Below are 71,556 nucleotides of genomic sequence, written 5' to 3'. Positions count from 1 at the left end.
CAACGGTAAGCTGAAAATCTGCGTATCACCGGAAGAACCGATGCCTCTGGCAGGGGTAGCGTCGGTTCTTCCGGTCACTCATAAACCGAAGTAGCCGTTGAAGTCCTGACAGTTGATGCAGTGACCACCGGTTGAACCGATGCTTTGTTCCGATGCATCACCGGTTCATCCGGTGCTTAAGAATCTTCTCCTGACGGCTGACGTTATTACACCGATGGTATGCACCGATGCTTCACCGGTTCAACCGGTGCTGAAGAATCTTTTCCTAGGGTCTTGACATCGTCTCTGGAACATAGGACGCCCAATGCACCGATGCCCCCCTTTTGACCCGTCGGTTCAACCGGTGCCTATAGGCTGACTTGGCTTCGATTCCCTTCTGCACCAAACTTCATAGCGCCGGTTCTTCCGACAAGCGTCGGATGCACCGATACTTAGACATCGGTTCTTCCGGTGCTCCTGATCTGAAGAGCTTTCAGGGCGCTGCCCTGAGACCCGCGAGGGGCGGCTCCCCCTTGACCCCCGTCCGCTAACCAGGTAGCGAAACCCCCGTAGGGGCGGCCCTCCGGTCCTTGCTACGCCTATCTTCTCTTTCTCTTTGTCATTACTTGAACCTAAAAGCCTGAGAATGATCATCTTAACAATCATATTAGTCCTAGTGTTGTGTTGTCATTCGATCACCAAAATCACTTGAAATGACATAAAAGGTGCCATGTTCCTTACACCAGTGCCTACGGAACTGAGGAGGTCATTGACTTTTGTGTTGACTTTATTGATGACCTTAAACCGATTGGAGTCCCTGAATCGCGATATGAGGGGAGACTAACTGGAAAGGGTACATTAGGAAAGAAATTTTATGTCTGCACAGATGATTTCTCATTCAAGAAAGCGCATTATACGGTTCTTCAACAATCATCCTTGGTTGACCCATATATCGAGGAACACAAGAAAATTCTGCTCTCCAATTTTCTGAAAAAGTCTGAGGCATGGATTACACGTGAGCACATGAACACTTTCTGCAGCTGGTTGCGGAAGCATCTAATGCATAACATGGATATAAGTGAACAACTGTTCTTATTGGCTAGGGGACCATCTTGGAATATCTTAACATACCAAGGGTACGAGATAAATGGAAACACATTTTATACGATAGCCCAAGATAAAAAGAGTACCAACCAAAACAGCGGTGTTTGTATGGATGCCACAGACAATAATGGAAAAAAGGACACATATTACGGCTACATTGAAGAGATATGTGAGCTAGATTACGGTCCCAATGTCAAGGTGCCTCTATTTCGTTGCCAATGGGTTAAGCTATCTGGAGGAGGGGTAACAAAAGATGAGTATGGGATGACAATAGTTGATCTCAACAATCTTGGGTATAGAGACGAGCCATTTGTCCTAGTCCAGGATGTCGCTCAGGTTTTCTACATTAAGGACATGTCCAGCAAGCCAAAGAAGGGGATAAACAAGCAAAAGGATGAGCCTAAGCGACACATAGTTCTATAGGGACTGCGGGGAACTTTAGAGAGCCAAAGCAGATCATCTCGCCCTGGCTCGCCGTCGGAGTGGCGATGGGAGTGATGGAAACCATCCGATCGCCGAAGCAATGAACGCACAAAGCGCTCCCCACGGACGGCGCCAAACTGTCGGCTCGGAAAATGGCCAACTATTAAACTACTCGATTGCAAGTCTGTTGTGCGTTGGATCGGATATGGTCTAGCACACAATGACTCGAGAATTTAGATTGTTTAGGCCGGAAAATGCCCTACGTCCAGTATGGGGGTGGTTCTCTTGTTCTATTACTCGAGCCCAGGTGCTCAAAGTTCAGAGGAGAGCTTACAAGATTTCAAGCAGTGGTTCTCTCGAACTCGGAATGAATCGAGAGCCGGATCCTCTCCTACGTGGGGGGGGGGGGGGGGCTTCCCCTTTTATACTTCAAGGTGGGACCCCCTGTTTACATATTTCTATCGAGGTGTCTTGGTTCCGCTCGGGGGTCCTTCATCTTCGTCAGTCGGTAGGCCCTGCCCAATCGATCGGGAGTGGAGAGGCTGGTGTCAAGCTGCTGTCCTGTCTCTCATCAGTCGGAGTGGCCTTGCCACCCAGTCGGTCACTCGGCGGTCGTCTCCTTTCTTGTCTGTCCGTATGGGCTCCTCCGTCCGTATCACCACTGCACGTCCTTCCCTGTGTGGCTTCTGCCCGAAGGATGGCACGCCTGTTGAGGGGCGCCCTGCCCCGGTCAGGAGACGCTGCCTTATCACAGTCGCTGGCGTAATGGAGTGGCGTTCAGGGGAAGCCATCATTACGGCGTGCGGGAGGGAGCTCGTTGACGCCCTCTCCCGTCTCCCATCCGTTGCGTCGTGCTGGCTGCACGGTCTGCACTGTGACTCTGTCAAGGGGTCCTGTGGATTGCGCAGACGTGGCGTGCGGAAGGAGTGGGCAACGTGTGCGGTCGTACGGGGGCCGGCTTGGCCGGCACGCCTATTGTACTGGGCGGTGTTCTTGGAGCGCACGGCCCGGGTCGCTCGGTACGGCGCTGACCCGGAGGGTCCTCGGTCGGGAGGCCTCCGCGTGTCCCCTAGTGGGTCGGCCTCTGGCCGGGCCGGGCGCTGAAGTCCGGCGTTTGTTCGTACAGTTTGTGGGCTTTGCTGGAATGCGCCCAATAGAGTGTTGGACTAGTATTTGTTTAAGGCGGGCCCGTTAAGGACACTGAGTTTATAGCCCATCAGATATAGTAATACAAATAGATTGGAGGTGTCTTTGGATAGCGGGCAGCACAACACGCCTCGTTTGGCCTGCAATAAAGCACCCTAGCCTCCTGTGACAATTTCAAGTGTCCAACATGTTTCATAGTTTTTGGGAACAATGCACACCCCAGTTACATCTTGGTGGAACCCATTTTTTCTATACATTTCTTGCCGTGTCATTGGTTTTTATACTCCCTCCTTATCGGCCTTGTTTGGTTCCATCTAGGAACTCTAGAACACGATACCCGAGAAGAAAATCTCGCATGCATGGAGTACTAAATAAAGTTTATTTGCAAAACCTTTCTAAAGATGGGTTTAATTTTTCACGACGAATCTAATGATTGTAATTAATCGATGATTGGCTACAGTGATGCTACAATAATCATCCTCTAATTACGCGGTCAAATGCCTTATTAGGTTCCTAGCGTTGGGGTTCTGGAGTTGGTTTTGTAAACTAACTTAGTTTGACACTGTAATTAGCGGTCAATGTGTTAATTTCCTAGAATTCTAGGAAACCAAATGTGGCAATTGTAAAGGAAGTCGTTTTGAGTTTGTCTTAAGTCACATAGTAAACATTGACTATAAATAAATTCTTTTGGGTTGAGTTTGAAAATATGAAAGCGATATAAGTAGATTCATCTTAAAAAGTAGTTTCGTAAAAATATATTTTCACTATATTTTACTAATTTTTTATAGTAAAAAGATGGTGATCAAAGTTGTTTTTGGAGACCATATCGATGTCCGAAACGACTTCTTTTACAATATAAAGCGAGTACTTTTTTTTAATGCAATATGAAGGGAGTACTTATGAAATCTTAACAAATGGGATTTAAACCCTTATGAAAGCTCCTCTGTTTGTACGTCGGTTCATGTTGGGCTGCGGTGGGAAACCAGCCGGGAACGATTCCAAGCCCAGAAAAGAATCGCATTCTGCAGCCTATGGGCTTGTTTGGTTCGCGCACTAGGATCCTAGCACGCTTCTTCTAGTCTCCGCATGAAAGATCAAATGAATTCTATTTGTAAAACTTTTTCAGGGATAAGTGTAATTTTTTGTGACGAATCTAACAACGGTAATCAATCGATGATTTGCTACAGTGATGCTACAGTGACCATACTCTAACCGCGCGGTCAAAGGTCTCATTAGATTCTTCAGGGTCACTAGCGCGGAGGTTCTGAAGTTAGTTTTGTAAACTGGCTTTGTTTGACACCATAATTAATAATCAAATTGTCACTATTTACTAGCATGTTGTAAACCAAACGAGGCCACTATCCCAACCAATGAACCAATCACCATAACTAACACCTCCGTTTGGATCTCGGAGTTTGTTGTGCGTGGCAGCCTGGCAGGCATGTGGGCAGTGGTTTCCGAAGTGTCGCAGCAGATGCAGGCTACAAGGCTGATTTCTTAAAAGGCAAGGAAGAAGATAAAATATATTAACACAAAAACTTATTTTGTTGAATTTATTACAAACAACTTAGTGGATCAAATGGATTTAAAAATAAACTAAGTTCGAGAGAGAAATGTATTTCAAACATAATTGCTATTGTTTCAGAGCTGTGATTCATTCGAGCCTGGTCCAAGTTGAGAAACCAGGCCCGAGTATTAACTGGACCACCAGGCCAAGGGCAGCTACAAACAAATCAGGCCTGCTTGGTGTTGTGGTGGGCGTTTTTTTTCTTTTTTATATTTAAAAAAAATCAAAATTTCAAAAATATATGTCCGTTTTGAAAAATTTCAAAAATATACCCCGGTCGCCCTATGGGGGACGAGGTCCCTGACCGGAAAAAAATGCAAGGGGGGCCTGTCGCCCCCCCCCCCGGCGACCGGTGGGCCCCGCCCACAGGCGCGACAGGGGGCCTGTCGCCCCCCCCCGGGCGACCAGGGCTTCCTCCCCTATATAAGCATTCTACCCCCATTTCCTCCTCATTTGAACCCAAAAATTCCACCAAAAATCCAGAAAAAAAGAGATGGGTGAGGAGAAGGGAAGCGGCGAAGTCCTGCCGGATTCCGCACTTGTGATCTGCAGGTTAGTACATTTAGTTTATGTATTTTTCCATTGGTATTGTAGAGTAATTTTATTTAATTAGTGCTATAGTAGAACCATTTAAGTAGGAGTTTAATGATACTTTAGTTTTTAGTTACGTAGTAGTAAATTAGTTTAGAAAATTAGTATTCTGTGAAGTAAAGAGTATAACTCGATAAGTATTCTGTGATATACAGATATGTCGAGCAAGATGCAGTTTCAAGTATTTTATGGTGACTACAATGTTTTGTATGGGCCAAATGGAGTAGACCTTTCTGCCTTTAAGTGCACATCTAACGCCATAGATAAACCTCTAGAAAGGAGTTTTGTTTCCATATGTAAGTGGCTGCAGCGTGGGTTCCGTGTTGATCCGTTGACACATGTGATGTCCGTCCAGTCTCTTGTTAATTGGGATGTAGAATGTGATTTATGGGAATTGATGATGATATACAGCACTGATGACTGGCAGAAGTACATGCAAGCAGCTCTTGAGCGTGGGTGGCCTCTAGCCATTCTTGTTCAAATCCGGGAGAAGACACAAAATGAAATCCAACATGGTGCAGATCAAGCAACTCCGAGTATTCGAAGAGAGGCCAACTATGTTGAGCAAGATGAGTTAGAAGAGATAGAGAACCAAAACATGGGACCACAGGGCCTTGCTGATGAGGGAGAGAGGATACATAGCATTGTGGACGAGATGGAGGCAGAAGACCAAACCGCAATAGAGGTGGAAGAATATGAGGGCTCATCTGATGACGAGCAGTACTCATTGCCAAAAGAGTGGAAGGGGCATGGTTTTGGCAGTGATGTCGCAGAAGACGTACGAAATCAGGAGTGGGAGTACAGAGGGAATGAGGTAGTGCAAGGTGCAACATATCCAAACATTGAAGCCGTAAAAGATGTTGTGAGACTATGGCCAATATCATTGAAACGAGAATTTAGAGTCGTAAAGTCTGGCAGTAAAGAATATGAGGTGAAGTGTGTGAATGATATATATCCATGGCGAGTACATGCATTCAAGGGAAAATGGAAGTCGAACTGGAAATGTTCCATTGTGACAGAGCACACTTGTTTGCTGTCAGAAGTTCTTCCCTCGCATCGCAATATATCATGCGACTTTGTTGCAAAGCAAATATATGGGTTGATTATGGACAACCTAAATTATGAGCCAAAAATGATTGTTCGACACATTGAGCAGACTTACCAGTACACCATTAGTTATTTGAAGGCATGGCGGGCTAAACAAAGGGTGTTCGAGATTCGGTTCGGCACATATGAGGCATCATATGATAACCTACCTCGTATGTTATCCCAGGTTGCTGCTAGAAATCTTGGAAGCTTTTATGACACATACCTCGTACCAGCCATGACTAGGGGGCAAAGAATTCTGCAACGAGCCTTCTTTTGCATAGGTGCTTGTGTTAGAGCATTTCAGTGTTGTTTTCCGGTGATCTGCATTGATGGCATATTTCTTACTGGAAGGTATAAAGGTGAGATACTCATCGCAATCGGGGTAGATTGCAACAACCAAATAGTTCAGCTCGCATTTGCATTTGTTGAGAATGAGAACTTAGACAGTTGGTATTGGTTCCTTGAACGAGCGAAGGTTCATGTTGTTGCTCCACGTCCAGATGTGTGCCTTATTAGTGATAGGCATGCAGGTCTGCTGCAATCAATACTGAAATTGCAACATGGAACTGCGACAATGCCTCCATTGTGGTCCGATGTCCAAAACAGGTGGTGCATTAGGCATATGGGTGCAAACTTCTATGACCACTTCAAGAACAAGGACCTTAAGAATATGTTTAAGAGGTTGTGCACCCAAAATCAACAGAGAAAATTCAATGCTTTATGGCAGATGCTTGATCAGTTGACTGCAGAGCTAGTGAAGGTAAGGGCATCAGGAACAGACACGAGTCAGGCTGCAGAGGCTAGGGATTCAATTGAGAAGCCATTTTCACACTGGATTCGAGACCTAAGGAGAAATGATCATTCCTTTATGATACCAACGGAATACGGTATGGTATTCAGACAACGAACCATGCAGAGTGTTTCAATATGGTTATGCGTTCTTGTCATGCCTTTTCTCTTGTGGGAATTGCTGAGTTCATCATGTATGGGTGCATGAAGTATTTCAGAGAGCGTTACATGGCTGCAAGCAAAAACATCAGCAACTCCCAAATTCAGTTTTGCACAAGAGTGACACAATATATGCAAGAGAAGATTGAAAAGGCCAAACTGCACCGCGTCATATCGACAGGTACAATGGAGCATAGATTTGAGGTTCTATGCAAGGATAGAACTGGTCATGGTATCCGTAGAGATAGGGTGGTACAGGAGAGTTTGATTACAGTAGATGGCAAAGCCTTCTGCTCCTGCATGAAGCCTAAGTTATTGCATTTGCCATGCTCGCATCTCATTGCGGCATGTGCAGAGTCTGGGTTGCAGCCAGAAGTATTTGTTTCACCTTACTTCAGCAAGGAAGGAGCTGTATCCACCTGGGGACATGAGGTATACGGGATTGGAATAGTGGGGCCTTTCATTCAGGATAATAAGAATAAGATGTTTATTCCTGATCCAGCCACTAAGAAAGACAAAGGCCACCGTTAGACACGTCATATTCGGAATGGTATGGACGAGTCCGAAGCAAGTAAGGCACAAAAGCGTTGCAGGCAATGTGGAGCATTGGGTCACAACTACAAGAAGTGTACTCAGAATGCACTTCACGATGCTGCTGACGTCGGTCCTTCCGGAAATCCCAAAGATGGAGCACCTCCTACGTTCAGACGACCATCAGCGAGAATTGCTCGTGGAAGACATTCGGTGTCATAATCCACAATTGTATCGAACATATCTGTAATATGTAGTAATCGTGCATCCAGTTTGTATGGAACATATCTGTAATGTATAAATATCGTGCGTGGAGTTTGTATCGAACCTATCTGTAATATGTAGTAATCGTGCGTGGAGTTTGTATCGAACCTATCTGTAATGTATAAATATTATGCGTCCAGTTTGTATGAAACATATATATACCTATGTGTTCTCATATATTTTTGAATGCAGGTATTGAGATGGACTCCTTGCTAGACCCAGTTATCGACTCGAGCCACAGGTCTTACTTTGCAGCAGTTGAGCACCGAGCCCTAGAGGTGCTACGTCCTCGTCCACCCGGGGAGGCGATCTCTATACACCACGATTGGTGTGACAGGTATGTAATGAAATATTATTGTTTATCACTTATGTATTCGTCGGTATTCCTTTGTTTCAACAATTTTGTTTATTGCTGGTTACGTGAGGCCGGTCTACTGAGTCTGGGCCGTCTTGTCGAGGGTGGGCCTATTCAGCTCGACCGATCCCTCCTGACGGCGCTCGTTGACAGATGGAGGCCGGAGACGCACACGTTCCACCTCCCGTGTGGGGAGATGACTCCTACGCTGCAGGACGTGGCCTACCTCCTTGGCCTCCCTATCGTCGGGGAGGCTGTAGGTCCGCGTGTGGTGGCGGCCTCGTGGAAGGATGACCTGGAGGCCCGTTTTGCCCTGGTTGACCGCGTGGAAGAAGCAGGTCCGATCAACCCGCACCCGCGAGCAGCAGGTCCTTCGAAGACCTGGTTCCTACAGTTTACAGTACGTATTCAATGCATATTTAAATTTAATTGTTACAATTCACATGTTGCATTGTCAGTTGAAACAATTAATCTTAATTGTTCTTTCAGCCTGCCCTGTTGGCTATGGATGCCGACGAGTACAGTGTGACCAGATCGCTGGAGGCGTACCTACTTTGGTTGTTTGGTTACATCATGTTCAACAACACTCATAGCAACTCGGTCGATAGGATTCTCCTTCCGTATGCACGGGAGATTGCGGATGGAGACGAGGACGTACCGGCCTACAGCTGGGGTGAGACGGTACTTGCAGCCACTTACCGTGGACTCTGCGACGGCTGCATGAAGACACATGGGAACGCTATCCTGGCAGGGTGCCCACTATTGCTACAGCTTTGGTTGTACGAGAGGCTAGCCGTTGGTCAGCCCATGGTCAGCCACGAGCCTTACAACGGGGCCATGTACGATGATGAGGAAGACGACAGTCCCACTATGGGAACTATCTGGATCTGGCGTCAGGTACGTTCGCAACAAATCTAATTTTGTTATTCATTGTTACATGATGCATTAGCGCACTTTTAATTTTACTTATTCGGAATGCAGAGGTCCTGGGCGCATGCGTAGTTTAAACGCGCATATCCTGAGTTTGTTTCGGAGCTCGACATGCTGACGCCCGAGGACGTTGCCTGGGAGCCTTACAGCCCAGAGGCTGTGGCTACCCGTGCACCAGCAGGCCTGTCTTCGCACTGCTCCGCGAATGCGAGCCTGTGGCTTACTACAGCTGTCCTGGTTTATGACATCGCGGTTGAGGCATATTGCCCCTGGAGAGCCAGGAGACAGTTTGGGCAGCGCCAGGAGTTTCTGGTGCCCACCGCGTTGGAGCGTGTCAGTCGCCAGGACCACAGGTAATTATGAATGAACTTGGCTCATACAATCGTGTCGAATCTAACGATTCTTTGTGGTCCACTTTTGTAGGTTGTTAAGGAGTGGCTTACCGTGCTATGATGATTGGCTCACCAAGATGCAGCCGTGGGTGGACCAATGGGAACAGGTAGACGAGCACTTGGTCCATCCAACAAGACCACACACAGACAGCTCCTTTAGGGCTTACCTCACCTGGTACTTACCCCGGACTCGGGCTCGTCTGGTTTATGTTGACACTAACCCGCAGCCACACCAGGCGAGGCCTCAGGATGGCTATGCCCGCCACCACGTGGAGGCACTAGCTGGCGCGGTGAGTCTCCTGATCATATTTGCATATATATATATTAATATTCATAAGATAATTCATGTGTTTCTAACTGTTCCTTTACTGAATGGATGCAGTTTCGCCTTTGCAACATGATGGAGACGGACTGCTCAACTTACCTGACGAGGGTACGGGCCGGATCCCCAATGACCCAGTTTGAGCACACAGAGGCATTTGTTTCTATAGATATTATTGATGTGAACTTGTTATGTTTGTGGGTTCCATAATGCTCGTGAAATAAGGGAAGTTCTTGCGAATTTTTTCCGTGATTTAATGAAGGACAAGTTAGGTGTGGTAGGAGTTAGCGGCCGAGATCCCGCCGACGATGATGACGACTACCGCATACAGTGTAAACTTTGTGACACGCTCGAATAGCTCAAAATAGGAACCATAGTGTATCTAGCTGCGAGTACGAGATAACAGGTTGCCACTGCTCAGCACGGCGATCACGGGTTTCCCAAATGTGGCATTCTTTGCCCAGACATACGTGACAAAAGACGACAACCCAATAGCAGTGCCCTTCCACCATTTCAAAAAGATGTGACAACACGGCAACCACACCAGCTCACCTTCAAAGCAGTCTCTCTGGCGAGGACGACGGACCTGTCATTCTACAGCGAAGGTCTGTGGCATGTAGTGGGGAAGGCGGCATCTAGGCGCGATCGACCGAGCGGCAGCAATGCAGTGCTGCGAGTCTGCATGCACTTAGATGCTCTACATGCACAGAGATGCATCGAGTAGTCATTTCAAGAATCAAATCTAGCCTTTTCAGTGTTAGGTCAGCTAGCCTCTTCACTGTGTTGTTATGTAGGCTTTTTAGGTGCATTTACACTCCACACTCCGGGTATCAGACCTTTGTGCGCCTATAAATACTGTAACACCCCGGGTGTTTACACAGTAATTTAATTAGGTGCCTGCACAGTAATTGTGTAGGTTTGCTATACATTATGTGCTTGATTTAAGTAAAAAGGATCTTTTTGTAATTATGAAAGGTTATATGTGTAATTATGATTTTATGTAAGGTCCTTTCTGCAGTTGTGTTGAATATGTTGTGTATTTATAGCTTTAGTGGAGGGTGTTTTTGCAAAATTGCAGTGCATTTAATGCATGGCAGCCATTTTTGCTTTTGAGTCTAGAGTTGAAGTGATTTTGCGTTGAAAAAGACAAATTTCCTAGAATTTAAAATCTCTTCAATGATTTTAATTTTAGCTCTTGAATCTTTGGTCAAATAAATTTTTGCACAACATCAAAGTTGTAGATCTTGAAAAGTTGAACAACTTTCATGTTGGGCACTTTTTCATTTGAGCTTTAGTTTAAAAGTTATCGCTTGTTTACAGAGAGGTCCCTGGAATTTTTGGTAATTACAAATCGACCCTTATGACCATCTCCCACCTCCCTGCTCTGCTTCTCGCCGCCGGCGCCACCGACAGCGCCGCTGCCGACGCCTTCCCGGCCATTCCGGCCATTACTCCGCCGTGCGCTGGCGCCCACGCGTCGCGGACGACCACCTCCCCCTCCTGTTGCCTCGCGCTGGCCCTCTTCTTTCCTTGCCACGCGCCCCGCCGCTTCCAGAACCACCCCGTCGGCCGCCACCGCGACGCCGCCGTGGAACGGCCGCTGCAGAGCACGCTGCCCTCTTCTAGCGAGCGCCTAAGCACTACATAAACCCCAGCAGTCGATTTCGTTCGTCCCTTCGCTCTCTCCTCGCTCCCACGCCGCAGAACGCCTCCCGCCGCCCTGCTTGAACCCCGGCGAGCTCACCCCGCCGCGGAGCCGCCACTGCAGGCCAGCTCCACCCCTACAGCCCCCACCATTAGCGTCGCCTCGTCCTAGCGCAGCTCCCAGGCCACTTCCCCTCGCCCAAACCTCACCGGAGCTACCCCGCCGCCGTGCTCCGAGCCTGCAAGCCGCCGCTCGCCGTCGACACCCCACCTCCGACCGCCCTAGCGATTCCAAGCACCCAGAGGTGCGCCTTGCACCCGTGAGGCTCACGCACCCCTCCACCCTCGCCGCCGGTGAGCCCCTCGCCGGGAAACGGCCGGTCAAACCCCGCCTCCCCTCTCTGACCCGGCCGGGGACGTCGGTGTTAGAATTTGGAAAAGCCCAGGGGGCTGTCTGCGAAGCTCTAGACTCAGAGGAATAGTGCTCTAAGGACTTGTTTGAAATAGTTTGCTGTGATCTTTGAAATTCAATATCAATTTGTAGAAAATTCGTAAAATAGCAAATCTTGATGTTTTGGAATCCTCTTGAAGGGCTCTATGCAGTAGAATCATAATATGTTAGGCTTTAGTTACAAGTTTTTGCTGTAGATTTTGATTTGTGTTATTAGGTATATAAATACTTGTTCTTTAATCTTTTTCTTATCTGATGCTTGAAAGCTTGTATTGCTCTAAAATTTTTGTGGGGGTTGAATCATGTTACACTAGTTTTGCTATAAAAATTTCATGATCATTTCTTTGTTGTAGCTATTTATTTGATTTAATCCTTGTTTAGTATACTTTATTTATGATAAATAGTTTCTGTTCTTGTTAAATCCTGAAAATATTCGTGAGTGTTCATCTGGAGAATATTAGCTTGTCCAGGAAGTTTGAGCCTTAGTTCATGACTAGAACAGGAGCTAAAATTGAATCTTGCTAAACTGATGTCTGTTTTGTTTATTTTCTCAGAATTAATTTCTTGTAGATAAAATCATGAAAAATTCACAGTAGATAAACCATCCCTGTGTAGATCTCCTGTTAAATTTTGAGCCTCTTGTTGGCTCTAGTTTGGTCTGTATAATTCAAGCTTGTGCTAGGTGTTGCCTGCATAAATGATTTGTTGTGATTAAATGGCTACATGTCTTGGCATGATTTTTCCAGGGTAGCTTAGTATGTTCATGTTCTGTTTGGTGTAATTGTGGTAGAATTTATTAATATTTGTACTCTGAGTTGTTGATTTATTTGCAAACTATGACTTAATCGTATAGGAAATCACCCCACTTGTTTATGAAGTTAGTCAACTTCATTTGTGCTGTTAATCATGATGCCTTGTGTAGTTAAATTTGGTATTTAACTACTCTATAAACGATTGCCCATGTATGTTTATAATGTTGTTCTTGCATTACATATAGACACGACTGCCTTATCGGACGGGACGTACGAGCTGATCCCGGAATCTGACGGAGGTGATCTCGAAGCTCAAGTGAACACTGCGGAACTAACTGAAGCCCCGGACCAAAGTTCGGAAGAGCCTAGAGCTGAAATAGTTAGCAATTATCGAGAAGGCAAGCCCCGGACATAACCTATACTTCAAATTAATATCATTTACTGTATTATTTTACTTGTGCATTTACAGTTCATAGGAGTTGAATTGAAACCCTAGATGCATGATCCTAGGAACCTATGTACTGAACACTAGACTTGAGTTCGAATAATTGCTAAGCTTATAGGACCGGTAAAAGTCGAGTGATTGCCTGTCGCTCGCGAGCTTTATAGGAATTGATTGTTTACTTTCTGTTATCAATATAAGGACGACGGACGGGGTTGTGATCGATATCATGACCTTATGTGATACCCCGTCTGTGTTGATGAACTTACTAAGGTCGCGGTGTGTGGTAGTGCCGGTTAAGTTTTTGAAAGTACTAGCCACATGCCGTAAATATGGTACGCGGCAAGCCTAGTAGCCGATTGGACCGGGGAGTGGATATACCTTTCACTCTCTCAGTAGGGATAGGTTTTATTATTATGTTGCGCAACACTACGACTTCAAGGGACAAGGTTCGGCCTTGGAGCCCTGTAGTCGGGGAGAGTGACACTATCCACAAGCCGGAAAGAAAGGTCAACGGTTGTTTGGGAATGACCCGACGGTGTTCCAGACGTGTGTGTTAGGTTGTCCTTGCAAGGTTGAATTTCGATTCAGAATCGTCCGCCTCTCACGATGAAATGAGACTGCTTAATTGATCTGCCACACAGAGTAATAAGAGCAACAATATTCTTATTAATCTTGATGTTTGCTTAGAAGTTCCACCATGATTGGATAGTAGCTGCTTACATAGAATGGTTAATCAACTAGAATCTTGAAGCTAAAACTTGAAAGTAAGGACATACTCTTATTGCTTTTCAGCAAAAGGAATACCAGAGCCTCACAAAACCTTGCATAGTCTAGTTAAAGTGGGCTACTTATACCCGTTGACGGTTAAGTCTTGCTGAGTATTAGAATACTCAGCCTTGCTGTTGAAACCCTTTTTCAGGTATGAGTTTTGAGGATCAGATCGCTAGCTTGACCTATCCTTGCTCGTTGCCTCCTGGCTGGTCCGTAGAATGGGATACGTCTTCGGCCGGCAATGACTATGACGAGTGAAACCATGCTTGGGCTAGCTTGGTATACTTTTGCGACGTGTTGTAGTCATCGTGTTTCATCTTCCGCTGTTTAGACTCTGAACTTATAATCATAGCTTGTATAACTGTTATTTAAGTTGGCTTTGTAATAATGTGTGTAACTGGTTTGTAATCATTATTATGGCTGAGTTGTAAAATTGTGGTTGTAATATCTCTGAACTCGCCTTCGTGCGGGGTATGCTTGTTCGATCCGAGAATCGGTGGTTGTATCGGGACGTTACCCGACAGACCAAAAATTGTTCCGTTTGAAGTGCGTTTAAGCTAATGTTGCCTTTATGGTGATGGTTTACGCAATTGAGCCGGGATAATTTAGGCGGTTCTGCCACAGCTGGTATCAGAGCTGCAAGCGTACATCAGAGGTGTTGGAACCTTAAAAACCATTTTCCATATAAAATTGGAACCATAAAGAATTTCGGAAAACTACGTTGGATTCGTTAAGAGTTGTGTTTAGAACGTAAAGTCCTAGGGAATTTACGGGAATTACTAGGTGGTTATTTATGTATGGTTTATGTTATCTGACTTCCAGCACTTTACTTTTTGTCAAACCATACTCACAAGCAACTCTTAATTCCTGTAACGACGCACCTACGTTGAGGTAAGATGGTAAGGATCCTCAGTCAGCTGAGGGAGTCTGACCTTCCCGTCGGCGATGCGAACCGAACGCTGCGCTCAAGCAGTGACTTACTTGAGCTGCTGCCAATATACCGATCTCGATCGACTATATTGGGAGTAAAGGAACTTGTGAATACGCCTCTGAGTAGCGTATGTTAACGTTGGCCATACGGCGGAAATTGTATGGCTGCCGCTTCTATAGTGAGCGGTAATGTTTGGGAACGCTTTCATGAGTGCTGGCATGAAAGGTTCATTGGGTATATATATTTATGTTCTGTCAATCTTAATGCAGGTACGCTAACCACGATTCGATAAGATAAGAACGGTTAGAATGTATCGACTAGCTATATAGGGAGAGCCGTATTTATGTATACCACCGTGCTAACCACGTAAGCCCAACCATAGTTGGCAATTGTTTATCTTGTGAGGTCGGTCAGGACGTGCATGCATATTTGGTTGATGTTTGATTGGTTCATAATAGTTGAAGTTGCTACATGAGCTTGTTAAGGAATTTCTAGTATGAATCCTTATAAGATAAGTGTTAGTGTGCTTAAAACATGAGTGAGTGAAATTCTGATTTTAGTAGCATGCTTGTAAAATGCTTAGGTTTCCTTAGATGAAAAATATGGTTTCGAGTCATGCCTTCCTCCTAAGCCCCATCTTGTTGTTATAAGGATCTTTTCATTCCTTAGAATCTCAAATGATGAACCAGTACAATTGTGGTTTATTATTCTTTGAGTTTGGAATCATATCATCTTGTGAATTAGAATCACATTTGTTTTACCGCAGTCTTCTTAAAGCTTTATTTGAGAAGTCTTGAGATAATTGTATTACTCACATTTGAATCCTTTTTGATTCAGATGGCGACTTGTTCCCAGATCTTTTGGGATGAGGAGGGAAATGCTCATACCGATTGTCTGTACTGGGAGGGTTTTCCGAGGATTCTTTGGGATTCACTTCGTATCTTCCACTACCCAGATCCACCCCAGTACACGGGACGCTAGTTTTCGGAGGATGGAATTAAGAAGAACAGAGTTAAAATGACCATTCCTCAGCACCCCACCTTGGAGTGGCCACCGATTGAGATCGAGGTGATTGGGTACCGTCTTGTGGATGCGTTTGAGAAAGCAGCTCTCAACGCTATCACCACTTTTTGTGAGCACCATCCTGAGGAGGTTGCAGCATATCCTATTGGTTTGTTTCCAGCAGTCAGTGCTGGCAATGCAGAGTGGCTGTTCAGGGTCACACACTTTGGGCACTTGATTGGAGATGTAGCGGATGAGACTATCGAGGCAGTAGTCAGATATATGAATGCTCAGTCTCACTACCAGATACTCCAGCAGCGACACATGGACCAGGTGATAGACTTGGCCCAAAGTTTTCAGCGAGGCCTTCGTTTGAGGGATACTCAGATTCAGGGACTTCAGGATGCCGTAGCTGGGAGGGATCTGGCCATTTCACAGTTTGAGCATCAGGCTATGGAGCATGGAGCTGAGATAGAGCAGCGCAACATAGTTATTGGTTTTCTTCAGGGGCAGGTGAATGAGCTTCAAGCAGATTGGGCTGATGCTTTGGCACATGTTGGTATGCTCCAGGAGCAACTAGATGCCCCAGCCGAGCCTGCAGCAGCAGAAGAGGACCCCGAGGAGATTGAGGGAGTTTCTGATCTAGATTCAGAGCACGCACTTGCTGAGCCTAACTCTCAGCCGGATGACTCTTCTTCCGGCAGTGCCTCTTCTGTGGGCAACCTCGACGACTTCTAGGCGCCTTAGACTAGTCCCAGAAAGTTCGTGTTTTATCTTGTTGTAGCTTGTACATAGGAAAGAGGTGTTGTAAGATAACCCTAGGGAGGAGTACCACTTGTTGTGTTATATGTGGTAAGGGTGAGTGATGTTAGGTTGTAAGAAAAATGCTGCTTTGGATGTAATATAAGTAGCGACTACCAGTTTGGAAATCATAATCTTTCTACTTAGCAAATCTCTGCATTTGTGCATTTTCACGCCGTTTGATGAATACAAGAGGTTGCAAATTTTTGTGGCATATGTGCTCATCAAATGTTAGCTTGTTGAAATTGAGAGACTAAATTTTAGTCCAACCCCTTCTATGATCTCTGTTGTTTAGCAACATAGCACATAGCGATGAAGAGCGAATTGATAGATTATTTTCTTTACCCTTTGCTCTCAGCATTGAGTCTCTATACGATGGAGCATGAAGCTATCTAGCAGCTGACCAGTTTTGATTTTTGTGGGTTGCACATTTATGTGTTGTGCATATTGTGCTACACCGCATCTAGTAAATTTTGCTGATTTTGTTTTATCCATTGTACGATCATTGCATGTGCCATTGATTTTGGAAGCGAGAAATATGTATCTAATGGATGTCTTCCATGATTACAGATGGTTGGTCATACACGCGGAACGCCTGATGGCTTCGGTTGTGAAAATGGCAGTGGATCTCAGCAACCACCGCCACCCCCGTCGAATCTAGCCGAGTTAATGGCCATGCAAATAGAGCTGCTTCGCCAGCTAGTCCAAGGGCAACAAAATCAACCACGCCAACAGTATGGAGGAAGGGAGGCACAACCAGCGGGTTACCAGGAATTCTTTGGTACCCAACCTCCGCTTTTCAGCAAAGCTGATGACCCATTGGATGCCGATGCTTGGCTTCGTACAATCAATTCCAAGTTTGCTTTGTTAGCGGTACCATGCATTGATGCAAACAAGGCCCCCTTTGCCGCCCAACAGCTGCGTGGTCCTGCACGTATATGGTGGGATAATTATTGTGCAATACAGCCTGCTGAACATATCATATCTTGGGAGGAATTCAGAACAGCCTTCAGATCACATCATATTCCTGGATGGACTAATTGAAAGAAAGTTGAATGAATTCTTGGCTCTAGATCAGGGAACCCGCACTGTTCTACAATATGCACAGACCTTCAATCATCTGTGCCAGTATGCGGGCCATCATGCTGATACTGATGCCAAGAAACGTGATCGTTTCCGTCGTGGCCTCAATACTAAGCTCAAGGAACGTTTAAACCTGGTTCAGCCCAATACCTACAATGAGCTGGTTAATATGGCCATTACATAGGAAGATTGTATTGCTGCGCATCGTGCTGAGAAAAAGCGAAAGGCACCAACGGGACCCTCGAGTGCCCAGTCACCGAGGTATCGCCTGGTGCAAAATACTCCACCTAGGCCTCCACAAAGAAATGCCCCAGTGGGTAGGTTTGTCTTTAGGGCGCCTCAGCAAAAAGGAGGATTCAGACCTCCAGTGCCTCAGCAACAGCAACAGCAGCAATTTAGCCCAAGGCCGAATGCCCCACAGTTCAATAGTGGGAATAGTAATAATCATTGTTTCAACTGCGGCAGTGCTTCTCATTTTGCCAAGAATTGTCCACAACCCAGAAGGAATAATCCAGGGCAAAACTCTAATCAGAACAACAACAACAACAACAACAAGAGCAAGGGCAAGAGGCAAATGGTGCAAGTCCGACAAGGGCGAGTTAACTTCACTACTCTTGCAGACCTTCCAGCAGGAGCACCAGTAATGACGGGTACTTTCTCTATCCACAATAAACCCGCAGTCATATTATTTGATTCTGGTGCAACTCATAGTTTTATAAGTGCCAAATTTGGAGCAAGATTGGGATTGGATTTTTGTCATACTAAGGGGTCTTTTATGATAACAACCCCTGGTGAGAAGATCGCTTCCAATCAAATCACTAGATATGTGCCAATTAAGCTGGGTAGTAAATTGATCAAGACAGATTTGATCTTAATGAATTTAGAAGGCATGGATGTTATTCTGGGCATGGATTGGATGACTAAACATAAAGTACTGTTAGATATCTCTTCCCAAGCTATCGAGATAGATTCACCACATCAAGGAGCCACCATACTCTATCTACCACAACGAGAGTGCATTAACTCTTGTGCTTATGCCGCAAATGAAAATTAAACTTGAAGATATCCCTATTGTGTGGGAGTATGCGGATGTATTTCCAGAGGATTTACCTGGAATGCCTCCTGATAGAGACATCGAGTTTATTATTGAGCTTCAACCCGGTACCGCCCCTATTTCTAAGAGGTCGTACCGAATGCCTCCAAATGAGTTAGCAGAATTGAAAGTCCAACTCCAAGACCTTCTTGACAAAGGCTTTATACGTCCCAGTTCTTCACCCTGGGGATGTCCAGCCCTGTTTGTGAAGAAGAAAGACAATAGTTTGAGGCTATGTGTTGATTATCGACCACTCAATGCGGTCACTATTAAAAACAAGTATCCTCTTCCCCGCATTGATATTCTGTTTGATCAGTTAGCTGGAGCTAAGGTTTTCTCTAAGATTGATCTTCGTTCTGGCTACCATCAAATAAAGATCAAACCTTGTGATATTCCAAAGACTGCTTTCTCTACCCGATATGGACTATATGAATATCTGGTTATGTCTTTTGGTCTTACCAACGCCCCAGCATATTTTATGTACTTGATGAATTCAGTCTTCATGCCGGAGCTGGATAAATTCGTCGTGGTTTTCATTGACGATATTTTGATCTACTCCAAGAATGAAGAAGATCATGCTGAACATTTGCGTATCGTTCTTCAACGATTACGAGATCATCATCTTTATGCCAAATTCTCCAAGTGTGAATTTTGGTTGGACAGCGTGAAATTCTTAGGTCACACTATCTCCAGTGATGGTATATCTGTTGATCCAACTAAAGTACAAGAAGTGATGGATTGGGAATCTCCTATTTCAGTTCATCAAATTCGCAGTTTTCTTGGTTTAGCTGGATATTATCGTCGATTCATTACTGATTTCTCCAGAATAGCCAAGCCTATGACGGAGTTATTGAAGAAGGGAGTGAAGTTTGTTTGGAATGATAAGTGTGAAGAAGCTTTCCAAACTCTCAAAGCACGATTTACTACTGCTCCAGTATTGTCTACACCGGACAGTACCAAATCTTTTGATGTCTATTGTGATGCTTCGGGTACGGGACTTGGTTGTGTGCTTATGCAGGACAACCGGGTTATTTCTTATGCATCAAGAGCTCTCCGGAATCATGAGAAGAATTATCCAACCCATGATCTGGAGTTAGCAGCTGTCATTCACGCTCTTAAGATTTGGAGACATCATCTTATGGGAACTCACTGTAATATTTACACTGACCATAAGAGCCTCAAATATATCTTCACTCAAGCTGATCTCAACATGAGACAGAGACGCTGGCTAGAGTTGATAAAGGATTATGATCTAGAAGTGCACTATCATCCAGGAAAGGCTAATGTGGTTGCGGATGCACTCAGCCGCAAGTCACAATGCCATTGTCTATCTGTAGAACCATTCAATGAAACTCTATGCCAGGAAATGATGAAGTTAAACTTAGAAATGGTACCTCAAGGAAGTTTGAACCATATATCAATTGAGCCTACACTTCATGATAGCATCATCATGGGACAATTACATGATGAGGGTATCAAGATCATCAAGGAAAAGTTATCACAAGGTGAAGCAAAGTATAAATGTTTCCGAGTGGATCACAGAGGAGTTCTATGGTTTGAATCTCGACTGGTGGTACCTAAGGATCATCAGCTTAGAAAGCAAATCCTTGATGAAGCACATCTATCGAAGTTTTCGATTCATCCCGGTGGTACCAAGATGTACCATGATCTCAAACAAAATTTCTGGTGGACTCGAATGAAAAGAGAGATCGCCAGATATGTTTCTGAGTGTGATGTCTGTCAAAGAGATAAAGCTAGTCATTTGAAAGTAGCTGGTACTCTCCAACCTTTATCTATTCCATCCTGGAAATGGGAGGACATTAGTATGGATTTTATCGTTGGTTTACCCACTACTCCTCATAAGCATGATTCTGTTTGGGTAATCGTTGATAGACTCACCAAAACCGCTCATTTTATTCCTGTACACACCACTTATTCTGCCAAGAGGTACGCAGAGATTTATCTCGATCAGATTATTCGTTTACATGGAATTCTGATCGCGGGCCTCAGTTTATAGCACGTTTCTGGGAACAAATGCAAGAATCCCTTGGAACAAAACTGATTCGTAGTTCAGCGTATCATCCACAAACAGATGGGCAAACTGAACGAATCAATCAGATCCTTGAAGATATATTGAGGGCATGTACTATTCAATATGGCAAGAACTGGGTTAAATGCTTAGCACTGGCAGAGTTTTCATATAATAACAGTTATCAATCCAGTTTGCAAATGGCACCATTTGAAGCATTATACGGTCGAAGGTGTTGAACTCCTTTGAATTGGTCACAAGCAGGGGAACGCAAAATTTTTGGGCCAGATTTAGTCTCTGAGGCAGAGGAGCAAGTCAGAGTTATCCAGGTTAATCTTAAAGCAGCCCAATCAAGACAGAAAAGTTATGCAGACAAAAGAAGAGATCCTTTACAATTCGAGGTAGGGGACTTTGTATATTTGCGAGTATCTCCTACTAAAGGTGTTCAACGCTTTGGCTTAAAAGGGAAATTAGCACCCCGATACATCGGACCATTTGAAATTATCGAAACTTGTGGACCCGTTGCCTACCGACTCCGTCTTCCATCTCAATTGGCCGCCGTTCATGATGTCTTCCATGTCTCACAACTTCGGAAGTGCACCAGGGTACCTACTGAAATCCTTGAACCACAGGATATCGAGATTGAATCCGATCTATCTTATACGGAGTATCCAATCAAGATTCTTGACACAAAAGAAAGAAGTACTAGAAGGGAGAAAGTTAAAATGTACAAAATCCAGTGGAATCAGCATACTGTAGAAGAAGCTACTTGGGAAACTGAAAATTTTCTCCAAAGAAACTTTCCCGACTTTCTTAGAACCAGTCCAGGTACCAAGTCTTTGCACCCTTTTCTTACTGTAATCTCGGGACGAGATTCCTTTTAGGGGGGGAGGCTGTAACACCCCGGGTGTTTACACAGTAATTTAATTAGGTGCCTGCACAGTAATTGTGTAGGTTTGCTATACATTATGTGCTTGATTTAAGTAAAAAGGATCTTTTTGTAATTATGAAAGGTTATATGTGTAATTATGATTTTATGTAAGGTCCTTTCTGCAGTTGTGTTGAATAGGTTGTGTATTTATAGCTTCAGTGGAGGGTGTTTTTGCAAAATTGCAGTGCATTTAATGCATGGCAGCCATTTTTGCTTTTGAGTCTAGAGTTGAAGTGATTTTGCGTTGAAAAAGACAAATTTCCTAGAATTTAAAATCTCTTCAATGATTTTAATTTTAGCTCTTGAATCTTTGGTCAAATAAATTTTTGCACAACATCAAAGTTGTAGATCTTGAAAAGTTGAACAACTTTCATGTTGGGCACTTTTTCATTTGAGCTTTAGTTTAAAAGTTATTGCTTGTTTACAGAGAGGTCCCTGGAATTTTTGGTAATTACAAATCGACCCTTATGACCATCTCCCACCTCCCTGCTCTGCTTCTCGCCGCCGGCGCCACCGACAGCGCCGCTGCCGACGCCTTCCCGGCCATTCCGGCCATTACTCCGCCGTGCGCTGGCGCCCACGCGTCGCGGACGACCACCTCCCCCTCCTGTTGCCTCGCGCTTGCCCTCTTCTTTCCTTGCCACGCGCCCCGCCGCTTCTAGAACCACCCCGTCGGCCGCCACCGCGACGCCGCCGTGGAACGGCCGCTGCAGAGCACGCCGCCCTCTTCTAGCGAGCGCCTAAGCACTACATAAACCCCAGCAGTCGATTTCGTTCGTCCCTTCGCTCTCTCCTCGCTCCCACGCCGCAGAACGCCTCCGCCGCCCTGCTTGAACCCCGGCGAGCTCACCCCGCCGCGGAGCCGCCACTGCAGGCCAGCTCCACCCCTACAGCCCCCACCATTAGCGCCGCCTCGTCCTAGCGCAGCTCCCAGGCCACTTCCCCTCGCCCAAACCTCACCGGAGCTACCCCGCCGCCGTGCTCCGAGCCTGCAAGCCGCCGCTCGCCGTCGACACCCCACCTCCGACCGCCCTAGCGATTCCAAGCACCCAGAGGTGCGCCTTGCACCCGTGAGGCTCACGCACCCCTCCACCCTCGCCGCCGGTGAGCCCCTCGCCGGGAAACGGCCGGTCAAACCCCGCCTCCCCTCTCTGACCCGGCCGGGGACGTCGGTGTTAGAATTTGGAAAAGCCCAGGGGGCTGTCTGCGAAGCTCTAGACTCAGAGGAATAGTGCTCTAAGGACTTGTTTGAAATAGTTTGCTGTGATCTTTGAAATTCAATATCAATTTGTAGAAAATTCGTAAAATAGCAAATCTTGATGTTTTGGAATCCTCTTGAAGAGCTCTATGCAGTAGAATCATAATATGTTAGGCTTTAGTTACAAGTTTTTTTCTGTAGATTTTGATTTGTGTTATTAGGTATATAAATACTTGTTCTTTAATCTTTTTCTTATCTGATGCTTGAAAGCTTGTATTGCTCTGAAATTTTTGTGGGGGTTGAATCATGTTACACTAGTTTTGCTATAAAAATTTCATGATCATTTCTTTGTTGTAGCTATTTATTTGATTTAATCCTTGTTTAGTATACTTTATTTATGATAAATAGTTTATTTTCTTGTTAAATCCTGAAAATATTCCTGAGTGTTCATCTGGAGAATATTAGCTTGTACAGGAAGTTTGAGCCTTAGTTCATGACTAGAACAGGAGCTAAAATTGAATCTTGCTAAACTGATGTCTGTTTTGTTTATTTTCTCAGAATTAATTTCTTGTAGATAAACTCATGCAAAATTCACAGTAGATAAATCATCCCTGTGTAGATCTCCTGTTAAATTTTGAGCCTCTTCTTGGCTCTAGTTTGGTCTGTATAATTCAAGCTTGTGCTAGGTGTTGCCTGCATAAATGATTTGTTGTGATTAAATGGCTACATGTCTTGGCATGATTTTTCCAGGGTAGCTTAGTATGTTCATGTTCTGTTTGGTGTAATTTTGGTAGAATTTATTAATATTTGTACTCTGAGTTGTTGATTTATTTGCAAACCATGACTTAATCGTATAGGAAATCACCCCACTTGTTTATGAAGTTAGTCAACTTCATTTGTGCTGTTAATCATGATGCCTTGTGTAGTTAAATTTGGTATTTAACTACTCTATAAACGATTGCCCATGTATGTTTATAATGTTGTTCTTGCATTACATATAGACACGACTGCCTTATCGGACGGGACGTACGAGCTGATCCCGGAATCTGACGGAGGTGATCTCGAAGCTCAAGTGAACACTGCGGAACTAACTGAAGCCCCGGACCAAAGTTCGGAAGAGCCTAGAGCTGAAATAGTTAGCAATTATCGAGAAGGCAAGCCCCGGACATAACCTATACTTCAAATTAATATCATTTACTGTATTATTTTACTTGTGCATTTACAGTTCATAGGAGTTGAATTGAAACCCTAGATGCATGATCCTAGGAACCTATGTACTGAACACTAGACTTGAGTTCGAATAATTGCTAAGCTTATAGGACCGGTAAAAGTCGAGTGATTGCCTGTCGCTCGCGAGCTTTATAGGAATTGATTGTTTACTTTCTGTTATCAATATAAGGACGACGGACGGGGTTGTGATCGATATCATGACCTTATGTGATACCCCGTCTGTGTTGATGAACTTACTAAGGTCGCGGTGTGTGGTAGTGCCGGTTAAGTTTTTGAAAGTACTAGCCACATGCCGTAAATATGGTACGCGGCAAGCCTAGTAGCCGATTGGACCGGGGAGTGGATATACCTTTCACTCTCTCAGTAGGGATAGGTTTTATTATTATGTTGCGCAACACTACGACTTCAAGGGACAAGGTTCGGCCTTGGAGCCCTGTAGTCGGGGAGAGTGACACTATCCACAAGCCGGAAAGAAAGGTCAACGGTTGTTTGGGAATGACCCGACAGTGTTCCAGACGTGTGTGTTAGGTTGTCCTTGCAAGGTTGAATTTCGATTCAGAATCGTCCGCCTCTCACGATGAAATGAGACTGCTTAATTGATCTGCCACACAGAGTAATAAGAGCAACAATATTCTTATTAATCTTGATGTTTGCTTAGAAGTTCCACCATGATTGGATAGTAGCTGCTTACATAGAATGGTTAATCAACTAGAATCTTGAAGCTAAAACTTGAAAGTAAGGACATACTCTTATTGCTTTTCAGCAAAAGGAATACCAGAGCCTCACAAAACCTTGCATAGTCTAGTTAAAGTAGGCTACTTATACCCGTTGACGGTTAAGTCTTGCTGAGTATTAGAATACTCAGCCTTGCTGTTGAAACCCTTTTTTAGGTATGAGTTTTGAGGATCAGATCGCTAGCTTGACCTATCCTTGCTCGTTGCCTCCTGGCTGGTCCGTAGAATGGGATACGTCTTCGGCCGGCAATGACTATGACGAGTGATACCATGCTTGGGCTAGCTTGGTATACTTTTGCGACGTGTTGTAGTCATCGTGTTTCATCTTCCGCTGTTTAGACTCTGAACTTATAATCATAGCTTGTATAACTGTTATTTAAGTTGGCTTTGTAATAATGTGTGTAACTGGTTTGTAATCGTTATTAAGCCTGAGTTGTAAAATTGTGGTTGTAATATCCCTGAACTCGCCTTCGTGTGGGGTATGCTTGTTCGATCCGAGAATCGGTGGTTGTATCGGGACGTTACCCGACAGACCAAAAATTGTTCCGTTTGAAGTGCGTTTAAGCTAATGTTGCCTTTATGGTGATGGTTTACGCACTTGAGCCGGGATAATTTAGGCGGTTCTGCCACAAATACTCCGAAGTTTGTGAACTCCCAGCAGCACTCAAACACCAAAGCTCATTGTATACCCAATGTCTGGAGGTGGGTCTAGCGGGAAGAATTACTACGGTTTTGGGAAAGGAAAAGGGGGAAGAAAGGGAGACCCCATAATATGGGAGGGGCCTCTTGGACCTGATTCCTTTCCGGAACCAGTGTTTGAGTTTCCGCCACAGCATAAGAGTGAATTTACCAATGAAAATCCTCTTCGATAATACGATAACCATAAAGAACCGTGGCCAAAATGCAGACATGGTGAGGACTGCTTAGTGCAGATGTGCACCGATGGGATGGATGGCGGTCGGCGTTTTTTAAATGTCCACATGCATGGGTAATACTCGGTTGTTTCATTTCTTTATCTTCAATGAGATACCTTACATGAAATTTGGTTTGCAGTCTTTCGATGCTCCAGAAAACTGTGGTTTTACTAGGTGGGTCGATCCTGCACCAATTGATTCTGTTCAGGAGTTCATCGAGTACCTCCAGATACAGATCTTTGATCTGAAATGCAAAGTGAACCATTATGAGGAAGTGAGCGAGGGTAACAAAGACGACGAAGATGATGATACCAGCAATGCTGCCGGTTCACAGGATGAACCATGCACTATTCCTTACTGCAACTGCCCTTGTCACAAGAAGAAGGGCCATGCGCCTCCGGCACCACCGCCTGCACCACCTGCAATGGGTGGATACTGCGGAGAAGGCTCAACGCAGTTTGCTACGTGGGGGTACGGCTACTAGGACTACCCTAGTGCTAGTGACATGCTGCATCGTTATGTTTGTTGTGTTTTTTTAAATTACCTAAGGCATGTTAGGTTAGTCCAGAATCTGTTTACCGTAGTTTGCAACGGGTTCTGCCATGCCACTGCATGTGTGATGTGTGTTTCATTATCGTTGTATTATGATGTAAACTTGATGGTTCACATTATGTAATGCATTTCTTAGTTCTTATTTTTTATCGTTATATTAATTAAATGTGTGCTTTTTAGTATTCTAGTGACATGAAAAGTTCCGAAAATATTAAGGACAAGTTCAAACATTTCATAGATTCCCGGCTACAACTGCAAATTAATGGTAAAAGTTACAACACACAGAGTCAAGCTCTCAACTGAAAACATAAACAACTAATTGCAGTGGCATTTGCACGCGACAAGATAATTTCTTGTTGCTTCTAAACCTACCATGCCTTATGGAATGTAAAATGTCGGGATTACACGGTACTACTCTACTAAGTGCACCGAGGATATTTGTCCTTCCTAATTGCTTCGGGCCCGGCTTCCTTCGCACGGCGTGCCCTCTCTCGCTTTCTCTCCCTATCAGCTTCACGTTCAGCCGCCGCCTTACGATCCACCTCCTCCATCCTCTTGCGGATCTCTTCTTGCTCTTTCTTGCGCTTCTCCTCTTGCTGTTCCTCGTGCTTCATTCGGCGCCAACGTTCTGCAGCCCACCTTGCTTGTTGTTCCACAAAGTCCTTTGCCTGCTGCGACTGCACGGTGTTGAACCACTGCATAAAATCACAAAGAGGCGGAGGAGACTTTGTCCAACAAAAGTTATAATCATAACTCAATGTTAGCTCACAAAGAAAATAGCGTATGTTGTCCTGCTACCTTGGCCCGGTCTTTGCCGTATCGCTTAGGTGGATCATATTCGTAGCTCTCATACATAAAGAACCTCATGTCGTAGTCATCTCCTAAAACCTCAGATTGCATGAACTTGCATAACGAACCACAGAATCACATTGGCACATCAATTCCTTCAGGTACGGTGGCTTCACACTTGCTCCACGGAATGTAGGTTGATCCTGATGAAGACATTGGCGCTATAGTGTGGTGCGCCAAATGACGAACAATGATTTAAATAATTGTAACACCCGGTTAATAAAAGGACATAAACCGAGCAATCATATACGTGCCAGGATCAAGTCATATGTATATACAATAGAATGAACAATATATCACAGCACATATCACGTAAAAAGATATAATAAAGCGAATACGAATGTTATTTATTACATTAATGACAAAAGTCTGATACAGAGTATGCGGAAGCGTAAAAACAAATTCGAGAAGCTCTCGGAAGCAGGGTGCCATAGGGACGTCGACTGGGAGACGAACGCCTAGAAGTCCTCGTAGTCCTGGTAGAGCTGAGCGAACTCCCTCACGTCGGCAGGAACTGAGTAGCAGTAGAGTGTCCCAAAGCGGAAAAAGAGTAGAGTAGGCAAGAGTGAGTACACAACTTGTACTCAATAAGTATAACACAAACTATGAGGCTCTAAGGTTGGCTGACTACTGCATTAGCTTTTAAGTCTTGGCAAAATTTTATTAAAGCTAATTACTACAAGTTTGTGTTATACTTATTGAATTACCATAAACCCAGTTACATAGTAATTAATCAAAATTTATTCATGACACTACTGAGAACCATACCAAACCAAGCCACCCGGGGAAACCTGCCTCGCCAAAGGAAGATAACCCCACTAATCAAAAGGAGGATCTGGGCCGCTCATGACCGTGAGCACGGCTAGTATACCAGTTTTACACTCTGCAGAGGTTGCACATCTTTACCCACAAGTCGTGAGCTATGCCAGTTGTTCATCACACTTCCTTAGGTGAGATGACTAGCAAACTCACTACGAGGCCGTTACAAAGAATCTCGTTGGTAAGGCGTAACCGCGAAGAGTTAGATCGGCGACGATGGGGCCCACCTCACGGGGGTACAAGCACAGGTGCGCAAACCAAGCACAGACCAAGCCGGAGGAGCAGGGACCATTGAAGCTTACCACCCTTTGCCACACAGGTAAGTTACTCCAAACCAAAAGGACCTAATTAGTAAGCCAAGACCGTCCCATTCCAGTCTTGTGGTAGCGCTGTTGTCCCAGGTTGTCGCTCTATGAACCGGTCCTTATGGAGAGTGGCCAACCAAGCACTAAGCACCGTGCTGGCCCCTTAAACCATGTTTCTAACAAAAACAATTTTAACGAGACGTGAGCCACTCAAGCCAACACAGAGGGCCACTCTCAGAATTAAGTTGCATATACCATTAATCAAATTAATTAAAAAGGACCATTATGTGTTATAGCGCGGCACCTAGCACAACTAACCAAAATGCAACCCAAGATAATTATATAAAGGATATAAAGTGGCTCGGAAAATCCTTATAGGCATACAGTATTAAAATGCAGTATGAAATTGTATTTAAAAGTGATAGGTGGTGTTCATGTTATACTTGCCTTCCTCGTACTGCTCCTGCTGCTGCTCAAACTGGTCGGAAGACGGCTGCTCCGGGTACTGGTACTGGGGCTCCTCAGATGGATCAACGTCTACTCACGAACACATGGCCAAAAACAATACACAACATAAATATACAAGCAAACAAGTGCAAATACTAAGAAATAGTACAACAATACATAAAAACAGCAAACAAAACTAGGCTAGAACTATTCTACGCGTTACAACGATTGCGTGGACATAAAGAACGCCTAAAACGGAGCTAGAACGTGAAAACTAGGCCTAAAACAAGATCTAGGGGTTTAACTGTAAGAAAAACAGAGTTTCTGGGGGTTTTCTGCAAAAATCGAGGGTCTAAACGTAATTAAACATTAGTTCTAGGGTCTAACATGCAAAACTGCCAAGGGTGGACGGCGGGTTCTAATTTAAAGAAACTCAGGGGGGTCCGTGCAAAGTTTTGGGCCAAACTGCAAATACTTTTGAAAGGCACAGGACTGCGGGTTGATTTGGCAAAAGCCCGAGGGCTCTTTAGCAAAATAGCCAAGGCGAAGTGGTATAGGTGGCTCTGATCCGTCGGATCGGGATCTCGCGGCTCAGATCTGCTGGGCTCGAGTTCTAATCGTGATCGCTGGGCATCGATCGGATGGATCAGGGCGTTTGGGCGCGCGGGCGGCGGCGCTGGCCACCGGCGGCGAGCATCTACGGCGGCGGGCAGCGGCGCTTGCGCCAGACTTCACAGAGTTAGGTGCTCTGGGCCTCAAATCGACCCGTGCTTGGGTCAGGCAGGTTCGGCGCAACACGCGTAACCCACCTATGGTTACAGCGGGGCTCGCCGAGGCTCTGGGTGGCGAGCACAAGGGCGGCGGCGGGTATGCACCCCAAGGGCGACAGGGTCCCTCCCCCCTATATAAAGCCCTGGCCGCCATTCCCTTGTCATTTGAGCCTAAAAATTCAGGAAAAAAGATAGGGGTGAGGAGAAGAAAAGCGGCGAAGCTCTGCCGAATTCCGCACTTGTGATCTACCGGTAACTTCCGTATGAATCCGTTGATATTGTATAACAATTTAATTTAATTAGCGGATTAGCTGAATTAGATTTGGTGCTTTAGAACACTCATTTAGTATTAAAATTTGAGTACTATTACAGACTTGTTTTTAAATTAATTATGCATCAGAATAGAATTATGACAGTACCTTATTGATATTGCAGCATAAGACAATAGAATTATGACAGTACCTATATTTTCACGCATCGATTTGGTATACGATATGTGCATTATTTAAATCATTGTTCGTCATTTGGCGCACCACACTATAGCGCCAATGTCTTCATCAGGATCAACCTACATTCCATGGAGCAAGTGTGTAGCCACCGTACCTGAAGGAATTGATGTGCCAATGTGCTTCTGCGGTTCGTTATGCAAGTTCATGCAATCTGAGGTTTTAGGAGATGACTACGGCATGAGGTTCTTTATGTGTGAGAACTACGAATATGATCCACCTAAGCGATATGGCAAAGACCGGGCCAAGGTAGCAGGACAACATACACTATTTTTCTTTGTGACCTAACATTGAGTTATGAATCTAACTTTTGTTGGACAAAGTCTCCTCTGCCTCTTTGTGATTTTATGCAGTGGTTCGACACCGTGCAGTCGCAGTAGGCAAAGGACTTTGTGGAACAACAAGCAAGGTGGGCTGCAGAACGTTGGCGCCGAATGAAGCACGAGGAATAGCAAGAGGAGAAGCGCAAGAAAGAGAAAGAAGAGATCTGCAAGAGGATGGAGGAGGTGGATCGTAAGGCGGCGGCCGAATGTGAAGCTGACAGGGAGAGAAAGCGAGAGAGGGCACGCCGTGCGAAGGAAGCCGGCCCCGAAGCAATTAGGAAGGGCAAATATCCTCGGTGCACTCAGTAGAGTAGTACCATGTAATCCCGGCATTTTACATTCCATAAGGCATGGTAGGTTTAGATGCAACAAGAAATTACCTTGTCGCGTGCAAATGCAAATGCAATTAGTTGTTTATGGTTTCAGTTGAGAGCTTGACTCTGTGTGTTGTAACTTTTACCATTAATTTGCAGTTGTAGCCGGGAATCTATGAATTGTTTGAACTTGTCCTTAATATTTTCGGAGCTTTTCATGTCACTAGAATACTAAAAAGCACACATTTAATTAATATAACGATAAAAAATAAGAACTAAGAAATGCATTACATAATGTGAACCATCAAGTTTACATCATAATACAACGATAATGAAACACACATCACACATGCAGTGGCATGGCAGAACCCGTTGCAAACTACGGTAAACAGATTCTGGACTAACCTAACATGCCTTAGGTAATTTAAAAAAACACAACAAACATAACGATGCAGCATGTCACTAGCACTAGGGTAGTCCTAGTAGCCGTACCCCCACGTAGCAAACTGCGTTGAGCCTTCTCCGCAGTATCCACCCATTGCAGGTGGTGCAGGCGGTGGTGCCGGAGGCGCATGGCCCTTCTTCTTGTGACAAGGGCAGTTGCAGTAAGGAATAGTGCATGGTTCATCCTGTGAACCGACAGCATTGCTGGTATCATCATCTTCGTCGTCTTTGTTACCCTCGCTCACTTCCTCATAATGGTTCACCTTGCATTCCAGATCAAAGATCTTTATCTGGAGGTACTCGATGAACTCCTGAACAGAATCAATTGGTGCAGGATCGACCCACCTAGTAAAACCACAGTTTTCTAGAGCATCGGAAGACTGCAAAACAAATTTCATGTAAGCTGTCTCATTGAAGATAAAGAAATGAAACAACCGAGTATTACCCATGCGTGTGGGCATTTAAAGAAACGCTGACCGCCATCCATCCCGTCGGTGCACATCTGTACTAAGCAGTCCTCACAATGTCTGCATTTTGGCCACGGTTCTCTACGGTTATCATATTGTCGAAGAGGAGTTTCATTTGTAAATTCACTCTTGTGCTGTGGCGGAAACTCAAACACTGGTTCCGGAAAGGAATCAGGTCCAAGAGGCCCCTCCCATATTATGGGGTCTCCCTTTCTTCCCCCTTTTATAGGCGCACCTCCAGACATTGGGTATACAATGAGCTTTGGTGTTTGAGTGCTGATGGGAGTTCACAAACTTCGGAGTATTTATAGGCGCACAAAGATTTGATACCCGTAGTGTGGAATGTAAATGCACCTAAAAAGCCTACATGACAACACAGTGAAGAGGCTAGCTGACCTAACACTGAAAAGGCTAGATTCGATTCTCGAAATGACTACAGGATGCATCTCTGTGCATGCAGACTCACAGCACTGCATTGCTGCCGCTCGGTCGATCGCGCCTAGATGCCGCCTTCCCCACTACACGGCACAGACCTTCGCTATAGAATGACAGGTCCGTCGTCCTCGCCAGAGAGACTGCTTTGAAGGTGAGCTGGTTGGTTGCCGTGTTGTCACATCTTTTTGAAATGGTGGAAGGGCACTGCTATTGGGTTGTCGTCTTTTGTCACGTATGTCTGGGCAAAGAATGCAACATTTGGGAAACCCGTGATCGCCATGCTGAGCAGTGGCAACCTGTGATCTCCTACTCGCAGCTAGATACACTATGGTTCCTATTTTGAGCTATTCGTGCGTGTAGTCGTCATCATCGTCGGCAGGATCTCGGCCGCTAACTCCTACCGCACCTAACTTGTCCTTCATTAAATCATGGAAAAAATTCGCAAGAACTTCCCTTATTTCACGAGCATTATGGAACCCACAAACATAACAAGTTCACATCAATAATATCTATAGAAACAAATGACAAGTAAACTAGCACAATCATAAACATCAGATACAAATAAGCGGTCCACAGCTATCTCATTACAAATAAACATCAGAGATACAAACATCAGATATATCTAACCACCCCTAAGGCGTCGGACCCTCTTAGCCCTCTGCTGGGCACGGACATGACCCTCGAAGTAGGTGAGAACATCCGGAGACCTCACCTGTCGCTCAGGACGCGCAAGGGGCTGCGGTGTCTGCTGCTGAGAGATCCCAAGTGGTGCTCCTCCTAGCTGTGAATACCCCAAGACATCGGGGTCACCTTGCGCAGCAGGCTCTTCTGGAGTCAAGCTGTCGAGGTCGTCTAAGGTGAAGCCCTCATTATCTGGTCGAAAGGAGGAAGAAGAAGGTCCGGCTCCTGCATCGGGGTAGAATCCTACGCATAAAATGCGGATGTTAGCGTACGCTCGTGTCTTTCGTCAAGACATGTAGAAACCTAAATACGAAACATAAACTAACCTGTGTGGGCCGGTATCTGTGGCCCCGGTACCATCCCTGGATACGGTCCGCCAACTGGTGCTGTCCCTCTAAACATTCCAGTATGGCCGAACGCAGTAGCTGGATCGTATCCTGTTTGTGATATTAGTAAATATGTAAGAACACTTGATCTAATTTTAAAGAGATATGTACGTTACCTGCACTTGGGAAGAACTGCGACGTCGGCCCGTGCACGGACACGGGAACGACGACGAGGCCTGGGACGACCCGTGGCTGTCTTCGTACTGCACACGGCTTCCCAAGTTGTGCACTACCTGATGCAACTGGTCATGCTGCCTCGACCATGTCTCTGTCTGCTCAAACTGGGTCATTGGGGATCCGGCACGTACCCTCATCAGGTATGTCGAGCAGTCCGTCTCCATCATGTTGCAAAGGCGAAACTGCATCCATTCAGTAAAGGAACAGTTAGAAACACATGAATTATCTTATCAATATTAATATATATATATATGCAAATATGATCAAGAGACTCACCGCGCCAGCTAGTGCCTCCACGTGGTGCCGGGCATAGCCATCCTGAGGCCTCGCCTGGTATGGCTGTGGGTGAGTGTCAACATAAACCAGACGAGCCCGAGTCCGGGGTAAGTACCAGGTGAGGTAAGCCCTAAAGGAGCTGTCTATGTGTGGTCCTGTTGGATGGACCAAGTGCTCGTCTGCCTGTTCTCATTGGTCCACCCACGGCTGCATCTTGGTGAGCCAATCATCAGAGCACGGCAAGCCACTCCTTGACAACCTATAAAAGTGGACCACGAAGAATCATTAGATTCAACACGAATGTATGAGCCAAGTTCATTCATAATTACCTGTGATCCTGGCGACTGGCACGCTCCAATGCGGTGGGTACCGGAAACTCCTGGCGCTGCCCAAACTATCTCCTGACTCTCTAGGGGCAATATGCCTCAACCGCGATGTCATAAACCAGGACGGCTGTAGTAAGCCACAGGCTCGCATTCGCGGAGCAATGCGAAGACAGGCCTGCTGGTGCACGGGTAGCCACAGCCTCTGGGCTGTAAGGCTCCCAGACAACGTCCTCGGGCGTTAGCATGTTGAGCTCCGAAACAAACTCAGGATATGCGCGTCTAACCTGCACATGCGCCCAGGACCTCTGCATTCCGAATAAGTAAAATTAAAAGTGCGCTAATGCATCATGTAACAATGAATAACAAAATTAGATTTGTTGCGAACGTACCTGATGCCAGATCCAGATAGTTCCCATAGTGGGCCTGTCGTCCTCCGCATCGCCGTACATGGCCCCGTGGTAAGGCTCGTGGCTGACCATGGGCCGACCAACGGCTAGCCTCTCGTACGACCAAAGCTGTAGCAGTAGTGGGCACCCTGTCAGGATAGTGTTCCCATGTGTCTTCATGCAGCCATCGCAGAGTCCATGGTAAGTGGTTGCAAGTACCGCCTCACCCCAGCTGTAGGGCGGTACGTCCTCGTCCCCATCTGCAATCTCCCGTGCATACGGAAGGAGAATCCTATCGACCGAGTTGCCATGAGTGTTCTTGAACATGATGTAACCAAACAACCAAAGTAGGTATGCCTCCAGCGATCTGGTCACACTGTACTCGTCGGCATCCGCAGCCAACAGGGCAGGCTGCATAAACAATTAAGATTAATGGTTTCAACTGACAATGGAACATGTGAATTGTAATAATTAAATTTAAATATGGAATGAATACGTACTGTAAACTATAGGAACCAGGTCTTCGAAGGACCTGCTGCTCGCGGGTGCGGGTTGATCGGACCTGCTTCTTCCACGCGGTCAACCAAGGCAAAACGGGCCTCCAGGTCATCCTTCCACGAGGCCGCCACCACACGCGGACCTACAGCCTCCCCGACGATAGGGAGGCCGAGGAGGTAGGCCACGTCCTGCAGCGTAGGAGTCATCTCCCCACACGGGAGGTCGAACGTGTGTGTCTCCAGCCTCCATCTGTCAACGAGCGCCGTCAGGAGGGATTGGTCGAGCTGAATAGGCCCACCCTCGACAAGACGGCTCAGAGTCAGTAGACCGGCCTCACGTAACCTGCAATAAACAAAATTGTCGAAACAAAGGAATACTGTTGGCGCTCCTTAAGTACCCACTTTATCCCTTGTTTATCCTTGATAATGGCATGAATTTAATATCAAAATCACTAACCGTCCTAACCCCGGCCTAATTATTGGTCATTTTGATACTTGCACATATATTTTGGAGGAACTTCATTTTTGCAGGTTTTTGGTCAATTTTGAAGCATGAAATGACGAGGCCCGTGATTGAGCGCTAACACGGAGAAAGACGAAGGCCAAAGCCCAAAGGAAGGACCAAAGCCCATGTTGATTTGAAGCCCATTCATGCACATCCATCCTCCAAGAGAGCCCAAAGGACCGAGCCCACGAAGATGAGATCAAGATACTTCGGGATTAAGCAAAGCAAATGAAGATTTAAGGAAGGATTCCCTATCCTATCCTTTCCTCGAATATATCTCCAAGATAACGACGTCAAAAGGGGTGCAATCATGAAGAACATAAACTCTAGAAGATGCGAGGGGTCTGCACGCGAAAAATGAGACCGAGGCGAGCCCGAAACAGGGTAGGCCGGCCGGCCTAGGCCCATGGGGCCGGCCGGCCCAGACCGTTTTCAAGGCGGTTTGGCCTCCCCTTCGACCGGTGGCTTCCTCGTCTTATAAATAGCTCGCACCTTATTCATCTCGAAGCATCCATCCACCCAGAACTCGACGAAAACCTAGGGCCAAGACCGGAGGGAGACGACTGCCGCCACAAGTCTTCGAAGTTGTCTAGGAGATGGCTTAGGCCACCGCTAGCCGCCATGGCCTCCCTGCGAGGTTGTGCCATGGTGGAGTTCATGAGCTAGTTGGAGTCGTCAATGGTATGTACTCGGTGGTGGCGATACAAACGAATCTATTATGTGAGTAATGATAATCATGTCTTCCGAATCTATTAGCGATCATGTTCTCTCTTTCGATTTCGTTTTTTTCTTTGGGTTTGCTTCATCTTAGATCTATTATCGATATAGATCGCTTAGCATGATCTTGTAGTCATGGTGGCTAGAGATTCATGGCGAAACTACCAAAGGGGGTTCGACTTGCTTCAGGGTATTTCGTTCAAAAGGGGGGCGTCGTGACAGGCCGTCTCCACAGAGTAGGCGGAGTATCGAGGGATCGGATTGGAGATTTTGAGTTTAAAGATGCTTTTGATTGAGATGCATGATTTATTTGCTCGTTAGCTTGAACTACAACTAGATGACGATAGGCCTAGTCATGTCTTTGGTTTTGCTATGATTCAGCCTATGTTCATGGATGAGATCAACCTTTACACATCACTCATATCTATCAAAGGTTTACCCTTTATATGCAATCAATGCTTCATGTTAGGATAGATCTGTTAGATTAGATGGAAAACCTTAGGTAGTTCTTTGTCAATCCACGGATTGATAAACCTTGGGGAATACTCTAAGGGAAAAGCTACACGAACAGTGCGCTTGCGGTATACAAATCGGGACGCTAAGGAGCGTCAACAAATACCGACGAATACATAAGTGATAAACAATAATATTTCATTACATACATGTCACACCAATCGTGGTGTATAGAGATCGCCTCCTCGGGTGGACGAGGACGTAGCACCTCTAGGGCTCGGTGCTCAACTGCTGCAAAGTAAGACCTGTGGCTCGAGTCGATAACTGGGTCTAGCAAGGAGTCCATCTCCATACCTGCATTCAAAAATATATGAGAACACTTAGGTACATATATGTTTCATACAAACTGGACGCGTAATATTTATACATTACAGATAGGTTCGATACAAACTCCACGCACGATTACTATATATTACAGATAGGTTCGATACAAACTCCACGCACAATATTTATACATTACAGAATAGTTCCATACAAACTGGACGCACAATTACTACATATTACAAATATGTTCGATACAATTGTGGATCATGACACCGAATGCCTTCCACGAGCAATTCTCGCCGATGGTCATATGAACGTAGGAGGTGCTCCATCTCTGGGATTTCTGGAAGGACCAACGTCAGCAGCATCGTGAAGTGCATTCTGAGGACACTTCTTGTAGTTGTGACCCAATGCTCCACATTGGCTGCAACACTTTTGTGCCTTGCTTGCTTCGGACTCGTCCATACCATTCCGAATATGACGTGTCTGACGGCGGCCTTTGCCTTTCTTAGTGGCTGGATCAGCAATAAACATTTTATTCTCATTATCCTGAATGAAAGGCCCCACTATTCCAATCCCGTATACCTTATGTCCCCAGGTGGATACAGCTGCTTCCTTGCTGAAGTAAGGTGAAACAAATACTCCTGGCTGCAACCCAGACTCTGCACATGCCGCAATGAGATGCGAGCATGGCAAATGCAATAACTTAGGCTTCATGCAGGAGCAGAAGGCTTTGCCATCTATTGTAATCAAACTCTCCTGTACCACCCTATCTCTACAAATACCACGACCAGTTCTATCCTTGCATAGAACCTCAAATCTATGCTCCATTGTACCTGTCGATATGACGCGGTGCAGTTTGGCCTTTTCAATCTTCTCTTGCATATATTGTGTCACTCTTGTGCAAAACTGAATTTGGGAGTTGCTGATGTTTATGCTTGCAGCCATGTAACGCTCTCTGAAAAACTTCATGCACCCATACATGATGAACTCAACAATTCCCACAAGAGGAAAGACACGATAAGAACGCATAACCATATTGAAACACTTTGCATGGTTCGTTGTCTGAATACCATACCGTATTCCATTGGTATCATAAAGGAATGACCATTTCTCCTTAGGTCTCGAATCCAGTGTGAAAATGGCTTCTCAATTGAATCCCTAGCCTCTGTAGCCTGACTCGTGCCTGTTCCTGATGCCCTTACCTTCACTAGCTCTACAGTCAACTGATCAAGCATCTGTCGTAATGCATTGAATTTTCTCTGTTGATTTTGGGTGCACAACCTCTTAAACATGTTCTTAAGGTCCTTGTTCTTGAAGTGGTCATAGAAGTTTGCACCCATATGCCTAATGCACCACCTGTTTTGGACATCGGGCCACAATGGAGGCGTTGTCGCAGTTCCACGTTGCAATTTTAGTATTGATTGCAGCAGACCTGCATGCCTATCACTAATAAGGCACACATCTGGACGTGCAGCAACAACATGAACCTTCACTCGTTCAAGAAACCAATACCAACTGTCTAAGTTCTCATTCTCAACAAATGCAAATACAAGCGGAACTATTTGGTTGTTGCAATCTACCCCGATTGCGGTGAGTATCTGACCTTTATACCTTCCAGTCAGAAATGTGCCATCAATGCAGATCACCGGAAGACAACACTTAAATGCTCTAACACAAGCACCTATGCAAAAGAAGGCTCGTTGCATAATTCTTTGCCCCCTAGTCACGGCTAGTACGAGGTATGTGTCATAAAAGCTTCCAGGATTTCTAGCAGCAACCTGGGATAACATACGAGGTAGGTTATCATATGATGCCTCGTATGTGCCGAACCGCATCTCGAACACCCTTTGTTTAGCCCGCCATGCCTTCAAATAACTAATGGTGTACTGGTAAGTCTGCTCAATGTGTCGAACAATCATTTTTGGCTCATAATTTAGGTTGTCCATAATCAACCCATATATTTGCTTTGCAACAAAGTCGCATGATATATTGCGATGCGAGGGAAGAACTTCTGACAGCAAACAAGTGTGCTCTGTCACAATGAAACATTTCCAGTTCGACTTCCATTTTCCCTTGAATGCATGTACTCGCCATGGACATCCATCATTCACACACTTCACCTCATATTCTTTACTGCAGACTTTACGACTCTGAATTCTCGTTTCAATGATATTGGCCATAGTCTCACAGCATCTTTTACGGCTTCAATATTTGGATATGTTGCACCTTGCACTACCTCATTCCCTCTGTACTCCCACTCCTGATTTAGTACGTCTTCTGCGACATGACTGCCAAAACCATGCTCCTTCCACTCTTTTGGCAATGATTACTGCTCGTCATCAGATGAGCCCTCATATTCTTCCATCTCTATTGCGGTTTGGTCTTCTGCCTCCATCTCGTCCACGACGCTATGTATCCTCTCTCCCTCATCAGCAAGGCCCTGTGGTGCCATGTTTTGGTTCTCTATCTCTTCTGACTCATCTTACTCAACATAATTGGTCTCTCTTCGAATACTCGGAGTTGCTTGATCTGCACCATGTTGGATTTCATTTTATGTCTTCTCCCGGATTTGAACAAGAATGGCCAGAGGCCACCTACGCTCTAGAGCTGCTTGCATGTACTTCTGCCAGTCATCAGTGTTGTATATCATCATCAATTCCCATAAATCACTTTCTACCTCCCAATTAACAAGAGACTGGACGGTCATCACATGTGTCAACGGATCAACACGGAACCCACGCTGCAGCCACTTACATATGGAACCAAAACTCCTTTCTAAAGATTTATCTATGGCGCTAGATGTGCACTTAAAGGCAGAAAGGTCTATTCCATTTGGCCCATACAAAACATTGTAGTCACCATAAAATACTTGAAACTGCATCTTGCTCGACATATCTGTATTTCACAGAATACTTATCGAGTTATACTCTTTACTTCACTACCTTATTCAATAATCCGTAAAAACTAAGTATGGAATTCAACTACAACGTATAAGTATTCATAACTACGTGATGACACTCAAATTCTATAATGCATATGCCAAATTCTATTCTAAATCGTAATTAATTTATAAACACGTCTCTAATAGTACTGCAATTGTAATAATAAATGCGTAGTACTAATTTTCTAAACTAATTTACTACTACGTAACTAAAGTACATGCAATTCTACTATAGCACTAATTAAATTAAATTACTGTACAATAACTAAGGTACATGCAATTCTACACGTCTCTAATAGTACTGCAATTCTACTATAGCACTAATTAAATTAAATTACTCTACAATACCAATGGAAAAATACATAAACTAAATGTACTAACCTGCAGATCACAAGTGCGGAATCCGGCAGGGCTTCGCCACTTTCCTTCTCCTCACCCCTCTCTTTTTTTCTGGATTTTTGGTGGAATTTTCGGGCTCAAATGAGGAGGGAATGAGATCAAGGGCTTATATAGAGGGGGTACCCCCGGTCGCCCGAGGGGGGGGGGACAGGCCCCCCTGTCGCGCCTGTGGGCGGGGGCCCCCTGTCGCCCGTTGGGGGGCGACAGGCCCCCTTTCAATTTTTTTTCGGTCATGGACCTCGTTGTAAATTTGAAGAAAAAAAATTACATCTAGGGCCTGTCGCCGCCCCCCATAGGGCGACCGGGGGTAGTTTTGAAATTTTTCAAAACGGACATATATTTTTGAAATTTTGATTTTTTTAAATATAAAAAAGAAAAGAACGCGCCAGCGCTGGGTACCAAGGCCCAATTGGCCATAGGCCTGGTGGAGTGCAGACAGCCTTTGCCCGTGTCGCCAGCTATGTAATCAACGTAGTGCAGATTAGCTTAAGTATTTTTAAATGCATGTGATGTTTTGGTATGTAAGCTATATGCTTGTTTTTAGTTTCAAAGTAAGTTGGGATCATGTTAGCTACATATTAACTTATATTTTGGTAGGATATTATTTTGGGTATTCAAATGAAACTATATTTTTTGAGGTTATTTTTACTGTTTCTGGTTGTAGTATTTTTTGGTATCATTTATTTTAAAATTTTGTTGTGTAGTAAATCTTTAGTTATGAAACTTTGAGCACTGTTTGCATTCAAATCTTTTTTTTATGTAAAGATGTTTCAGTGCCCGAATCATAGGTTGAATGGATCCGACGTAAATATTTATGTGGAAGAACGAATGTGAAATTGTAGTATATAATGAAGCTGTAGATTTTGAAATGCTATTTTGGTGTCCAACCCGTAGGTACAACGGATCGCATGCAAGCATTTGTGCAAACGAAGTGCGAAAGTGTTTTGAATTTTAAAAATCTGCTCTATAATAAAATTGTAGTTTTTGAATTTTTGAGCAAACTGTATATTGAACAACTTTTGATTTTGACGTGTTTTGGTGTTCAAATTAGGATAATATTGCTGGTGTACAAGAAACGAATGTAATGTGCTGTGATTTGATTTAATTAAAAACGGAGTGTCTTCGTAAATAAATCCTGAGAGAGGACTAGGATGGCGGGTTGATTTCATAAAAACCTAAGATGTTCTTTGCAAATTTTCTAGGTCTAATAAGTAGGTTGGACTGCAGATTGATTTATCTAAAGTACAAGGGTTTTTCTGTAAATTTCCTGAGGAGAAAACTAGACTGTGGGTTGATTTCCCTAAAGTTTTAAGAATTTTTTTGCAAACTGACCAGGAACCGCAAGATCACTGTCGTCCGCACACACCCGATCAGACGGCCGGAAAACACGGGCGACGTGGCTCAATGGCAGCTCCGGAAATAACCCATCTTTCGATTCTTTCAATTCATATGAGAGGTTTATGGGCTTTTAATAAGCCTCGAGTAACCAAATAGACCCTTAAATTTTAATCCACCCGGTGGGTGCTCTGGTATATATCAGACTTGGTGGCAGGATTAAGGAGCACACCAGATGCATGATTCTGTGGTCACCTGCCCAAGGAAAGCGAACCAGCAACCAACGGATCGGATAGATCCTCATTTCTCACTTGCATCGTTGAATGACATTGCAGTAGTTTTTAACTGGCTTCTTGTTCTTGACATGTACTAGTATGTAGGCATGGAGCTTCTGCCTGGCAGTTGGCAATATATATATGATACTACTAAACTAGCTAGCTTTTATACTTGATTTTCAGCTCAGGAGCTTCTGCTTCCGCATGAATCTGGCCGCGCAGTCGCGCACCGTACACCAGAGTCCAACCCCCCCCCCCCCCCCCCCCCCATGCATGCCCGTCCATGTCTCCCTCCCATGTCGTCGTTGAGGCTATAGCTCTACCTGCCTGGCGGGGGGTATCGTGCCTAGTCCCTGCACCTGCTCGATCTTGCATGCTCATTGGCATGCTGAGCTCTCCTACTGCCGCTGCCGTCAGATCACCACCACCCGGCCACCTAACCAGCCAGCAGCCCCCTGCTTAATTTTGTTCAAGAATCACAAGCTTTCAGCGCCGCGTGGCACGACAACGACTGATCATTTTCAAGTTGTTTATTATCCGACTGAAAGTGTAGCAGATGATCGATGCTACTATCTTTGGAGGAGTTGGAGCTAGCTAGTAATAACCATACATAGCATGTAGAGATGGACGAGCTTTCTTTTGTTTGCCTAATATAAGTACCTAATAACCAGTTGTTTCCTGCTGCTTGGCTTTTCTTCAACTAGCTAGACCTCACCAACTCACTGTCCGAACATGACCTCGCGCGGATTCCACGCGCATGCAAGACTCCAAACCCGTCCGGGCACACGAACTTAACCCCCTAACCCTGCCGCCATGATGCGTCGCCGACTCGCCGTCATCTGCCTACCTATGCTCCTTCGACACTACTCAACAGCTACCTGCCGGACCGTCGCGATCAGAATATAGCTCCGATATGATCCAGCCGGAAGCACGGCGGCCGGCCAGCCGGTGCGCGCTCTATACTGACCCCGCTCGCTCGCTCGCCAGGGCGCATGCAACCCAACGGATCGGAGCCGGCCATTCCTCTCCCCTGCCGGGCTCATGCTATGCGAGCTCTTTCCTTTCCTTTCCTTTTCCGAAAGTGATCAGAGGGCCGGCACGGTACTGTGCTAGTGGTGGTTGCAGTTAAGCCGGCCTGGCACTGTGCTGATTCGCTCGCCGCGTCGAAACTGGAGGTCGCTTCGTGCGGGCGGCGATCAGTACTGTACGAAGATCGATCGATCAGAGCTAATAAGTCAGCGGCAGCTTTAATTAGGAATTGCTCGCGCAACAGCTTAGCCGTCGTCCTGTTTGTGTACTCGATCTATTGCGATGTGAACGCTCAATTAACTTGCCGTCGTCCTGTTTGTGCACAATTTCATGGTATAATGTACAATTACCATGAAACCTCCATTAAGACTGGTCTTAAGGAGTACAGAGTAGTTAATTAATTGTGCCCAGAGATGTCAAACGAGACCGGCCAGGACCAACACAGGCGCAGATTCCGGGGGTCAGCCAACTGCTAATAAGATGAACCTACCTACAGGTTAGGTTACTGTTGTTGTTGGGTCGGCCATCATCCTCTTTTGTTTTAATATAAGATCTAAGTCATCTTAAAATGAGTAAATCTGTTTATTTTAAGAGGTGTGTATCTTAGAATCTAAACTCTATGGTATTTTATTTTACCGTTACAATGGCACGTAGTTGCAAGCCTTTCTTAGCTTCCATGACTTGCATTATTGCAATGTTTGCTTCTTCTTTTCCTCTATGTCCTGGATGTCAACCGAATCCTGATCGATTCAACCCCAACACTTGAAGGAAGCTTCCCCTTAAAATAAGCATGAGAATGTGCTGAACTAATAAATCTTATTGAGAACTTGAATGAAGTTCCATCCATTGGAGTTTCTTGTCAGGAATTGTCCCAAAAAAGGGCGCATTATATTGTCTCTCTCCATCCCAGTAATAATTGTCCTGAAAGGCTAATTATAGGTACAAAGGCTAATTATAGGTACTTCGCTCCTCCATCCGATCGAATAATAAGGCTGTTACGCTTATTATTACAAATTGTTGAAGAGATGAAATATAACCAGGCTCTATATTTTTATCAGAGGATCGGCCATCAGAACAAGACATAGGCTAAAAATCAGGGGGCTGAATTCCATGGAAGAGAAGTATCTGGAACCCTTTACACAAAGATTCTCATATAATTAATTGATATTTGTATTGATTTGAAAATGCAGGAAAAGAAGTGTTTTTAAAAGAACTTCTCAGAGAAATCTTAAACATCACTAAAGAAAATAAATGTTTTGAGTAAACCATTCTTCATTTTAGAATAAGAAAAGTCAAAACTCTTCAAAATCTGGCATATATAGAGAGAGGCAAGGCAAAGTAATCCCTGCGGTGCAATTCATTGAGTCCTGTGGCAGCGCACTGAAGTCTGAAGAGTGATTCTCATTACTTTGAGACAATTATTGGCACGTTGATTCAACACACAAAGAACCTGTGTATATATCACATGTCTGAAGAATTTGAATTGTTGTTTTGTACAATTTAGCTGATGTGGTTTAAACAACATAGTGCTGTGTTTGAGCAAATCACTCAGGTGTTGTTTCTGCCATGATTTTGTTCTTGATCAGGTGGCTAGGATGTATACTATGCCTATTAGGTAATAATGAACTAGGGTATTGATTCTTATATTTAGCTGTTGGCACTGGAAGTAAATATAAATCCAAATATGGAGGTAAGATGATTACATATTGAAACGAAGTATCGTGGATGGAATTGTACCACACCTTGCAAAACTCCTACTTACCCAAACTTGCTAACTAAGTTTCTTCAGGAAAAATCCCAATAATGCAGCTACTTCGAGTACACACAAAAAAAAAATCGAAGGCACTTTTAGTCAGCAGGGTACAAATCGACTAACCAGAACAGAAAGGTACTCTTACAAAAGGGAAAGCTCTTTGTGATGATGTGGACAGGGCAACCAACAAGTGCAGTCTCGCCGTATCGGCATGCAGTTCCGTACGGTCCTGTTGAGCTGCCGGTAGCTAGCTTTATTTTTTAGAGGAAACGGTAGCTATAGCTTTATTTAGAGAGTGTCAACTGTACAGCGCTTGATCTGAATTGCTGCTGGATTGCTTTCTTGTCAAGTCGCTGTGAGGTTGTTACGGCATGCATGCATATGCCCGATAGCTCATTGGGTCACCTTGTCAACGACAGAGTACATAACATCATGTGGTTGTCTGCATTGCATCCACGCTATTCTTCTGTACCTTGTTCATTTTGCTAGCGCCGCGTCAAACAAAGTTACATTATTAGTCGTGATCTGAGCATCGTAGCTGAACAGGAAGCTAGCGGGGCTATTTAATTTGCATCAAGACTCAAGAGAGATGGCCAGGTTTTTCTGTGCAGAACCTACTGTTTGATTTGGATGTAGCATGAGTTAGAACATCAATGTAAGGACAGTCCTAAACTATGGTTTAGTCGGTCTGGTGAGTGTAATAATGCATATGGTTAACTTCTGTGCATACTGAATGGTTCACATGGTACGGCAGCGTGTGTGTGTGTGTGCATACTCGTATATATAGGTGAAGATTCAACTGCGCAAGCCAATGGAAATATTATGCAAATATAGGTTGGCACTCTTATTTCTAAAAAGGAGTAGTTGGTGTCCGTGGAACACGTTATTTGTAATAAAATGTACTCCCGCTGGTTATTTCGAAGTGTATGATGATGTTATAATAAGAACGAAAGAATACGGTTGGTGAGATTAATAATAATATTATGCAAATATTGGTTGGCACTCTTATTTCTAAAAAGGTAGTGGTTGGATGGTGCTAATAATGCGATTGGAATGAAACAACAGGAACTATAAATCTTGTCGAGCCAACATATATACAACAGTTGGCATGTCTTTGTTTCATAGAGGAGAATTGATAAAAGAAGTTTTAATTTATGACCTTTCTCATGAAATATATTGGGAAGGATATAATTACATATCCAAAATGTTGAAATGTTCTGAACTGTCAATTGTTTGCCAATCATCATTGATCTAGGTTTTCAGTCCTATGCAACCGGGTAATAATGAAACAACCACAAGTAATAATATGAAATAACCAGTAACTTCAACCAAAGGACAGCTGCAAGCCACCAGTCCGCCTTAGTTTCAGATCGTTGGATTTGGTTGTATGCTAACTATTATCCCCAGTTACAAATATAAGTTTGTCCTAAATTGAACATTTTACCTTAGAATGTCAATAGGAAGAGTGTTGTATTTATCATGATAAATTGAACATAAATTGGCAACACAACATTGGCATTACTAGATTTATCATGAAAAATACTTCCCCAATATATAGCTCACCAGGGTGTTGTATTTAAGGCCGTGTTTATTTCATAATGGACTTATATGTTAGAATAGTCCCACATTATTTATGGAAGGACAATGCACCGAATTTAAAATGGGTCTCCCTCACCTTTCAGGATGCAGAAAAGCTCTTTCGGACCTACATCATACATCAAAATCGCAAGGCATCTCATCAGTATAAGTAGATAAATAGGGATAAATTCATACAAGGGTATGACAATCCCAATTTCCTACTTCCTTGTTTTTCAAAGCATGCACAACCAATTTAACTTTTATAAACAATATTTAACCAAATAATTTGCTGCTTATATCATACTCCCTCCATCCTAATATATTGTTGTTTTAGCATTCAAACTTTATCTCACAAAGAGTGTTGTTTTAGCTTGTAATGAGATCCATCTAATTAAAATTTATACCAAGTACCAAGAAAATATTGTTAGATTTCAATCTTTCTGAGTTTCTGAGTAGGATCAAACTAGATGTACAAACCGGGTCTAGGGGTACACATTCTGAGTAGATAATTAAGAGTTCATGGCCCTAGACTAGTACAAAGGAAAAGAGGGACAGAGAGGAGGACGTAGACCGTCGGTCGGCGGCGGGGCGGATGAGCTGGTGGTGGCGGGCACCATCGCGTCGATGGAGTCGAGGATGGAGGCGACGAAGTCCGGGTTGGCGAGGCGCGGATCCGGCGGCGACGGTGGGCGGCAAGGGTACCGGTACCCTTCGGGCCGGTACCGGCACTGGCCAGGGACGGCGGCGGCGGTGGGGACCGACGTGGTGGCGCTAACCCTAGATCGGTAGGGATGTAGGAGGGGTTGGTGGCGTCAGTCAACCTTGTGATGCGTGCCCCGGCACCCCTCTAGTTCTTATAGTGTGGGCGACTGGGGCCCACCAGCCATGTTTGGCTGGATGCCCCCGATCAGGGCGCAAATTAAGGGATTGGCCAGATCTTTGGATCTGGCCCTTGGAGATCAATTCCGACATTCTCCCCTTTGATCTCTCATTGTTCTTATTCTTGTTCTATATCTGAGTTTATCCATCCCATCGCAGATCAGTGTATAGGGCGTGCCTCGTCATGACAATTATTACTATTAGATTAACAGCCACAATCACCTTTCCGGTCTGAAACAGAGTCTTATTCTAGGGCCCTCTTTGTCCAGGAATCATAGGCTTTCCCTTAAACCCATGCCGGCTAAGTGTTCTCTGAACACATTGGGTGGTAGGCCTTTTGTGAGCGGATCCGCTAACATCTTGTTCGTTCTGATATGTTCTAGACAAATAGTTTGATCCTGGACTTGCTCCTTAACAACATAAAACTTGATGTCGATGTGTTTGACAGCACCACTCGACTTGTTGTTATGAGCATAGAATACTGCTGGCTCGTTGTCGCAGTATAATTTCAGTGGTTTTTGTATGCTGTCGACCACTTTCAATCCGGGTACGAATTTCTTTAGCCATGTGACCTGCCCGGAGGCCTCATAACATGCCACAAATTCAGCATACATCATGGAGGATGCTGTAACTAACTATTTGGAGTTTTTCCACGATATTGCTCCTTTTGCAAGAGTGAAGATGTATCCAGATGTGGACTTTCTATCATCTGCATCTCCTGCAAAATCTGAATCTGAATACCCTTCTATTTCTAAAGTTTCTGATTTTCTATATGTTAGCGTGAGGCCTGTTGTGCCCCTCACATAGCGCAAAGCTTTCTTTACTATTTTTCAGTGCTCTATGCCTGGATTACTCTGGTATCTGCAAAGTACCTCGGTAACGAAACTTAAGTCAGGGTGTGTGCACACTTGTGCAAACTGTAAGCTTCCGCCAGCTGAAGCATAAGGCACTGCCTTCATTTGCTCGAGCTCATACTGGTTCTTGGGACACTGGTGTTTTCCGAAACTGTCGCCCTTGACTATTAGAGCAGGTGTGGGCTTCATATGCATATCTTATTTCTTTAATATCTTTTCTAAGTATGCCTTCTGCGATAATCCTAAAACCCATTTTCTTCTATCTCGGTGAATCTCAATTCCTAAAACGAACGAAGCTTCACCAAGATCTTTCATATCAAATTTCGAGGACAAGAATTTCTTTGTCTCCAGTAGTAGATTAACTTCACTGCTAGCTAGCAGAATGTCATCCACATATAGAATGAGGAAAATAAATTTCCCATTCTTGAACTTCGCATAAATGCAATTGTCCTCTTCATTTTCTTTAAATCCAAATTTTTTAATTGTTTCATCAAATTTTAAGTACCACTGCCTCGAGGCTTGCTTCAAGCCATAAATCGATTTTCTTAGGCGGCATCCTAAATTTTCTTTGCCTTCCACGACAAAACCTTTAGGCTGTGCCATGTAGACATCTTCATACAGATCTCCATTTAGAAATACCATCTTTACCTCCATCTGATGCAATTCTAAATCATAATGTGCCACTAAGGCCATTATTATTCTGAAAGAGACTTTACATGAGACCAGAGAGAAGGTCTCATTGTAATCTATTCCTTCTCTTTGCGTGAAGCCTTTTGCCACGAGCCGCGCTTTATATCTTTCTATGTTCTCTTTGGAGTCACATTTTGTTTTGTAGACCCATTTGCAGCCTACTGTTTTGGCTCCTCTGGGAATTTCTTCTAAGTCCCAAACTTTATTGGTATTCATGGATCTCATTTCATCTTTCATGGCTGCAAACTATTTGGATGAATTAGCGTTTTGCATGGCTTCTTCAAAAGAGGTGGGATCACCCTTATTCTGTATCTCTTCACTATGATAGACTTCGCAGTCATTAGAAATAGCTGGTTTTCTAATTCTTTGTGACCTTCTTGGGGCCACTGCGACTGATATTTCTTGCACAGGAGGCTGTTGTTGCTCCCCCTCATCCATGGCAACGGGTTCTATTTGGTCCTGAGGAACAGTGCCCTCATTTCCATTTGATGCCACGCTAGGAGGACCAACAACAGGTGGTGGCACCGTAGTTTCCTGCACTGCAACATCAGGTGGACTGACAACAGGTGTTGGCACTGCAGTTTCCTGCTCTATCGGTGCCACAACCACAGGTAACGAGAAATAAGGCTCTTGAGTCATTGGAGTGGGAACGTATACCCGCTTCTCCTCAAGGTCGATTTTTCTAGCTACCATGCTCCCCCTGATCATCTGATCTTCTAAGAAGGCAGCGTGTCTTGTTTCTACAAACTTCGTGTGTCTGTCGGGACAATAAAAGTGATATCCCTTAGACTTTTCTGGATAGCCAATAAAATGGCAACTGACTGTCTTGGGATCTAGCTTCCCAATATTCGGATTAAATACTTTGGCCTCAGCTGGACAGCCCCATACGCGAAAATTATTAAGTGAGGGTTATCTTCCTGTCCATAGTTCATATGGTGTTTTCGGCACCGATTTACTTGGCACCCGATTAAGAATGTAAATGGCGGTTTTTAACGCCTCCATCCACAAGTTAATTGGTAGCGTGGAGTAGCTCATCATACTTCTGACCATATCCATTAGGGTACGGTTTCTTTCTGCTACTCCGTTCTGCTGAGGCTCGCCCGGTGTCGAATACTGGGCAACTATGCCATTTTCCATAAGGAATCTCACAAAAGGTCCAAGAACTTGGCCATAGGGGGTGTGTCGACCGTAGTACTCTCCCCCACGATCGGATCTGACTATCTTAATCTTTAAATCATGTTGGTTTTCTACTTCTTCTTTGAATATCTTGAATTTATCCAACGCTTCTGATCGTTCTTTGATTGGATAAATGTAGCCATAACGCGAGTAATCGTCTGTAAATGTTATGAAAGAAACATAACCATCTACAGTAGTGACCGGGAATGGTCCACATATATCTGTGTGGATTATTTCTAGAATTCCCGCACTTCGTTTGGCACCTTTCTTTATGTTCTTAATGAATTTTCCTTTGATGCAATCAATACATTGTTCTAAATCTGAAAATTCTAACGGTGGAAGAATTGATGCTTTCATTAAGCGCTCTATTCTCCCCCTCGAAATATGACCTAAACGACAGTGCCATAATTTCGATGAGATTGCATCAATTCGTTTGCGTTTCTTAGTAACATTCTCATATGAGGAAGCATTCTTATTCTCAGAACATACAACATTCACATTCTCAGATAATGAAAGCAAATATAATTTGTCTTGTCGGAAGGCAAGACCAACACATTCTAAATTAACTTGTATCTTACACTTGCCATCACCAAAATGACAAGCAATAGCGTCATCATCTAATTTAGACACACTTATTAAGTTTTGTTGCAAAGACGCCACATAAAAAACATCTCTCAGACAAAGTACAAAGCCACTATGTAATTCTAAGTGAAATTCTGCAATGGCTTCGACTTCAGCTTCTACACCGTTTGCAATTTTGATTCTTCTTGCCCCTCTTGGCAGGGTCCTCCTCATACTTGATCCCTGTAAAGAATTAGCAACATGAGTAGTTGCACCAGAATCAATCCACCAAGTGGATTTGTCATAACTTAAATACAGGGATTCATCTACAAAAGTAATGGTGTCCTCACCCTTTCTTAACAACTCTTTCAGGAACTCGGGGGCAGTCCCTCTTGTAGTGCCCTTTCTTTTTGCACTTCAGGCACTGGTCTTGGTCAACTGGAAAAATTTTCCAGTCTTTCTGGAGGTTCTGTGGAGGTGGTCTGGAAGGACCACTCTCATGTTGATTCTTACCTGGTGGGAAAGATCTCTTGTTATGCTGGAAGTTCTTATTCTGAAAGTTCTTTTTCTTGTGCTGAACTTGAAAAGCAAGCTCACCACCATTGGCGATCTTCTTCTTAAACGCACATGTCAATCAGCTTGTCAATACCCCAATCTTTTGGAAAAAGCATTATAGTTGACATGAAATGCCTAAAACGCCTTTGGTAGGGACTTGAAGACCAGCTGAACAATGAACTTTTCTAGCAAAGGCATGTCCATTGTCTTAAGCTTGTTGGCCATGTGGCTCATTTCTAAGATATGTTCTCTGATGCCACCGCCAGTGTATTTCTTGGTGATAAGCTGCTCAGCAAGAATGACAGCATAAGCCTTGGAAGAACCAATAAACTGACTCTTCACCTTTGCTAAATATTCTGAAGCGGTGTCACAATCTGGGATCACCATCTTGATGGCATCTGAAGTGGAACCCTTCATGACCATAAGACACTTGCGGTTGGATTCGTTCCAACGTGTCTTGTCAGCATCATATCTGGTCATAGCAGAGTCATAATTCTTCTCTCGAATAGCCCAAGCAGCAGCTTCTTCATTCTGTGCCCTTACGGGCTTTTCTGGTTCTTGTGGAGCTGGCGTTGTGATGGTCAAATCTATATTGGCCATCCCCAGAGCTATCTCCAATTTCTGGTACCATTTTCCATAGTTGTTGCCATTCAGTTCAGGAATGGCATTCACATGAGTCATAGCATTAGAGTCGTCGGTCGGCGGTGGGGCGGACGAGCTGGTGCCGGCTGGCGCCATCGCGTTGATGGAGTCGAGGATAGAGGCGAGGAAGTCTGGGTTAGCGAGGCGCGGATCCGGTGGCGACCGTGGGCGGCGAGGGTACCGGTACCCTTCGGGCCGGTACAGGCACTGTCCAGGGACGGCGGCGGCGGTGGGGAGCGACGTGGTGGCGCTTCCCCGTCGGCCTCGTGCTAACCCTAGATCGGTAGGGATGTAGGAGGGGTTGGTGGCGTCGGTCAACCTTGTGATGCGTGCCCCGGCACCCCTCCGGTTCTTATAGCGCGGGCGACGGGGGCCCACCAGCCATGTTTGGCTGGACGCCCCCGATCATGGCGCAAATCAAGGGATTGGCCAGATCCAAAGATCTGGCCTTTTGAGATCAATTCCAACAAATATTGTATAGAAAAATACATTGAGTCAATCAAATACTTAGTTGATGTTACTTTTCTAGTACATTAATTGAGGATCTAGAAAACCAAATAAATAACACGATTCGATCAAAATTGCTAGAAATAATTAGGTGTAACAAAGTTATTTCTTAAGACAAGTAATTGATTTGAAATTTTCTAAAACAACATTTATTTTGGAACGGAATGAGTAAAAATTTAGTATCCTTATATTCATATATCTAATAGACTTTATTATGATGCTGCTTTGCAGTCATGAACATTATAAGATACAATCCGTTAGCAGTTAAAAGTGCGACGTTGGAGATCGCTCATGTCAAACTGCACCTAAAACTAAAAGTACAACTTCTAACACGCGTAATTCAACTATTCTAATACTAGTAGTATGCTAGATGAGTTAACAGTGTCCTGCCACCAATACGTGAGAGAAAAATACTGTTATCACTGTGTTCGGCAGGCTGGAGCTGGAGGCTGGAGCTGGAGTGCTGTGAGAGAAAAATACTGTTATCTGATTGGTGGCTGGAGGCTGGAGCTGGAGGGATGTGAGAGAGAAATACTGTAGCGCTGGAGGCTAAACCACCAGCCGAACGCAGTGACTAGGACTTTATTTAGGTATGGTAGCGTCCTTTTCTCGAGGGTGCGCGGCTAGTCCTCGTGATTTGTTCCATGCACATCGACTGCACCCAGTGCTTCTATTTAATAAACTCTTTCAATAAACTTCCCTCTTAAAAACAAAATTAATAAAAACGCCGGCTGCCGGCAGCAAGATGGCCAAATCATCGTACAAACAGAGGAGCGGTGCCGGATGCAAGATCGCTGCTAGGTCATCATGCAAACGGGGGAGCGGTGGTGGTGGACCCCACCATCCTTTAATACTCTCCGTGGACAGCAGCTGTTGCGGAACCAATAACAAGCAGACGAGTTGCGGTACAGTTCATTTTGCTTGGTTTTTGTTGGCGTTCCACTGCTTCCCTCTCTCTCCCTCCTACTTTCTAACGAAGAGACACAGGGATTTACAAATGGTATATCGAGACGCAATTAACACAACGTGTGTTCTGAAAACTCCAGGTGGACGATTCACTTGTACTTCAATCCCGCAGGGTGGAGATAAATGAATGGCTCATTGGTGCGAATGATTATCGGTCTGATTGTTGAGATGTGGGATCTGAAGAGTTGAGAGATTCCATCGGGAAACCTGAGAGGAAACTGCACCTAAAAAAGTTGTCCTGATAACTGAGATACACAGTTGCAGGGCAGCTTCTTAACTGACGAGGAAGGAATCTAATTCTCTTTTGCTTGTACCTTCCCTACCCTGAAACCAGATGGAATCTGCTGTACCTGCCACCAGCCATCAGTTTGGCAGATGAAGCTAAAGAATGATGTGGCCTGGGCAACGTAGCACAGTAGACCAGCACAAGTCTGCTATTTGCCATGATTGCATATGCCACCAGCATGAGTACATGTATTAATGTATATATGCATCGACCTTGTATGAGAACAGCGTTCAATTTCAAATAAAGTTACATCAGTCGGTGAGTTCATTTGTGGATTATCGCCAGTTGCAATATAATAACTATGTAAATAGTCCATGAATGGGCAGTAGTAGTGTTCAATTTGAAAATCAAGTTAGGCCGTGAATGTGAATGTGAAAGTGCTACCTTTTTTGTTTTTTTTAAAAAAGATTGAGTCGTCACCTTCGTAAATCTGATTCAGTTTGGTGCAACCGTGACGGGAGCATGAAACAGTGACACATCAAACTAAAGCTGTTGACCTATGCACCATGGTCCATGGCGCAGCGAGAGGAAAGAAGTCTGCAGTTCTAAGCGCAAAACCTTTCCCTACTTTTTCGTCAATTATCTTTACTTGTCGTGAAATGAAAATGAAAGCGTAGCTTAACTTAGTTGGCACACAACCACTGCTCCCGATTCCGATCGAGACGAGATGATAATAATGCTCTAGCTGCTCGCAATGTACCTCTCTTGAGACGAATGAAGCCGGATTGACGAATAATGAAGCCGGATAGCCTTTATCTTAAAAAAGCTGCTCGCAATGTACCTCTCCACGCTCAAAAGCTATCTGCCTTCGTCAATTTCTTTTATCTCTCTGCACGATGGTTACGTAACATGACTTCTGATTTCAAGTACGAGCAGAATAATGCCACTTGAAAACATGTAAAGCAATTAAACCGTGGAAGGTCGAGTGCTCAATTTTGAAATCAAGTTAGGCCGTCTCTTTTTGTAAGACAAAAAAGTATTCAAATTTATGGAGTTCAAGGTGGAATCAAATGTGCGTGATAACCAATATACATAAAAGATTAACTATATTATTTGACGAAATGTCACTCAACTCATTTGGAAACATGTATAACATGCATGTATCCGTGGTGGATGTAACGAGTCAGAAAGGCGACGACCGTCACCGAATTCAAAGTAAACCTAGCACAAATTTTGCTGTAATTTGAGAAAGTTAACACGTCTTAAATTTCAATACCCCTTTTCTCATGCTATAAGTGTTAAATTCATCTATGCTTGAATAAATTTGTACGGCGGTAGCACTTGCGGTGACCGGACCAACACGACAGTTTGAAATGGAGGCCGTGAACTGATGTGTGCTCTGCAACGCTGAAGCGCAGCAAAAACCCTTGAGTGGTAGGCGCAACATCCATCCCCTTGGCTTTTTAGGCAACAGTAAGGATCTGAATCTGAACAAATAAAGTGTAGCAGGAGGTTGGCGCCCAACTACCGTTCCGCCCCTATAAGAAACCCTGCGTCGCTCGATCGCTATGCAACCCCAACCCCGTCGAGCCATCTCCTTTCTCCTGAGCTCCTTCCATTCCATTCCCAAGCTAAGCTAGCAGACAAGGCCGCGGATCCATGGGCGTCTTCACGGTGACCAAGCTGTCCGAGGGCCCCGTGCGGCCGTCCGCCGCCACGCCGTCGGGGACGCTGCCCATGGCCTGGGTCGACCGGTACCCGACGCACCGCGGCCTCGTCGAGTCCGCGCACATCTACCGCAACGTCGACGACATGCCGGCGCCGGCATCGGAGCGAGAGGCTGGTGGCACTGGCGCCAAGGCCGCCGCCGCCGCCCTCGCCCTGCAGGCGCCGGACAAGGAGGCGATGATGAACGGCAGCAAGTCCCCGGCCGCGGTGGTGCGCGGCGCGCTGGCGGACGCGCTGGTGCACTACTACCCGTTCGCGGGGCGGATCGTGGAGGACGTCCCCGGCCGGCCCGCCGTGCTGTGCTCCGGCGAGGGCGTCTACTTCGTGGAGGCCGCCGCCAACTGCACCCTCGCCGACGTCAACTTCCTGGAGCGCCCGCTGCTGCTCGCCAAGGAGCAGCTCGTGCCGTGCCCGACGCCGGAGCTCTGGCCCGTCGAGCCGCACAACACCCTCGCCATGATACAGGTGCGGTACGGTGTAGCTAGGCGGATCTACTTGCTTGTCCGCTCTGCACTAAAAAAAACATGTTTCCTTCAATTCTCCAAGCGTGTCTTGCCACGTCGGCTGATGAGACAAGAGAGAGTAGAAACAGTTCGATCTTTTACACATGTTTAATAGTACTACTACTTAGCTTTGATCAAAGCAAAACCTGCCGTGTTCGTTAGAAGTCAACAGTCAGATCTACAGGTCAGGTGCAACAACTCTGAATTGCTATAGCTACTAATAGAATATTATTACTAGTAACCTCGATTTGTTGGGTGATTTTTTCTTTTGTAATTGTGTCGTGGCGATGTTTTCAGGTCACGACCTTCACCTGCGGCGGCTTCGTGGTCGGCCTGCGCACCAACCACGCGGTGGCGGACGGCACGGGCGCGGCGCAGTTCCTGAACGCCGTCGGCGACCTCGCCCGCGGGCTGCCGGAGCCCCGCGTGAAGCCCGTCTGGGCCCGGGACCGCTTCCCCGACCCGGACATCAAGCCCGGCCCGCTCCCGGAGCTGCCGGCGCTGGCCCTCGAGTACATCGCGTTCGACTTCCCGGCCGCCTACCTCGGCAAGCTCAAGTCGCAGTACGCGGCGTCCACGGGCGGCAAGATCTGCTCCGCCTTCGACATCGTCATCGCCAAGCTCTGGCAGTGCCGGACGCGCGCCATCGGCGCCGCTCCCGGCGCCGACGTCAGGCTCTGCTTCTTCGCCAGCGCCCGCCACGTGCTGAAGCTGGAGCCGGGGTACTACGGCAACGCCATCTTCCCCGTGAAGGTGTCGGCGCCGGCGGAGAAGGTGGCCGGGTCGTCGGTGATCGAGCTCGTCGGCATGGTGCGCGACGCGAAGCGGCGGATGGCCGAGGAGTGCCTGAGCTGGGCGGAGGGCCGCACCGGCGGGCGCGACCCGTTCCAGATGACCTTCAGCTACGAGTCCGTGTACGTGTCGGACTGGAGCAAGCTCGGGTTCAACGACGTGGACTACGGGTACGGCACGCCGGTGTCCGCCGGCCCGCTGGTGAACTGCGACCTCATCGCGTCGGCCATCGTCATGAGGGCGCCGGCGCCGCTCGCCGGCACGCGGCTGCTGGCCAGCTGCGTCACCAAGGAGCACGCCGACGACTTCGCCCGCAGGATGCGGGAGGATCTCGTGTGATGATGCGGGCTTGCATACGTGAAGGAACTCGGCCGCCGTACCGTATGTCCGTATCACATATCTACCTATCTACGATACGTGTCATCGATCAGAGCTAGTGGTGGTGGGAGCTACATACGAAATGGGAATTGGTGTTCCTGTCTGGACCGTAACTATATAGTATTGCACTAGTTGTTGTACAATGTGTGTGCAAATGAACAAATTTTCATGGAGTTGTTGAGCGGAACTAGCTAGCCAGTGTTCATGACAAGAAAAACACTCCATGAGAGTCGGGTTAGACCGTCCACAGCGATAGGAGGAAATGGAGGAGTAAATCTACTGTTTGGCACTGTAGATGTACTGTTTGGCACTGTAGACAGAGAGGGCGTGGGAAACGAGGCAAGAGCAAATTTGCTCTTGCTCTTGCCATTGTGGACAGCCTTACACCTTGTGTAGAGAGTATCTGAGTGGATGTAAAATGTTGTAACAATCCATATCATATCATATCATTCAGTTTGGACGTGTGCTCTTATGTAACCAAAATGCGAAATAAATTATTATGAAGCTGAATAATAATCAATTTTATTTCAACTATGAGTGATAGAATTAACAAATTCCAACCGCCTCTTTTCTTGAAGGATGATAGTAAATCTATAGCCTAGTGGTTACAAGAGCTTCAGTAGCACCTGAGGTGACTCCCTTTGGGAGCGAATATTTTGGGATTTAACGACATTGTGTATTCAGTGGTAGGCGGCGTTCCCATCGACAGCGATGAAGCGGTGAGTTCATAGGGGTGTGAATATGGGTGCATGTGTTCATAGGGGTGTGAGTATGGGTGCATTGTGAGTGTCTGAGTTATATTGTGTAATCTCAAAACAACAACAACAACAACAACAATAATAATAATAATAATAATAATAATAATAATAATAATAATAATAATAATAATAATAATAATAATAATAATAATGTTTGCCTATTTCTAAAAGATAGAAAGATTATGTGGTACTAAACAGTGTGGGACTAGACACCTCAACCGGGTGATGCAGCGGCTTCTCAATCTCAAACACACCACCCTCCTGCGTGGGCCGCAGGACAGAGCGCTGTTGGGCGGGTCTTGTGGCTTTGCGGCCCAGTATAACCCACATCACGACGAAATCGACGCAACCACCTGTGGAGAATTGGATGGAGCTCACTAGGCCGCTTGCAGGTGGGGTCATTGCGGGGCCACTCGAATGTGTAAGGACCAGTCAACGCTCTACCCAGTGACATGTGGGGCCACGGATGGTGGAGTCTCGGCAGCATAATCCTTTCAGGAGGCAAGCAAAATCCTGGGAGAAGAAGATGGCCAATCGACAGCGCCAGTCAACTCGCTCTGTCCTCTCCGTCTCCGACAAGTCCTCTCACCGCCTCCTGCTGCGGCGTCGAGCCGTCGACGAAGGCGCATAGGAGGAATCTGGGCACGGCCCTTCCGCTTCCCGTTCTGCAAGCACGCTGCCGAGAGAGTAGGGTGCGCCGGATCGACACAGACGCAAGGTCGCCGTCTCGCCGAGGCCTCGTGCTGGGCCTGCGGGGCAAGCTACTCCGGCGCCGCAGACGCGCTGACGGAGCCCACAATGGCGACGTCATGATGGCTGACGCGGGAGGGGCTCGCAGCGCACGTCCTACTGCGCATCGGTGTTGCTTTGGCCTTTGGGAGCGCGGGGATAGTTTGGTCAGACATGGTGCAGAGGAAGAGGAGCCCTTCTTTTTTTCGCCGTGGAAGAGCTGATCGATCCCATACTTTGTTTGACTGTTTACATGCTTTTTAGAACACACTACCAAGATTTTTTTCCCTGCAAGGTTATTTGAATAAATAAAATTTTAATTTAAAATAGCAAATTTTGCAACATTTTTATCCTACTAAATACTACTCTGGCATTTCTTGAAGCAGTGGCAGCTACAGGACTAGATATCCGACTGATGCAACAGCCACCAAACTCCCCAGATATGAATGTATTAGACCTTGGTTTCTTCAGATCTATCCAGTTCTTAACTGATTGTAGAAACCCTACAACCATTGAAGAGCTAATACATGACGTGGAGGAAGAGTTTGAAGAATATGACGTGGAAAATTTGAATAGAGTATTCCTAACTCTCCAAATGTGTATGAAGGAAGTGATGAAAATCGGTGGAGGAAATCGGTACAGACAGCCACATATGAATAAGAGACGCTTAGAAAGAGAAGGAAGACTACCGCATCGGTTGTCATGTCAAAAAGACATCTATGATGCTGCAATAGCCTATCTAGCCCAGTACGGTTAATCTTGGTATTGTAAACAAGTTATACACAATAATTGTGTTGTAACGTTATTACGGTATATAGATATAATAGCATTTCAGACTTGTTTCAGTTGTGCACATTTACTGTATTGACATGTGTTACTACCTTATATACGTACCTCTATGATATTGCAATAACCTATCTTGACATGTGTTACAGTAACAGATTTATTAAGGGGGAACTTGCTCTGTTCTTCTCAAGCTCAGGCCATGCATAGGAGAAAAACCACTACTGCTCTAGAAAAAAACTTATCTGGTCAAATTTAGGTTGAATAGCCAAGCTAAATTTTCTCTCCTCTTAACAAGTGTGCTGGGACCTGCAATGGAAAAAAAAATCTGTCATTTGCAGAATTACTGCATTGAAGTGTTATGCAAATAATGTTATGTATGAATATGCATGCACGCGGTAGCACAGCACAATTCACCCAACACTTGCACTCTGATTATGGTATTACTCCGTATTTTGAATAGAGAAATAATGTTAAGAGTAAAATGCACCGTGGGCACCTGAACTTGCAGCGCTGTGTCAAATAGGTCCATGAACTTAGAAATCAGACATATAGCCTCTCGAACTTGCAAACCCGTTCACCCCAGGTCCAGCCCGGTTTTGCATGGCTTGCATGGCACTGTGCGGCCGGGATTTGCTACAGTAACCACAGTTTTGTTTTTTCTTTTCTAATTTATTTCGGCTAAATCTTCGAAAAATCATAACTCTTCGATACGACATCGGATGAAGATGATTTTTATATGAAAATTGTAGCCCTCGACGAGATCTACAACTTTTTAGTTTTGAATTTTTTCATTTTACGATGTTAAGGTGATCAAAAAAATTATATAAAATTATATCACTATAATAATCACGTACTTTTGCTCGTCGTATTAGAAAATTAATATATTTTTTGTTTGTTGTTAAATGAAGACACTTTGTATACCAAAATTTTAACACTTTTAATGATCTAGATTCTTATAGTTTTGAGTTTTTACATTTGAAGTTGTTAAGATATCGATAAAATAGTATAAAACAGCATATTAAGTACGCGAAAGACGTTGAGGCTTTATACTATTTTATCAACATCTTAACAACTTCAAATGTAAAAACTCAAAACTACAAGAATCTAGATCGTTAAAAGTGTTAAAATTTTAGTATACAAAGTGTCTTAATTTGACAACAAACAAAAAATATATTAATTTTCTAATGCGACAAGCAAAATACGCGATTATTATGGCGCTGTAATTTTATATAATTTTTTTCGAGCATCTTAACATCATCAAATGAAAAAATTCAAAACTACATATAAAAATCATCTTCATCCGATGTCGTATCGAAGAGTTATGATTTTTCGAAGATTCAGTCGAAATAAATTAGAAAAGTAAAAACAAAACCGCGATTACTGTAACAAATCCGGAGTCACTGTAACAAATCCCGGCCGCACAGTGACATGCAAGCCATATAAAACCGGGCTGGACCTGGGGTGAACGGGTTTGTAAATTCGAGGAGCTAGATGTCTGGTTTCTAAGTTCATGGACCTATTTGACAGCGCTGCAAGTTCATGTAGTAACGGTGCATTTTACTATAAAGTTAACACCTGCACAAGTGCAACTGTGCAAGCTGCAGGTAAGCAACTAATGATGCATGCGAGCCTGCCTGCAGGACACTGCAACAAACTAGCAGAACATGGGCACCGGCAGGAGCCTGCAAAGGCATGCACGATTCACTTCTCAAAGAACAAGAATCTTCAAGCTAGCAGAGCAGGAGTATCGATAAGCGCAACAAAAGGCAATCAAACGATAACACCTTTGCCGTCGCCGTCCACGGCCGTCGCGGTCTGTCTGCTGTGTCCGTGCGCGACCTCGTCCGGCGGCGGCGGTGGCTCGGAGCGCTCAGACTAGTTCGGGTCCGGGCAGAGGCGGAGCAAGAGCTGGGAAAGAATGGGGGTGCGGCGGCGGCGGTGAAGTGTTGGCCGGCGAGGAACGTCTTCTTGCTAATAGATCGGACCTGCAAGCACAAAAATACCAACGATTTTGGATCTGATACAAGGAAAATAAGCTTTTTCTTGCCAAGAATAAAACTACGACACCAGGACCTGATAGATCAACTAGTACAAAAAAAATATGCCTTTAGATGAATGAGATGAGATAGAAGACCTTGTAGATCTTCAAGGGGATCTCGCAGCGCGCCCCACGGAGACGCTGCAGTGCGCGGGGGAGGCTCGGCCGCGGCGGCGGCGGCCTGGCGCTTGGGGCAGATGCAGGAGGAAGGGATAGCCTTGCCGCCGGCCAAGCAATCCTCATCCCTGTGCCCTGCCACTCCCACGCTTTTGGGGTAGATGCAGGAGGAAGGGAACTCGGCAAGGTGCCCTTATTCAGCGGCGCGGGGCCAGCGCGCTCGGGCGGTGCGCCCGCCCGTGGCGGAGTAGCGGCAGCCCGGTGGAGCTCGAGGTCTGGAAGGGGAGCGGAGTAGCGAGCAGGGTTAACTTTACCAACCGGTCCGGCGAAACCGGCGCGGTCCGGTACCGGTATACCGGTCCAGTTTGACCGGAAACTAATCTAAACCGGTTGAATTCAAAAGCCGCAGTGCAACCGGTGGCGTAGCGTGCAGCAAAGTGTAGGGGGGTTATTTTCCAAGATTTGAGCCAGCATGTACAAGAGTGATGTAGAAGTAGCAATCGTAAGAACTGTGCAGTTAGGGAATTAGGGTAAATAAACTAGCTATACATCTCAAATTATCTAAAACAAATGACAACAGATCTCGATTGACAATAAATTATCACTCAATTAGCCACTTCTAGGCTGTATTGACTACGGATCTATGGAATTGGGAGAAAAATAGAGGAACAAAAGAATACCTGTATGCAGACCCAGTGTGATGGCCTGATCGATAAGATTGAGAGCTCGCAGACATCGAGGCGGTGAGCTTGAGCGCTGGCCCTGCTCCTCGCAAAGTGGCGAGTGGAGACGACGAATCAACCGTAATGGACGCGGAGGACCAGAGGCATTGCCCGATCGCCGGCCGCCGCCGTGGATGGTAGTTTGACGGTACATGGTTGAGGTCTGACTGAGGATACGAGGAGTCGACGTTAAGTTGAGTTGGCTTCTAGTTGAGGCTACAGGTCAATAGGTCATGGCTCATAGGCTAACGTGGTAAAGGGCTGAATAAGCTGGGCTGCAAAATATGATGTGTTTAGAAATTTTTGGGAGGCAGGGGGGCGGAGCCCAGTATAGCCCCTACAGGGCTCCGCCACTGGTCCAAAACGACCTACAAAACGGAACAGAGGGAGTACTCATAAGGAGAAAACCAAACCTCATCTCAAATCAAACCTTGAAATTTGTTTTGTTGGGCGCCTCCTCCAAAAATTAGAGTATGCTGCTAATTGTGGTGTGCACACGGTATTCTTTAGTAAAAGGCGAAAAAATAATTCGCTTTGTGCTCACCACGCAGCTGCTTGAGTTCGATGTCTGCAGCTGCACCTCAATAATACGTGCGATAGCTGGCTAATCCCCTCGAGACTCGCGGTGTGGGACTAAACATTTCATTGCCCGGGTTGTGCTCCGCTCCGCAAATGCCCTCCCGCGTGGGCCGAAGGACATTCCCTAGTGGCCTTACTGCGCCGGCGTTGGGGCCTAATAAGATTTATTTTTTGAGAGGATAATGGTATTTAGTTCTGTGAAATGCCTACTTAGAATATTTGCAAACTCTTAAAAAACATTGATGTGTTTTTCCCTAAACAAACAAGCAGGTGCTTGATTTAGAGGAGCAAATGTTTGCACTAACAACACAATCCTGGCACTAACAACGGTAGGTCGACTACCTGTATAGGGCCTAGAAATTATGCAACGGCAACATTACGGCAATATTTTTCAATTTCGAAACTTGGTCAGGAATACATTTTTCAATAGATTGTCTTGTGTAAATGCTACTCCAACATGAATTGCACTGAAGACTGGTACGTAAAATTTCCCTCAAAAAAACATAGGTACGTAAAATAATCAAGCATGCCACCGCCACATTCTATTTTACCATCCAAATGATCACTTCTGTAGCTCTCTTGCAAAAAAAAAAAAAGACTGCCTACCAAATCTAAAATATAAACAAGTAGAAGAGTAAGTGACAAACCAGTAGAGGTTAAGGAACAGCAGTTCACACTTCAAAGAGTGCCTAACAAATTAATATCGCTTCTTCTCCGGGCTCCACCTTTTATAACAAACTAATTGCTTATTGTATGTAAAAGCCGGAGAAAAACTGAACTGTTCAGATGACAAGATGGATTGTTGAATTACCAATATATATTAACAAATGAGAAATATGACAGACTAATACTAACAACATTGGTATGAAGCCATTTATGGGATAGAACAAGCGCACAACTAACAGCAAATCTGAGTCTACCAGCAACAAAATATCCTACAACACAGGAAAACGGATGAGATCTGGACGCTACAAAAATTCAACAGCGCTCTCAAGTCGTTACACTGATTAACAGAAAAATTTGAGCTAGTAATACATGTTGACATCAGTTGAAAGCAGGCAACACAAATCCGACAGTTGCACAGAAATCTATCTACCATCTCTGTGCCTCCTCTCCTTATAGGACCTGTCATCAGAGTGATGGTTTCTCTCACGGTGCCCACCGTCTTCCCTACGTCTACTTTCTGGGCTCCTTTTCCTGTGGTCAACTTCATCTCTCCGGTGACGATCACTCTTTTCATATCCACCATCTCTATGGCGCCGCTCACCATCCGATCTGTCTCTTCGTTTGTCCTCATCCTCTCCGCTTCTGCTCCTGCTATGGCGCTTGCTGTAATCACGATCATCGTATCTACCAGAGCCTCTATCACCAGATCTACTGTAACTGTGGTAGTCATCATGTTTTCGACCCCCTCGGTTCCTATCATCATCTTTACCATGCCTGCTTCCTTTCCCATCACTGTAAATTCTCTCACGGTTATTTCTATCATGATCACCACAAGGTGGTAGTTCTGATCTCCTATCATCATTTCTTTGAATCTTTCTTCTGTGACCATTTTCGTCATTTTTCTGATCAGAATAATCAGCATCATCTTCATCAAATACTAGATCATAGCTGTAAAATGACAAAGGAGAACAAAGTATGAGATAATATTCAAAGATTTTTGTGCAATAGGTGAAAGAAAGGTAGAGGAGTGACCTTCGACGGTGATTTCCACCACGCTGTGTGTTTTCATCTTTCAGAACATAATTCGGCCCTTTGTTTTTCTGGTCACCATCTTGGTCACAGTCTCTGGCTAGGTGATCAGGGGCACCACACTTGAAACACCCATCTGAAATGAGGAAGAAAGGTATCAATTATTGTTTCAAGAGAATGGTTCGGTACTACACTAAAGATAATATAACTTACAACACATATGAAAATGTTATAACATTACGGAGAAGGAAACTATTGTTTAGGATCTTTTACCTTTCTTCGCATTTCTTTTGCTTTGTCTGAATTGACCCCACAGCTTTGAAACACTCTGACTAAAATCAACATGGATTCTCCGGTCATCAATAAGACAATTGTCCATCTGCAAGCATAACACTGTGTAAGCAATGATCTCTTCGGATTATTCATGAATAAAATTCCAACTGAAAATCAATATGGCCATTGTTCCATGCAAATTGAACATCCTCTGGGCACAAAAAGTTCACTTGGTAGTCTTTGAAGCTGTTTGTGTTTTACCCACTGCTCGTACTGGGCTAGCTAATATCGGTGAAACTACAAGGTAGATTCTACGTTATGCATGAAAAGGTATACGGAACTTTTTCATGGCATCAATAAATCATGCCTGCAAAATGCTAGAATTGCACTGTAAATACGGTGCACACACACACAGTTGGGAATCTAAGATTACTGACCTTGAAAAATGCACGTTCACAAGCCTCCTTTGTCTCGAATTCTGACAGAAGACCATCAAGATAAATTGTTAGCATGCCATATTAGGTCACTCAGCTAAGCATAAATCTAGAAGGATTCACAGATATTGCCATTACATATTAGGAACTGAAACTAGCATAGGGCCAATTTGATTCAGCTTGCAATTGCACACCCAGATTCTACAACCAGATTACAGCAGTCTAGCACCTAGATCGTAACAATCTTGCAATATGGTTTTCGCCAAATCTAAAAACCTACAATCTGTTTTTCACAATCTGCGTCTCAAAAGGTGTGAGCCTAAGAGGTGTGGGTGTACATCCGGACATCCCCCACCACCCACTCTGGAGTCATGTCCTCTTCGACTCAAACTTAAGTGCTTATTTCTTCATATTGACAATGCAAGTTTCTCCTAGATTGGTCGAGTTTTTTGTTTTTGTTTTTAAAAAATTATCACCACGTATACGGTTCTCCAAGAGATCTTTGTGAAAAAAGCAGGAGGTTATCTACTTTTCCGGAGAGTGCAATGCTCAAATATTTTCTTTAATTAAAAATAGAGAGAACAGAAAACAAGATGAGCAAGTAACTATTTTCCCCCTGTTTAGTACTTGGATGTCCTCTCAACCTCTAAATAACCATCATACAATCAGCAATCCCTTATCCCTGTTGCTTATTGATAGGATAACCAACCAGAGGCCCAACGGAACACGTTCAACACAGCTAATGACATGGATGACAGGAGCCTGGGGCAGCTAACTAAAGCCAATGCAATCATGCAATGAACAAACTGGAACAAGGGTTCTAGCTAAATAGCAATATAGTACTTGTCAGCACAGGAAGAGTTTTCAAGGGATGAAACGCACCAATAAAAGCATAACATAAGCTATCTCCAGTCTTGTAGTCACGAATTATTTCAGCTCTGCAAGAAAGAGTTAAATATATTGAAAGACAAGAATAAACAAGTAGATGCACACAAGTAGTGCTAAGAAATGTACTCACGACGTCACAGTTCCAAAACGAGAAAAAATTGTGTATAAATCTTCATCCTGCAAAATAAAAGTGTTACTCAGCGAAAAATTGTTGGCATTTAAGGCCCAAGATAATCAGCAATGTAACCACAGCAGTAGAAAGCCAAACACTTATCAATAAAAGCCGAAGATAGATAATTCCACTAAATCAGTGCGCTGCGAACACATTTTAAAAGTCCAGTGAAGTGGAAAACTTAAAGGCAAAGAATTAGGAACTAATACTAACTTGTGTTACTGGATTGAGTTTGCAAACAAACAAGACATTTTCTGGCGGTTTAATCTCAGCATCTGGAATATCTGCCAACTGCACAAACAAAAGGTATTAACCAGTTATAAACACGACATCAGTAATGAACTAATAATGAAGCCGCTGACTTTGATTTGGAATCAGGACTTACACTCTCAAGGATTACTGCATTTGTGTGTGCCTCTTTAGAGCGGATCATCTCCTCAAGTTCTTCAGGAGCCACTGTTTCGTCCAAAGGGACCCAACTATCCTCTAAGCGCTCCTCTGCAATCTGTGTATTCACCATGAAAAAAGAACTATCAGGATTCAGTACATACTCATGTTGCAGGACTAATACTGGATTTAATGATTCCTCTTTTATAGGGTTGAAACATGACCGATTTCAACCCAAAATGGAATGAACTCACTCAATAACCAACACGCCCAAAATTTCAATTCGAATCCATAGGCAGGTATACACAGATGAATAAAATGAAATAGGCAGAAAAAAAAACCGCTCTGCAGTCTGCCAACAGACAGCAGGACAAACAAAAAAAAATCTTGATAACCAACATAACTCTTAACTAAATTAAGAAAAGAAGCCAAAAAAGATGATTCACCTAAAAAGAAAATAAATTATTAACGAACCATGGCCTCTGATTAAGATTGATGCATTTTGACTCATCATCTCATATTACTGACATGCACATGATTAGGATACATCAATTACCTCATCATGTGGTTTTCCTGTGGGAGAATTCTCAGGAATAAGTTCCGCGAGCTGAGGAGGATCATCGAAAGGATCATCTAAGACATATGTGTGTTTAATTCTGCAAATAATTATGTTGTGAAAGGTCAGCAACCAGGAATAAAAAAAAGTCAACGGAATCTAATGCTGGAGAAGAAGTAATCTAATGCTGGAGAAGAAGTGAACTATGGTATTTATGTTGTAACAAACACATTAATCAATACGCCACCTTATGTCCTTGAATGGTCTTCCTTTATCATCAACATAAGCTTCGTTTATTTTTGTCAATGTATCAAAACCTTCAGCAACCATCCCAAACACCTATAGTCCACAGAACAAACATATGAATTGTTGCAAATAAAGGAATCCTGCTGATAAGAAAAATATGGATTAATAGAACCAAGTACTACTCACAGTGTGTTTATCATCAAGGTAGTCCACATCATCCCGCAAAGTAATGTAGAACTAAAAACATTAAAAAACACATAAGTGGAAAGTCAAAACAAGCAATGAGATTCTGAAAAATGAAACATCAAATATTATCAATAAAAAGCTAGGCAGGCATTTCACCTGTGAGGCATTGCAGTTTTCACCAGCGCTTGCCATAGCAACTGTTCCAGTTTTTGAATGCCTCAACTCTGGACGGATCTCATCATCAAAAAATCGAGCTTGATCACCATAGAGAAATCTGACAAAACAAGACATAGTTTTCAGGCATACTTTGGAGCAAAAATGAAAGAAACTATACATGAAAACCATCGAAAATACTAGTTATATCTATGATGAAGGATACCAAATTACATCACTCAGAGATGAAACTTCAGTGACATGAAGTAAGAGGCATTTCAAAAGTTCAGTTGAAAGAATTGCTTACTTGTACACAGAATCACCGCCAGTGCCAGTTCCAGTCGGATCGCCAGTTTGTGCCAAGAAGTCCTTCTCCACCTTGTGGAACAGACACCCATTGTAATACTTCATTCTGGTCAGTCAACGAAGAAAACCAAAGAGTAAGTACCCTAACAATCTGAAATGATAGTCTCACATTCATGGACTAGTAGCTTAGTATTGAAGATTCAGTGGAAGAAAATGGGCAAGAACCACAGAATATGCTAAATTCAGTCCCCAGAATGTCATAGACATTGATGACAAGGACCCTAAGAATCAGAAACCAATCCTTTGATGTCCCCTAAAATCATTGACGTGGCTCTTAATCAGCTCTATACAGGTGCAGAAGCCTAACTGACCTAACTGCAATTTATCCTTACATAAGATGTAATAATGTAACTATGTAAGCTGGCACAACAATTTCAAAATTTCCAATAGCATCCCTCTGAAACAAATTAACAAGACTAGCTAGCAGTAAGCAGCTAAAGGTGTTTCAAATTACGAATCCTACGGAACTAGAGGTAAATCAGTAATGGACCTGGATCATACTAGCAATTAGTTTCACAACACACACCCATTGCAACCCCAGAAATAGAACCAAACCAATAGTGGCCCTACAACGCCAAATTCACCAACTCAACAGCTTGAATCAGAACAAAATATCAATCCAAAATCGTGTTGCCCAACACTACAGATGGACCCAGAGATCGAACAAGCCCTAGGCGCGGGGGGTTGCTTACTTGCAGAGCTTGAGAAAGTTCTTGGTGGTGAGGGGGCACTTGTCGGTGTGGAGATCCACCTCGATGTCGCCCACGCTGGTCACGATGAGCACCGACATCTCCGAAACTTATCCGCCTCCGCCCTCGGCTGTCGAACGGCGGGGAGACGGTATTTGGGGAAGACGAGGCGGAGAACGGGATAGCGCGGCGTCCTATGCTTCTGGGGTTTCTTCAGAATAACCTGCAGATGGAGGAGTACCGGAGGAGACGCGTCGTTGCCCCGTCTGGAGGAGGCAACCGCAGGCGGACGCGGTGGGAGATGGCCGGAGGGGAGGCGGCGGACGTGAGCGGCGAGCCGTAGAAGAAGAGAAGAAGGGAGGAGTCGAGTCGGTCCGGGCACTTGTTGGACCGATTTGCGGGATGTTTTTTTTTTTTTGAAGCACGATTTGCGGGATGTTAGTAGACCCAACTCGTGGCCCGTCCTGAAACAGGGGCTCCTATATGTCTTCTGGTAGGTAGTTAAGTAAGTTATCTTTAGTCCAACAGTAGCCCACAAGACAGCTCATGGCCCATAATTCGTTTCGGCATCACCGCGTCCTGCAAAATTCTGTAGGCAAGGAGCACCGTAGGTAGGTAAGTCATATGTTCAGTGGATAGAGAGGCCATCATACCCCTTCTTTTCTCTCTCCCTTTCTATCCCGTTCCTCTTTTAGACGATTTTATTCGAATACTTCAATTAATTCATCAAGTGTGCAGTGTAGATATGTGCCATTCAACAATTTCAAATGGTTAATCAACATATTTCTATAATCTAATTCAACATTCAGTATAAACTAATTCAACATTTTATACGAAAATGTTCAAACAATATACTAAATTGTTGAACTAGTTAATTCCAAATATTGACTTTTAAAATTTAATAAAAATATATTCATATTGGATCTCATTGTGTTGGATTAATTCTTAAGAATATAGTGGTTTAAACGGATTCGAAATTGAGTGTACCATTTATGAGAAAAATACATTTGAACCTCCGAATCCAAAAAATACCTACACCTACATGTGTCCAGCTAACTCCCTCAACGTACCAACTCTCGAGCCCGCTGCGCGCTGCCCGCTGCCCGCTGGATGGCTGGATGGTTCGCTCTTGCTGTGTTGCCTTAAATCCGATGGTAGAAAATATTCGCACGGATTTCAAACATTAGAAGATACGTAAACAATTTTTTTTTCGGAAGATGGATAGGATCCCTGCCTGAAATACCGCGAGCATCACCTGAACACCGCGGCCCATGAACTTGTCTTTCGGCTCGCGAGCCCTCGTTCCCTCGCACTCCTTAGGCCCTGTTTGGGACGGTGGATGAGAATCGCACGTCGCTTATACGCGTGAGCGGCTCGGAGTCCGCATTCCCGATTTTGGCTCGCGTAGTTCATTTTTTCACTTTTTGTGTTATATGGGCGGCGGGCGGACGCGTGTTCGTCGCGAGGTGTTTGGCGGGATTTTTTCGCGTTTCTTGCTTATTCACGACGCATCGCGGTCCTTTTCCAATCAAACGTCAGGTTTTCGAGGGTTTTACATGTATACCATTATAAAAGATGGTTCCGACGTCCATACCACTAAAAAGTTTGGTGACACCTCTATATCATATTGTTTTTTCGTTTTGACGTCTGTACCATTTTGGACGGAAGGAGTACTAACGGAGGGTAATGGAGCTGCGAAAAGACCATTATACCCTTAGATGCTAAAATTGCTTAAACTCTCTCCTCTTAATGACGAGCGGCCCCACTTGTCATCTTCTTCTTCCTTACGGTTCTTTTCCTTTGTCTCCTTGACTCGCGTGCAGCGGAGGACCTCGGTGGTGCTGCGCTCGGCGTGCTGCGGGACCGCGGCCCGTGGGGACGCGTGCGGGGGCGCGGCGCGGCCACGGCCCGCGGCGGCGCTGCACGTGGCGGCAGGACAGCACCGAGCTCGCCGCCTCGACGCCGGCGATGGCCCCACCGAGGCGGAGCTTCGCGCGGCGCCATGGCCCTCTCCCTGGCTCGCGCGTGCGGCGGCGGCGGCGGCTCGCCCCGCTAGGGGAGGCCTGCCCGCGGCGAGGCCTGCGCCGGCGGCAGCCCGGGCGAGGCGGTGCTCGCGCTGGCGGAGGCCTGCCCGAGGCGGCGCTCCCGCGCGCAGCCGCCCTCGCCGTGTGCGCCCTGGCCGCGCGACCGTCCCGCCCTGACCGACCTCGCCGCGCCGCCCTCGCCACGGCCGCCCCGGGCATTCTCGTCGCGATGACCTGCCCGGCGGCATCCAGCGCCAGTGGCCGCGACTCGTCCGCCACGGCGCCCTGCGCCCGCGGTGGCACCCTGCCCTCCACCGTTGGCGGCGCCCTGCACTCCGGCGGATGAGCGTCTCGACGCTGTCGAGGACGACGACGAACAGGGGGTCCGCGGATGGGCGTCTCGACGCTGTCAAGGACGACGACGAACAGGGGGTCCGCGAGCTCCGCGCTGGAGATGACGAGCGCCATCGGGTTTGCTGGTCGGTGACGCATCGATCTGCCTGCCTCGCCGGCCTCGCCGCGGTCCCGCCTCGGCCGTGCGGCGGCCTCGCCGCGGCCCCGCCCCGGCCGCACTGCAGCCTCGCCGCGGCCCCGACGCGGCCACCACGGCGCGCGGCGGCCGGTGTCCGAGGGTGAGCGAGGGAGGGGGCGAGCAAGAGAGTGCGCGAGGGGGGCGAGCGACAGATGGTGCTGGCGGCGGCGGCTCGTGAGGATGGGCAGGCCGGGAAGATCGGGCACAGCGGGGAGGAGTCTGACGGCGACGGAGAGAAGGAGATGGAGGGCGACGGGGAGGAGATTGGGAGAGCAAAATGGTCAATTTACTAGATTAGGCCCACATGTCAGAGCTCTAAATCTATTAATTCCTAACGGATGGTGGATGGAATGGTACATATGTCAAAACAAAAAAACGCGATGATACAGAGGTGTCACCAAATTTTTTAGTGGTATGAACGTCGGGTCCATCTTTTGTGATGGTATACATGTAAAACCCTCCAGGTTTTCATGTGCGAATGCTTGCCGGCGGCAGTCAAAATCGATGCAGTAAGGGGCTGATTGGTTAACTGGATGGTCTGAGCCTGCATGGCCCTAGCGAGTTAGGCTGCTCAGGGCCAGGCTATGAGCATACAACCTCCCTTGATTTGGTTGCCGCATCTATGCAGCATGATTTTGGTGGGCATTTGATTGGTTGGCAAGATGGGGATCAGCTCTAGCTATTTTTCTACTACATGTGTGCTCAACTTGCACCTCGCGAGCCAGGCCCGTCAGAAACGGTCGATTCCTGCATCTCTGCATAGTCTGGCCACGGGGAGTGATTTGTACGCCGGGAGCCTGGCTCACATGCAACCAAACTGGTTCCTCCTGCATCCAGCGAGCTTAGT

General features: G+C 45.2%; 4 protein-coding genes and 1 non-coding gene across 6 annotated transcripts; 1 reads left to right on the top strand and 4 right to left on the bottom strand.

Annotated features, from left to right (window-relative positions):
- Positions 1-50,772: 50,772 nt before the first annotated feature.
- LOC120669388 lies at positions 50,773-51,375 on the bottom strand. The gene has a single exon (XM_039949148.1). The coding sequence runs from the start codon at positions 51,373-51,375 to the stop codon at positions 50,773-50,775; it is 603 nt and encodes a 200-aa protein (XP_039805082.1).
- A 3,090-nt stretch (positions 51,376-54,465) lies between these two features.
- LOC120671043 (acyl transferase 10-like) lies at positions 54,466-56,567 on the top strand. Its single transcript, XM_039951273.1, has 2 exons — positions 54,466-55,171; positions 55,507-56,567. The coding sequence occupies exons 1-2, from the start codon at positions 54,638-54,640 to the stop codon at positions 56,338-56,340; spliced, it is 1,368 nt and encodes a 455-aa protein (XP_039807207.1). The 5' UTR covers positions 54,466-54,637; the 3' UTR covers positions 56,341-56,567.
- A 2,088-nt stretch (positions 56,568-58,655) lies between these two features.
- Positions 58,656-61,435, bottom strand: LOC120671160. Of its 2 annotated transcripts, none has more exons than XM_039951435.1 (3): positions 60,787-61,202; positions 60,437-60,637; positions 58,656-58,958 (listed from the first exon to the last, which is right to left on the bottom strand). In XM_039951435.1, exons 1-3 carry the CDS (start codon positions 60,931-60,933, stop codon positions 58,923-58,925), a joined length of 384 nt encoding a protein of 127 aa, XP_039807369.1. In that variant the 5' UTR covers positions 60,934-61,202; the 3' UTR covers positions 58,656-58,922. The 2 variants fall into 2 exon arrangements, with proteins under 2 accessions (XP_039807369.1, XP_039807368.1); XM_039951434.1 differs by lacking the exon at positions 58,656-58,958 and adding an exon at positions 60,193-60,334 and having other exon boundaries at positions 60,787-61,435.
- A 528-nt stretch (positions 61,436-61,963) lies between these two features.
- Positions 61,964-62,082, bottom strand: LOC120671660. Its single transcript, XR_005673759.1, has one exon. It is a non-coding gene; the product is annotated as a U5 spliceosomal RNA (small nuclear RNA).
- An 871-nt stretch (positions 62,083-62,953) lies between these two features.
- LOC120671042 (peptidyl-prolyl cis-trans isomerase CYP59-like) lies at positions 62,954-68,561 on the bottom strand. The gene is made up of 14 exons (XM_039951272.1): positions 68,157-68,561; positions 67,406-67,510; positions 67,102-67,219; positions 66,946-66,996; positions 66,761-66,852; positions 66,514-66,613; positions 65,956-66,075; positions 65,784-65,861; positions 65,529-65,575; positions 65,393-65,448; positions 64,514-64,554; positions 64,077-64,182; positions 63,807-63,939; positions 62,954-63,722 (listed from the first exon to the last, which is right to left on the bottom strand). The coding sequence occupies exons 1-14, from the start codon at positions 68,252-68,254 to the stop codon at positions 63,197-63,199; spliced, it is 1,671 nt and encodes a 556-aa protein (XP_039807206.1). The 5' UTR covers positions 68,255-68,561; the 3' UTR covers positions 62,954-63,196.
- Positions 68,562-71,556: the final 2,995 nt, after the last annotated feature.

The sequence above is a fragment of the Panicum virgatum genome, chromosome 4N (assembly GCF_016808335.1).
Source record: "Panicum virgatum strain AP13 chromosome 4N, P.virgatum_v5, whole genome shotgun sequence".
Taxonomy (NCBI): Eukaryota; Viridiplantae; Streptophyta; class Magnoliopsida; order Poales; family Poaceae; genus Panicum; species Panicum virgatum.
Note: the sequence above shows the minus strand (reverse complement) of the source record. Positions and strands in the feature narration are given on the sequence as shown.

Coding starts and splice junctions, on each gene's coding strand:
- LOC120669388 (XM_039949148.1), bottom strand. CDS start 51,375: ATGGCGCCAGCCGGCACCAGCTCGTCCGCCCCACCGCCGACCGACGAC.
- LOC120671043 (XM_039951273.1), top strand. CDS start 54,638: ATGGGCGTCTTCACGGTGACCAAGCTGTCCGAGGGCCCCGTGCGGCCG. Junction 55,172..55,506: donor ACACCCTCGCCATGATACAG/GTGCGGTACGGT, acceptor CGATGTTTTCAG/GTCACGACCTTCACCTGCGG.
- LOC120671160 (XM_039951434.1), bottom strand. CDS start 60,933: ATGAGGATTGCTTGGCCGGCGGCAAGGCTATCCCTTCCTCCTGCATCT. Junction 60,638..60,786: donor TCCCCTTGAAGATCTACAAG/GTCTTCTATCTC, acceptor TTGTGCTTGCAG/GTCCGATCTATTAGCAAGAA. Junction 60,335..60,436: donor CGTGGACGGCGACGGCAAAG/GTGTTATCGTTT, acceptor ATGCCTTTGCAG/GCTCCTGCCGGTGCCCATGT.
- LOC120671042 (XM_039951272.1), bottom strand. CDS start 68,254: ATGTCGGTGCTCATCGTGACCAGCGTGGGCGACATCGAGGTGGATCTC. Junction 67,220..67,405: donor GGCGGTGATTCTGTGTACAA/GTAAGCAATTCT, acceptor TTGTTTTGTCAG/ATTTCTCTATGGTGATCAAG. Junction 63,940..64,076: donor CAAAAGAAATGCGAAGAAAG/GTAAAAGATCCT, acceptor TCCTCATTTCAG/ATGGGTGTTTCAAGTGTGGT.